At 39.2% G+C, this 72,089-nt stretch overlaps 1 protein-coding gene across 1 annotated transcript; it reads right to left on the bottom strand.

Annotated features, from left to right (window-relative positions):
* Nucleotides 1-32,732: 32,732 nt before the first annotated feature.
* BPNT2 (3'(2'), 5'-bisphosphate nucleotidase 2) lies at nucleotides 32,733-71,574 on the bottom strand. The gene is made up of 5 exons (XM_055318332.1): nucleotides 70,926-71,574; nucleotides 52,481-52,643; nucleotides 51,282-51,377; nucleotides 40,733-40,894; nucleotides 32,733-38,783 (listed from the first exon to the last, which is right to left on the bottom strand). Exons 1-5 carry the CDS (start codon nucleotides 71,313-71,315, stop codon nucleotides 38,512-38,514), a joined length of 1,083 nt encoding a protein of 360 aa, XP_055174307.1. The 5' UTR covers nucleotides 71,316-71,574; the 3' UTR covers nucleotides 32,733-38,511.
* Between the last annotated feature and the right edge of the window lie 515 nt (nucleotides 71,575-72,089).

Raw genomic sequence — 72,089 nt, 5'->3', positions numbered from 1 at the left:
TTGGGAACTAGGTTGGCCTTTGACCTTTAAACTGTAAATTTTCACATAAAACAAATGTCACTAAGAACCTGTGTTTGTAAGTGAACATCTGACAAGTTCAGGCTGAGATGTAATTACTAAAAAAGGAACTGAATCATATTGCACCCTTTCTGCAGAGATTATACAGGTGGAGGGGAACTAGTTGGATAGAAACTACCCCAAAGATTCCATTCAGGCAGGCCAAGGGGAGAAGATGCTTTCTCAGGTCAACAAGAGCGCCCTAACTTGATTATCTCCATGAGAGCACTAGGCTGTGGCACCAGATGCCATTCCACCTTGGAGCCAGGCAATCACCAAGAAGAGGACTTGCAGTTTGCCTTCTATACTTGTCAGATCAGAACAAACATGCATTTCCCTTGATAACACTATTTCTCGTTGCAAATCAATGCCTTACATTCTGGTGAGCTTTATTAGTTAGAATTAGCACCTCTGGGTCAGATCATTGCTGACATATTGACAGGGCCAGATTTTTCAGACTATAGTGCTAAGGGCCAAGCTTTGGGTGGAGCTGATCTCATTCACTTAGAAGCTGTCTCTTCGTGCTCTTTTGATGGGGAGGGGAAGGCACTCCAGGTGCCCCTTGCCCCCTGCAAGTGCCACTAGATTCCATGTCACATTCCAGTGGCAGCAAGCTCTTACACTTAGGTGGAGAATTTGGAGTAAAGAAATGAAGAGGAAGGGTTTGCCATGATTAGGGAACATTATGAAGAAATTCATAAATATGACACAGGGCTATTTGGAATATTTGGATTTTCAGAGATCTCAAGCTCTTTTGCCTAGCAGGTCATTTTCCATGCTGAGGCATACATACTTTTGCCTTGCCACTGCAGAATCACAGTGCTAAGCAAATGTCCTTTATCAAACGGTCATTTGCTATGTAAATATTAGCTGTCATCATTAGATTCTTTTTTTTTTAGGGAATTTTGCATGTTATATTGAGGTTCATATAGTCGTTAGAATATGATTTTGTACTAGAAAGTATCGCATTAATAATTTGTTGGTTTTGTCTTTGATGGCTTTCTAAATTTTGGATTTATAATTTTCATTATTATAACCCACAAATTACCACAGGTTAATTTTTTTGGCATAATACTCTTTTCCCTTTATCTAAAATGTCACTTTATTACTTTTTTACCTAGTGGGTGAAAAACATCTGGACTATAGATTTTAGTCTTAGGACAATAGACTACCTACCTATAAAAATGTCCTCATCTGTGTGATAAATTAATTCTTATTAAGTAGTATTTTGTTTCAGTGTCAGCTCCAACTTTGTCAATTCTACTTCCTTATAATTTAATGAGCTTCTTCTAGATGATTCTACATTTAAAAGACAGACGAGGGGTACTTATGCCTTCTAATATGTCCTCAGTAAGTAGATTATCAATGTCTCTTGCTAATGTGCTCAAAGTTTTATCAAACTGATAAAGATGAAAGGCCTACAGAATTAAGGAGCAAGACTCAAAGCTGTGTTCAACAGATTCCAGAGATTGTCAATGATGAGGTCAAGGCCAAAGTGGAGACAGATTTACGAAGAGTCAGAAAAGGATGGAAATATTTGAGTGCCTCTCCTCTGTTGAGTTCCTTTTCTGGACCAGTGCCTGTAATTTTTTCTCTTCGTAACTGTAGCCTGAACTGGTATCTGAAGGATGTGGGTGATGAATGTAATTTCCACACTAAAAACACACTGATTCCCAAATATTTCCTATATTTGCACTGCCTCTTCCTGTGGTCATGGCTCAGGGACAGAATTCACCACCCACTATTTCACTGGATCTATGGAAAGGGATAATGAGGACCTTGTGTAAAAAAGGCACAAGATAGCAAGAATGGGTTCATAAACAATTGGCTGCTTATTCAGTCAGTCGACTGTTCAGTCAGTTGGTCAGTGTTTTGATTAGTAAATTAAAAAAAATTCTTTGGGGGGATCCCTGGGTGGCGCAGCGGTTTGGTGCCTGCCTTTGGCCCAGGGCGCGATCCTGGAGACCGGGATTGAGTCCCACGTCGGGCTCCCGGTGCATGGAGCCTGCTTCTCCCTCTGCCTGTGTCTCTGCCTCTCTCTCTCTCTCTCTCTCTCTCTCTCTCTCTCTCTCTCTGTGACTATCATAAATAAATTAAAAAAATTAAAAAAAAATTCTTTGGAAGGTACCATATATCACAGCATACATATATCAATGGACAAGTATTGGGTTTGGAGTAAATTACCTCTAAAAAGTCTTTAGTTCACAACTGATATAAAAAGTAGGTCAAGGAGCCCCTGGGTGGCTCGGCTGGTTAAGCATCTGCCTTTGGCCTAGGTCATGATCCCAGGACCCTGGGATAAAGCCCTGCATCAGGCTCTCTGCTCAGCTGGGAGTCTGCCTCTCCTTCTCCCTCTACATGCCATTGCCCCCCCCTCATAAATAAATAAAATATTTTTTTAAAAAAATAAGTCAAATTTTATTTGTAAATCATGGAACATAATACCTGAAACCAATTAGTCCTTTAATCATTGCTAGCTCTTCTTATCACCCACAGGATAAATAAATTCACCCCTCTAATTAATTCCACCCATCATCACTGCCAGCTTAGTTTCAATAACAAAGAGTGTCCTCTGTGGCTTAGAATCTTGCCCCTGGACTGTTCAAGAGATTTACTCTCTCCATCTCTATACTCAGATCTTACTTCACATGGACTTCTGAAAGAGGCATCATTTTTCATCCAGTGATTTCATTGTTGTTTATTCATTACTCAGCATGCACCTACTATGTGCCAGGCTCTCTGTGGGGCTTGATGGCTGGTTCAAAGTTCACCAAGGGCACCCTGCCCTTCAGATTGCGTTACCCAAAGTCAATATCATCGTTGCCATCATCATCACAGCTTAAATACAATATGGAATTCCTGAATGGTATGACATACTGTAAATCTATTGACAGGAAGAATTTTCTTCTATAATTTTCTGTGATTACAACTGTGGGAAATGATGTTTTATCATTTGGTACATAATCATAAAAAACCGTAACGAAAAAAGCAAGTGCTATTTTATACTGAAGCTATAGCCAATATTGGCTAAAATTTGCTTCTTCAGACTCTCATCAAAATAGACTTCTACCATTAAGTTTAGACAAAGGATCAGGAAATATCAGTCCTAGAGGCAGAGAACAGCTAGTGGAAACTAATTCAGAATTTGAATTTCTAAATTTAACTAACTTAGAAGCTGGTTATTATTATTGTAGAAACCACAAAGCATTAGGATAGTATTCAGTAGACAAATTGGTGAATGAAAATGTCGAGAGGTAAGATGGGAATACTTAATGCTCTGTCATTGTCAGATTCATTCTTTCTCTTGTCATTCCTCAGAATTCTCCCTTCATTTCTCAGAGAAGATAAGAAGTTCCCCATTAGTCATGACAATCAACAGCTCAGCTCTGCAAGTAATAGAATAGAGCAATGTATAGAAGCATCACCATCCCTGGCCCCTTACCCCATTTCAGCCCTCTGTCCCTGGGTGACATTGTGGGAACAGCATGACCAAGAGTGGGGTGCAGATATTCAAATAAGTAAAACCATATATTCTGAGCATTCAGTTGCTGCAAAACAATGCACAATAATCCAAAGGTAGGGCAACACGCCACTGCTGCTTAGGGGCAGAGTGCCACAGTAGAAAACCCGAGAGGTCCTGATGGAATTCTAGATTGATTTATTTTGCGAACCCTTCTTGTTCTCCTTCTACACACATTTCTTCACTAATGACTCTTAAAACTGGTGGCCAGAACTGAACACAGTACTGCAGGTGTGGTGTCTCCGCCATGCGGGCAGCGCAGGCTTTGAAGTCAGACAGAATCAGGGTTCTAAGCCAGGCTCCACTGTTAATAGCTGGGGACTTGGTCAGGTGTGGTGTCTGAGACTCAGTCGTCTTATCTGTCAAAAAAGGCAATAAATACTATAAAACATTACTGTAAAAATAAGTAGTGTAATGACATTAAGTGGTTATTCCAGCTTTTTAAAATAAAACTATAGATCTTCTTATTATGTTGTCTATGTTTTTACTCAAACTACTTCACTTATCTACTGCGTGACACAGGACCAAATACAATGCCTGTTTCAGGTTAATATTGAAGAGTCAATTGGCATTTTAAGTCATTCATTTACTACTATTGCAACCTGAATTTATTTCCATCCACCTTACCCATAGAGATCATATGGTAAAATGAAGAAATAATGTTTAAGAACTTAAGATCTTTTTTTGAAAAACGAGCAGAGCAGGGAGCCTGACTCAGAGCTCAATCCCAGGACCCTGGGATCATGACCTGAACAGAAGGCAGACGCTTAATGGACTGAGCCACCCAGGCACCCAGAACTGAAGCTCTCAAGTGAGACATAGCAGGTTCAAATCCCAGCTCTCTCACTAGCCGCAAGATGCTGGCCACGGTGCTTAAATGGCCCAAGCCTCAGCTTCCTCTTGTCTGAGGCGAGCATTGGGACCTACTAAACATGTAATATGTATCAGCTCTTATTCATAAGTGCCTTTCAATATTAAAATATCCTTAGTCTATACCATATTGCATACCCATAGTTAATTGGTCATGAATGCTGGCCCCTAGACTTCATATTCTTTTAAAAATGGTCATAAGTCGGGATCCCTGGGTGGCGCAGTGGTTTGGCGCCTGCCTTTGGCCCAGGGCGCGATCCTGGAGACCTGGGATCGAATCCCACATCGGGCTCCCGGTGCATGGAACCTGCTTCTCCCTCTGCCTGTGTCTCTGCCCCTCTCTCTCTCTCTCTCTGTGTGTGACTATCATAAATAATTTTTTTAAAAATGGTCATAAGTCATTTACATGTCTGAGTACATTCGTTACTGGAGCCTAGCCTACCCTTCAGTAATACAACCACAGATTAATTTATCAATCCCCTCCCAAGCTCTGTTATCCTCTTGTAATAATTCTACCCATACTGAAGCCTAGCTCACAATCTTCCCTGATGACGTTCTTCTTGGTCTGTACTTCCAAAGCATTTCACAGCATCTATCACTTTCCCAACACCTATCACTACCATACATTATCCTTTTTTGGATGGGGGCTCTGCAACCTCTGAACTAGAACATAGGGTCATGGAAATAGAAACTGCTGTTTGTTTTAATACCTCAATCGTGCTCTGCTTATCATCAGGTTCTGAACAAACTTGCAAAGCAACTGAAAAAGTGAATGAATCCATGGTCTAGAATTCTGTTTTGGTTATCTGAATCAAAATATCAAATCAAATAACTGATCTAGAATTTTGGATTTCTCATCCTTCTTTGTATTTTCCTAAAGGTTCAATGCATTCTGGATTGCCTACTTGAGTCTACTTTATATGTTATGCCACATTTTGAGTCTCATTTTTTCTTTTCACTTCTGGTTATGTGATTTTTCTCACTACTTTCATATATGTATTTTAAATTAATGTCATCTGAGAGCTTCCTGTGCAACTAAATGTGAATTTCTTTGGCTGCCTATACTTTTTTTTTTTTTTTTTTTTTTTTTTTTTTTTACAACTGGGAACATTGATGATTGTGTAGCTTCTTTTCAGAACTTTACATTCCTCTTAGGTGATACTTTCTGTCGAGTCTATGCCTGAGAAAGATCTGGGACCCATTATTGTCTGTGCTTTTTAAGAGCCACCGGTTAGATATAGCTACATTATAATCCCAGGCACAGAAGTCTTCCTTCCTGGGGAAAGAGGCCTCTGGGCATTATGTGAGTCTGAGAGGCTAAGAACTGAGGGTCATTCATGAGAATGTGTGTTACTTGCTTTGGGCTTCCCAGGATTTCTACCCAAGAGAAGTTTTTGCTAGAAAGCAGCAACTACCCTCCCAGAACCTGTGCTCATAATTTACTCCTCTAGCCTATCCACCCTACATGTCATTTTCCTTGTCAGTCTCTTCTGTTGGATCTTTCTTATTTCTTCATTTCTGGATTGATCTCTATCTCTCCTCTATTTGCCTTGCTCTCTCCGTCTCTGCCTCCGTTTCTGTCTCTTTCTTTCCCAACTCTGTAATATCCATACTTTTATGTCTATGTTCCTTTAAATAATATTTTTCCTACCTCTTTTTGCTCTTGTATTTCCTTTCAGAGTCTCTAGCCATGGAATCATGCCAGATTTTTTATGAACTTCTGAAAAATCTGTTTTCCTAAAGTCTAGAATGCATGTCTGACTATGCCCACTGTTTCCTTTTTTTCACTGTTATTAATTCCAAAATGACTTGATTTATCCCAAGGTTCATATAACTTTTACCTCAACAGTAGGCTCTTTCTTGTTAGTTAGAATTAAATACAGAATAGCAATTTTCCTTACTACTTCCTCTACCCACTACAAGATGAAATTGTCAATAAAGAATGTCAGATGTTCTACTTTCCACAGAATGTTTCCAGAATTGAATCCCCTTCTCTCTGGTACTTCTTGCCTGTGAGCTGATCTATATTTTCAAACAAGATCCATCCCCTGTACCTTCCACCTGGCCAGGAAATCTGTCCTATACATCACAATATTATCACCTATTTCTTTCCCTTTTGTCCTCACCTGAATGGTCTCTATTATTCTTTTTTTTTTTTTAAGATTTTATTTATTTATTCATGATAGTCACAGAGAGAGAGAGAGAGAGAGGCAGAGACACAGGCAGAGGGAGAAGCAGGCTCCATGCAGGGAGCCCGACGTGGCATTCGATCCTGGGTCTCCAGGATCGTGCCCCGGGCCAAAGGCAGGCACTAAACCGCTGCGCCACCCAGAGATCCCTCTACTATTCTTTAAACTCACGGTAGTTTGTAAGTTACGTGTATTTTTGGAAAAACATCTATTGAAGCTACTTCTTTTGAAAAATTTCTGTATTATAAACTACTTGAGGTCAGAAACCATGTGATATTCATCTTTGTATTTTCAGAGGCTAGAATAGTCCTGAAACATACCCAACATGAATTCATTAAACTGACCCAATGCTTGTTTTAAAATCACAAGTTTAATTTACTTTTACCATGCCCTGTGCACAGATATATAACCCTTGAGACCTTTAGCAACTTCCATATCTTCTGATTTTTCCTGATGATAACCTAATATTTCTTTCATATGTTTTTTTAATCCAGTTTTTCATGGTCTACAACATGAGAATTTTGTTTGCATTTTTATCCCTAGCTTCATTCCTTAATTTCAAGAGCTTTTGAAATCTATCAGCCACTGATGGGAGATTATTATTGAGAAGCATCAATGTGCCCAGAACTATATTAAGTGTTTTAAGAATGTCATTCTTAATCTTTACCTCAACCTTACCAAACAGCTATTAGTAAACAGCTATTAGTATTGTTATTAGTATACATATATATAACAGTATATATATATATGTATATATGTTATATATAAAACAGACTCAGGTCAAATAGCATACCAATCAGTGTAGCTATCGAGTAAAAGAACATACCAGAATTAGATCTCAGTGCTACCAAAGTTGTATTTCTTCTTCTAATACCATCCTTTCCACCTGGCTGATTGGTTAGATGCTCAGCATTATTTTAGGGCCCTTTCAGATGTCATAATCTTCTTAGCTTGACTATGCAAGTGAACAAAACTAGAATGAACATCCACTGGTTCTGCAAGGGGATATTTCCATTGTGATTAAAGGTATGGTGACTCTTTAAATACTACACTATTTTGGGAAAACCATGGCTGCCAACAGTGACACCAATGGTGGCTTCAAGGACAGAATGCTAGTTATACCCTTTATCTTTATCATGGCAGACAGAGGGAAAAGATAAAAAAGCAGGAGGCAGCTCACCCATCCTCCTCCATAGCCCCAGCAAGAGGGTAGGAGTGAATGATTCACTCGTCTCTTTACTATTTTGATCTGGCCTGGACTATAGTTGCAGGGCTGTTGGCACCAAGAATAGTCTCGGACCACTGCTCAAGCATGCAAGAAAGACATGCTTTATTTTGATATAATTCAACCTAATTATTATTTTGACCTCCTAATCTGCTGGCATGACAAAAACTGAATTGTAGTTATTTTAAGAATTCTGATCTCACTTCTGATCTTCCCTTCTCTTGGGGTTGTGTCTAAGTTTCTGCAACATACATAGTACTGAGGTTGGGTTTGGACAGTACTGTGCTCTATCTCTTTCTCCTGATCTTTTGACCACATCACCCCTCTGAGGACACGTCTGTCACTCACCTGGTCCCTTGTCATCAGTCTGCACTAGTGATGACACAAATGCATTTTTTCTCACTTGTATTCAACTAGCATTCATTGAGTGCCTCTTATGTACAAGGCAAAACATGAATTCAGTCCTTCACATATGGATGTAAACGAGACAGGTGGGGCAGAGGAAAGCTGCCTTCTCCCCGGTGCATGCCAGGCTCATGGGTGGGGGGGTTAAAAGCCAGTGTTGCTATGAGAATGCAAAGTGAGGAAGAGAGGGGCCCAGGCTGAGTCCAACATCTGTAGAGTCAGAGCAGGTAAACCACGAGAAAGTTTACCATCTTTACCCTAAAGATAATGCAAGCCACTGAATGGTTTTAAGCCTAGGCTAGTTCAATTGCCAAAAACATCTCTCTGGCTGCATGTACAGCCATGGTTCAGGGGGAGATGAAGATGGGTCAGGAGGTCATTACAATTATCTCTGCAGGAAATAATGGTCTGTTAAAGAGAATGGAGAGAGTCACAGATACTTCAGGATAAAATATGCGGGATGGTATTGAGGGTTATGGAAGAGGTGGAGGAGGGAGGAGGAGGAATCTTTTTGGGAATCATTCTTTTGTGATGTGCTTTTGTTTTCTGTAACTCATGCCCAGGGCTGCGTATAACCAAACAAAAAAGTACAGCGAGTTAATGGCTTACAGTCTAGGAAGGAAATATGACATATATTAAAAACAATAGCCAACATTTATTGACATTTAATAAATTCTAAGAGCTTTGCATATATTAATTCATTTGACTCTTAAATGATCCTAAAATGATGATACAGGGATAATAATACACATTTTATAGATGATGAAGACACAAAAGGAAGCGAGGTAATCTAGGCAGGTCTCACTCCAGAACTTAGACACTTTAACCATCATGATGGAATTATGGTCAGATTAGGGTGGCATAAAAAAAGGAAAGCATTGATTCCAGTCTGAACAAGGGGCTGAGGAGCAGTGAGAAAAGCTTTCACAGGATGAGAAACCTCAGAGTCTGCTCTTGAAAGATGAGTTGAGTGCACATTCCACAGGCAAAAACAATGACATCTGAGCTAGTAAAGTACCCTGTTAGTTCACAAAACTGTTGGTCTAAGCAACATCTTTGACCAATACAACTGGAACAAATGAAGGGCAAAGTGGTAGGAGACAGAGTCTCACAATTCAATTTACCTTGGATTGCTATGTATGTTTGGGTGAGTCACAAAGTTCTCAGTAAGTGAAAAGTTCTTGAGGATTAATGAGGCTGACTACAGTAACAATGAACCAGGAGCTAGATGTCTAAACAATCTTCTTCATTATATTTAAATAATATCAGAGGAAAGATGAGAAGAGGGAAATATTTAGATAAACGTCACTTTTTGAGATAATAAGTGTCACATTAGGTTATTTTTTTAAAAAATTATATTAATTTCCCATTCTAAGGACTGGAAAAGTCCAGAAGAGTAGAGAATGGTTTTAAAATTCACTTCATTTCAAATTTGAATTCAAACTCAGATTCACATTAGACCGTATTTGTCTACTATTTCCTGAACATTAACAGGTATTAGCTTTTGCTCTTTGCATTAGAGCGCTTTTGTTCATTGCATTAGAGTGCAATGAACATTGTAGTACCATTTGGACAGGATTCAATTATTTATTAAGTTCCAAAATTTCTCCCCTGACAATGTAAACAGCATGTAGTGATGTGGAATCAAGGTGCATATAAGAAGTTAATTGGAAGGAATGAAAGACTGAGTAAATCTGCTTTCCTCTCCCACTAATGATCCCACCCTCCTCTCCCAACACTGTGGTTTTAAGGAAGACTTTTCTAGCCTTTCCTCCCATTCCCTCCAAATCCACTGCAGTTTAGTTCTGAACACATTCTTATTATCTGTTATTGAAGGATACCAGGGCCTTGCAAACTGCCAGGTAGGAGGACCTCTCTCAGACAGGGTTCAATAGGTTTGACTTGACCTCCACACATCATTCCCTGCTTCCAACCTCCTCAAACTCTACTCAGCTCCTCAGTGGATCATCCTTGACCTTCCCTCAAAATTAGCAGCCCCCGGGCTCTGTCTTCAAAGCTTCATATCATGGCTTTCACGGGCCCTGGGCACTTTGGCCTTTGGGGCCCCTTTGTCCATAAAACCATATTTAAAAGTTATATTTTACAACTGCATTGGTATAAAGTAAATATCACCTTTGACCTTAAAGTTTATGCTTTTCTTCTGACTTTAAATAAAGGGGATCCCTGGGTGGCTCAGCGGTTAGCACCTGCCTTCGGCCCAGGGTGTGATCCTGGAGTCCCGGGATCAAGTCCCATGTTGGGCTCCCTGCATGGAGCCTGCTTCTGTCTCTGCCTTCCTCTCTCTCCCTCTCTCTTTCTCTCTCTGTCTCTCATTAATAAATAAATAAAATCTTTAAACATAAATTAATTAATTAATTAATTAAAGCACTAGGTGGTCAGTGCCATGATGTCAGGGAATCTGTTACCACAGTCACTGTTCTATTATCCACCCTTAGAAGAATGTCTAACATATTTAGTCTTTTTTTTTTTTAAGTTTTTAGGCCTTTTTATAAATTGTAGTGGGTTTTTTTTCAAAGATTTTATTTATTCATGAGAGACACAGAGAGAGTGGGAGAGACACAGGCAGAGAGAAGCAGGCTCCCTGTGGGGAGCCTGATGTGGGACTCGATTCCAGAACCTGGGGAACATGATCTGAGTCAAAGGCAGATGCTCACCACCGAGCCACCCAGGTGTCATTAAATTGCAGTTTTAATAAGTGCTTATTGGATGAATCGATGAATGGATGACTTTCTCTATGTTTTTGAGTTTCTTCTGTTGGCTTCTGGGACTACTCTTACTCAGCCTTGTCTTTTTCTTCCTGTTTGTGTCCTCTTCCTCCAATGTTCCTTTGAATATAGTCTTGATTCTCTCCAGAGTTCCAGGCTCACACTTTTGCTGGCTATTTTACATGGTTCTCGCCACAGTATCATCCTATGGGAAACAAACTCACCAGCTTCTCTGGCTCTCATTAATGTTATCATTAATATCATCATCATCATTATCATTATTCCTATTAGTGGCATCTCCATAATGGTAAAGCCATCATTATATTTTGAGTTTCTCATGCCTGGTAGATAGAAGTCATCTTCCGATTCCCCTTCTACTTTATACCAGGTCCAATTTGTGCCCAGATTTTTGCTAATCCTATCCTTACCATGTCAAGTACATCCATTTCACCTTCACATTGACACTGTCTTTGCTCTAGACCTTTGGTAAACCTTACTAGTACAAGCACAGTAGCCTCCCAATCAGTCTCTGGGTCTCCTGCCTTTCCCTTCCCTGTTCTAGTGTAGTCCCACTTCTTTCTAGAAAATTCTCTTGGTTAAAATATTTGGTTGAGTGCTCGCTTCGGCAGCACATATACTAAAATATTTGGTTGATATCCATTGCACACAAAGTGAATTCTAAACCCCTTAATTCAATATTCAATTCAATTCTAAGCCCCTTAATTTGAAATCAATTCAATTCAATATTCTTGGCCCCAATTTATACACGTAGCTTTAATTCTACCACCCAAACAGATCCTATGGTCCTGCCACACCATGCTGCTTGATAGTTCCTAAAAAGGATACTATAATTTTCTGAATTCTTTTTTCAAACGATTCTTTCTGTTCCAAAGGCTACTCCTCTCCCTCAACATACATGCACTATCTGAATATTCCCTGAAAGCACAGAACACTAGCAAGTAGCAATTAGATCTTAATTCTGTGCCCCTCCCTGGTACTAACACAGGGCTTTATAGAGAGGAGGAAATTCGTAGATGTTTATTCAGTTAAAGTTAAAATGAACGAAAGGAAAGTAAACATAAATAGCATTAGTTTCTACCATGGTATCATACTTTATGTCAAAAGATGACAATTTTAACTTTTTAAGAGAGAATAAAGCAATAACCAAATAGCAATAGTCCATGCAGGTAAATCTACTTACATCAGTATCATTCTGTATCAGTATAATCTAAGCTGTATAACCATTTAGCATGACAAACTCAGGCAAAGCTAATTTCAACATGGATGAATATTTCCATTTCAGAGTTTAATCTAATCAACCTGAGTAAATTAATCAGAAACATCTGCCTTGTCTCAAGAAATGCCTCAATCACTAAAACAACTTCAACGAGACAAGCAACTAATTATATTATACTTCTAATACAAGACAAGGAAAGGTTAGGGTACAGGAGGAATAATGGGCTTTTATGTAAGAAACACAGATGATGTGAAATGATAATTCAACTATCTAAGGATTTGGAAATGAACTTTGTAATAAGATATAAGACAATTCCATCCTTGGTAAACTGGAAATTTTCTTATTTTATTTAAAAAAAAAAAACAAAAATAAGTGGGTTTTTGTGGAAGTTTTGGATAGCACAGACAGGTAAAACTAAGAAAATGAGAAGAATAATAATCCCACTACCAAGAGAAAAATCACTGTTTATATTTTGTCGTAGAAATTTCTAGTCATTGTTTTGCTTTGCCCTTTATATGTATGTGTGCACAGTGCGTGTATGTGTGAAGTATATGTGTGCTGTGTGTGTTGTGTATTTTTAACAGCTGAATAATAATCCATTTCATTACTGTGCTATTTTCAGAATGTTTTCAATCTTTTATATAAACAGTGCTTTGAAAAGAATCTTATACTTTATTATATATATATATATATATATATATACTATCTTTTTAAATCACTTTAAGATAAATTCCTATGCAGGACCAGAGATACAAAATATTAAGTCTTTTATAAGTAGAGTAAAACTCTTCACAGGTCTCATATCAAATCACATCAACATTAGCATTCTCGCAATCTTTTTTTTTTAAGATTTTATTTATTTATTTATTTATTTGAGAAAGAGAGAGAGCACAAGCAGTGGGGAGGGGCAGAGAGAGAGAGAGGGAGAAGCAGACTCCCCATTGAACAAGGAGCCTGATGCAGGGCTCAATCCCAGGACTCTGGGATCATGACCTGAGCCAAAGTCAGACAATCAACTGAGCCACCCAGGTGCCCCCATTCTCACAATCTTTTCAATAACGGTAGTAAACTGTTATACAGATAAGACTGAGTTATTTAGTATGCTTATTCATCATTTGTATTTCTTCTTCTGTGAGCTTCTTTGCATATCACTTGAACATTTGTCAACTGGAAACATTTTTCTTTTTCTTTTTCATTTTGAAGGGCTCTTCATATTCTTTTTATTATGAAATATTTCAAATAAAGTATAAGGACTAATATAAAATGCATCAAACCTACCTCTAGCTTTATTAGTCTCAAGAATTTTCCATACTTACTCCAGTCTTTTTTTTTTTTTAAGCTAAAATAAATTATGTATCAAGTACAAGCCCTTGGTAATCTCCACTCTGAGACAATCACCTTCTTCCCACCTGAAGGGAGTCCCATTACTTTCTTTGCTCCCTTTGATATTATCGCGGTTGTAGGTATTTATATACTTATAAATTACAAAGTTTAGGTTGAAATATATAAAATCACTGATGGATTTGACCCACTGGTGTGGAGTTTAAGATTTTGCATTCATATTTATAAATGAAATTGGTTTATACCAACTTTTTCTTATGCTTTCATTTTCTGGTTTTAGTATTAAGCTTATATTAACCTCATAGTCAAGTTGGCTATGTTTCTTACCCTTTTTGATATAAAATATTTTAAGACATTGATTTTTTGTTCTTTGAAGTTTAAACAAAAATTTACCTACAATATTAAGGCTCTGTTTCATCTATGGTTATATTTGTCAATCATTGGAAATATTATTTATTTATCCATTTTCTCTCTTTTCCTTGCTAATATTTGCTAGAAGTCCTTTAAGTTTATTTGGGATATTACTTTTTTATCTGTCCTGTATGCTGCAAATATTTTTTTCTAATTGGTATCTCAAGGATCAATTTTGGTTTTGGTGCATATTCATGTAAGAGAAATTATAAATTTGTACCTTTGTTTATATTTTTTCATGTAAAAATATTTACATATATCTTTGTACTATTTATTTTTAAAATTTAAACACTTAACATACTTAGAGATTTTAAAAATTTTAATTTATATTAGAAACTGGAGCTCTCAAAATAACTTTTTTTCTAAAAATACTGCCAGTCTTATAACATTATTGAATTTTTACTTCACTAAGCTGAAAAGTCAGTTTATAATTTCCTAAATTCTATTTATGTTTGGCTCTATATCTATTTGAATTCATAGATCTGCCCCATTGTTTTATTATTTAATATTTTATTAAATGTTCTAAAATGAAAGGAAAAAGGTTTCCTCCTCCATTTTCTTCTTTCTTTAAAATTACATGGTCTTTTCTTTCAGACTCACTTAAATCATTTTTATATTTTAACCAAATTTTGTTTTAGAATATAATCCAATTTGCATTAAATATATTGACTAAGATGAATCCCAGTCACATTTTTATGGTATTAAGTTTTCACATCCAGGAAAGCAGTACGTCTTTTATATTCATTCAAATTTCTGCCTTCATGTTTGTTGGTAAAGTTTTGTTGTTTTTTCATAAATATCATTTAAGTTTTTTCTAAAGTTCATCCATATATTTGATATTTTCCCAACTATTGGGAATGGAATTGTTTCATTCAGTTTTTTATTTGTTTGTTTTCACCAATTTTCATACATATTCTAGGTGTTTGTTTTCTTTCCAGAAAATTTTAAACCAATTGCAAATAATTATTGACATACATTCTCCAGCCTGAAAATATTATTTGAAATTTACCTTTTAGCACATGTTGCTGAAATTCAGCCATGGGAACTTTTTCATTTTCAGGTAGCTTGTGATGTTATTAAAGATCCCACCCAACTGGGTCTTGGGGCACCTGGTGAGCTTGTCCCTTGCTTTGGGGAGGTTCCTAGCCTTTCCCAGCCACTCATTTCAAACAGCTCTATATTCAATTTTACTCTGTTCCTAGGACTGTGCTAAATGACTCCACTTGCCTTACCTCATCTTCTCCCAACAATAGTCTTGTGAGGCTAGAAACATTTTTATCACTCTGAGAACAGTCTATGGTTCAGGAGACATGTCAGGGTCAGGCCACTCTTCTTGTCATGTAAGATGTTTTGGCAATTTCATCCATTGCTTCCAAGAGTTGAGAGAAAATAAAAATAATATTTTGAGTTCTTTCACGGAGTTTAGACTAGCTTTATGCAGCTAATTTACTACCACAAGAAACTTGGGAATTAGAGAATCTAACTCTAGTGTGCATGCTCATAGAAACTATGCAGCCTAAATATTGCCACTAAACATGGCATGTTGCTCCAGCCCATATGAGGAGGTCTCTTAGTCCATTCCGAACAATTGGTATTCTGTTCCCAATTATACTATTTGCTTATTGAATAAACAAGTATTAAAGTCTGTTGATCTTCAATAAGAACTATTCTTATATTCCTAAGTGGCAAATTATACTCGTATATTCTCTTTTTTTTCTCATAATTGCTGACTGAATGTGATCCATTTTTTTTTAAAGATCTCTGTTTTATGCGTATTGTATTTTAATGAGAATCACCAGGGCCTGACCTTTAAAGGCTTGAAGAACTAATCATTAGTTTAGAAATAGAAAAGCTTAAAATGACATAAATCCATGAGTATATAGCAGAAGAAATTGAGTTAGGGTGGGCTTGTTTTTTTATTTTTATTTTTAGCAGTATTCTCATCTAAAGATATTATTAATGAACATTTGAAACTCTTAAAAAACTGGACCACAGAGAAGAATGGGGTCAGCCTATATGATTTATTTTCAGCAAGACAGTGATAGCTTTTCAATTTTAAAAACAGAATGTTGCTACTCAACTGTTAATACCTATCGTTTCTGTCACTATGATGAAGTAAATTAACATAACTGAACACCTCTGTGTACCAGATGCTTCCACCATAAATTGTCCCACCAAAACTTTAGGATCTAAGCCTCACATATTCTGCTCTTGGGAGCGGAGAAGGAGAGAGGAAAGGATTCCTCTCTGGCCTTGACAACAAATCAATCTCAAATGGGGAGAAATTATACTTTCTGTCCCCGAGTCAGGCCCCTTTCCCGACCCTTTTGGAACAGTGTAAGATCTTTGTTCGAACCCCAGAAACACTGGAAGTGACACAGAGAATCCAAGTCCTGAAAGATAAATTCCGAAATTTAAGCAAGGGACAGGCTTAGATCACCCCTGGAGCTTAAAAGCCTGCCCCACACAAAGTTCAAAGTATGAGGACTCACATGCTTACCTGAGGTGAGAGATTCCCAAGGCCTCCCGGCCCTGCCCACCAGCAGGTCTTTCTCTAAGAGACCTTTTGAAGGGAACTAAGGTGAAAGGGGAAGAGTGGGGCAGGGAGTTTGAGCCTGAGAGAACTATCACACCTCCCTGGGTTTCCCTGGGCTCCCCTGGGATGAGGGGATGTTCTAAGTGGTACCCACAAGCCTAGGTCAGCAGAGAAGATGGTTAAGAAGTGACAGCTAGAGAACTAACCAAAAGGATATTTAAGTATAAGCCAAAGAGCCCCGAAGCAGAAGCTACAGAGTTGGGAGTCCCAGTCAGGGTCCAGAGAGATGACAAGGCTGAGCCTTACAAAATCAGCATGCACTACATTCTGAGATGGGGCCAAGTCCAGAGAGAGACCAGCAAGCTCCCTGGAGAGCTCCCCAATATTGCCTGTGTGGAGAGAATTGGCAAGGGTTTACTTTTGTTGCATGCACTAGATTAACCCAGAAGCCAGAGATTCCTCCCTCAACCCTGGGGCCACACTCAAAACAGAGAAGGACAATCATCATACGGTTTCACTCATATGGGAAATATAAGAAATAGCGAAAGGCGTGAGTCTTTTGCAAATAGACCTTGCTTTTTTCTGCAAACAGCCTTTTTTTAGGAACCCTTAGCTAATTACAAGTCATGCTGAGAAATTATGCAGGGCTTTGTGTGTGTGTTTTATTTGTTTTTGTATGTTTTTGTTTGTTTGTTCGTTTTCCTAGTGTTCGGCTTTAAGAGGTTTCAACCTACTTCTTAGCCTTTGCGTGGTTTTGAGACTCTAACATTTTGGCTTCTTATTTTCTATGGAGTAGGGAAGAGATCCCCCAAATTAGGAACACAGTAGATAGAAAGGTCTAGTTTCTAAAAGAGAGACCAATTGGAAAATTGTCAAAAATGCAAGTGGAAAGTTTGTCCCGTTCTCATATCTCAGAAACAAATATTTACTTACTATGGTTTGTGAGCTACAAGGTGCTTGAAGCCTCTTAGAATGTTTGGAGTTTTTTCTTCCCATCTCTTTTCCTTGAGAAATACGTAATTTTAGCTAAAAGGAAGGCAGACTAGAACAGATTAAGGTTAAATAGAAAAATAAATTTTCTCAATGTACCCAAAGGAGGGAGGAAGTGGTTGAGAGCGACAAAGGAGTTGTCTTCTCTGGTGTGGTACAAATCCAAACCAAGTGCAACTTGGTTTCTCTTAAGTCCGGCAGAAAACTTCATTTGTTTCTGAGAGTACTCTAAATTAGAGTTTGAAAATAACTGGCTAACAAGTTTAAAGTGTACCTTTGTACTTTCTCTGGGTTAACAGCTTACAAAGCAATCTAAAACTGTAAGCAAAGGAAATGCTAAAAGCTCAAAAGTATTTTAGGGCAATTTAGAAAACCACTTTATATGTAAATTTTGTTCCTAAACACTGAATATACTCATAAATTATCCATTTTTTGAAGTATCCACTTACTTAGGAGTTTTTTTGTTACTACCCATCAGCATTTGCAGTGTACTTAATGTATTTCAAAAAAATTAAATAAGATTTCTTAATGTTTTAAAGTCAAAATTTTTACCTTATCATATCAATGATTATCAAATTTTGCCCTGCAATGGATTTGCAGACAAGGCAGTAGAATGATAAGTGAAATCCCGTGAGTAAGTGAGAGAGGATACAGCTCATTGAAGGACTCTCCTGCATGTGTGGGTCACAGACAAACCAACCACAGTAAGACATGTGGCAGTCTTGAGGAAAAATTAATGCAACCCATACATAAGCTATTCTTGTTGAAAATAAATTCTCCTTTAGTCTGTCAATTATTTTGAGCTCATGCTAAATGATAGCAGGGTTTCCCATGTTATCAGTCTAGGGCCGAATCACATTTGATCTGAGTGTCTACAGTTGATTGGTCATGAATTGAATGGTGCCCCCCAAAGAGATGTGCCCTCGCCCTCAGAAATTGTGAATATGGGTTTTAAAAAGGTGAATATTACCTTATATGGTCAAAAGATGTGATTAAGTCAAGGATTTGGGGAGGGATCTAACCTGGATTTTCACCATGGTCCCTAAATCCAGTGACAAGGGTCCTCATTAGAGTGAGGCAGAGCGGTATTACACAGAAAAAGAGGAGCCAATGGGACCCCATGGCAGGGATTGGAGTGAGGGAGACACAAGCCAGGGAATGCTGGCAGCTGCCAGGGCCAGAAGAAGCAAGAAGAGATTCTCCTCTAGAACTTCCAGAAGGTGGAGGCCTCAGCAGCACCGTCATCTTGGACTTCTGACCTTCAGAACTGGGAGAAAGTAAATCTATGTTGCTTTCAGCCATGCAGTGTGTCGTAATTTGTTAGAGAAACCCAAGGAAATGAACGCAGGGTCTCACTTTACAGGCGAGGAAACCAAGACCCAGGGAGGTCTCTGCCTCCAGTCACACAACTACTTGTGACAGAGGCAGAGCTGCAAAGCAGACCACCTTTTCCCATAGAGCTCAGGTCAGCGCTGGAAGCTGTCCAGCCCTACCTGACCTGTCTACTACCACGTTGAACCCAATTGATCTTTTGCTCCCGTGAGTCCAAGCTTTACAGATTGCCTCCTTTTTCTGACCTTGTTTTGTCTCTCTTTGTTTCTTTTCACTTCTGTCTCTGGTTGTTTCCACATCCACCTTGTATGGCTCACCCCAAAGATTGCGCCCTCTACTTCCCAGGCTAACCACCGCCCTCCCCCAGGTGCCCCCTCTCCATGCCAAGGTGGCAGGGCCCTCCTATAATGCTGTCCTGTGGTGACAGCCTTGACTTCCCTGAGCTCTTAACCCATGTTTGCAACTGGTTACCCCATGGCTGGCTCTAGTTGGAGGGCCCCTGGCATCTCGATTGCAATATTGGAACCGGAACCCATTCTCACCCCATACACTGCTCCTTCCTCCCCCCTTCCTTGCTCAGTTACCTGTACCAACCTGGCAATCCTGCAACCATTCACGTGCCTCTGTCTCCCTGGGCATCTGCAGGCAGCATTTTCATCTCTTCCCGCCATTTGCATTTCTTCCCTAAGCTAAGCACTTCTCTAACAAATCTCACTAACTGATTCAACCAAAGATTAAAAAGTAGCTAGAAAATAACCAGCTTCCCCTTCAAGTCTGTCTTCGTATGTCTCCCACATCACCCCTTATATGAATTAGCAGATTGCTGCTGTAACAAATTACCACAAACTCAGTAGCTTAAATGACCCATATTTGTTATCTCACAGTTGCAGAGTGCAGAATTCTGACAAATCTCACTGGGTTAAAATCTGAATGACATTAGGCTGTGCTCCCTTCTGAAGTTTCCAGGGGAGCACCTACTTCCTTGGCTAGTCCAATTTCTACAAGGCGCCTATGCTCCTGGCTTTCTCCATTCCTCTATCTCCAAAGCCAGCAGGGACATTAGGCTGAGTCCTTCTCCTGCTGCCATCTCTCTCATTCTCTCTCTTCTGTCCCCCCACCTTACTGTTTTTAAGGATGCTTGGGATTGCATTGGGTCCTCCCTCCAATAACCCAAGAGAAACTCCCCATCTCAAAGTCAGTAGGCAAGAAACCTTAATTCCATCAGCAAACTTAATTCCCCTTTGGCATGTGGGGTAACTGGAAGGTTCTGGGATTCCAGACAGGGACATCTTTGGCCTGCCCACCCTTCCCCAGTTCCTCCCACAGGCCCTGCTCCTATGTCCCTCAGACCACACAGGCCTAATTGCAGTTGCTCAGGCCTGTGGTTGACAGAACTTTCTCTCATGTTGTGCCCCATCCTGGCTCACCCAGCCCTCCATCCCTCCCGGTTCACAAACCCTTTCATCCCCAAACTCACCTCTTTGCGGGATTTCCCAAAGCCTCCCCCAAACCCAGCACAACTAATTGCTTCTGTCTATAACACTTACTCCACTCCGTAGTACTGTGGCTGTTGGGTTGTGTGTTTTTCTCTCTAAGCTTGACAGCAAGCACAACGTTCACCCACTCATCCATCCAGTCTACACGTTTGTGGAGCACTCGCTGTTTGCTAAAAGTAGGAACCATATGAATGGATACAGTGGGATCCTGGCATTCAAGGAGAATATAGTCTCTTGGAGGAGGTAGACCAATGATGAGACAAAACTCATGGTTCCTGTCTTAAAATATGAAAACATGTTGTTGGTAGCACAGAATACAGAGCAAGTAATTCTGTGAGGGGACTTAAGGAAGGCTTCATGAATGGTGCTATTTAATCTGGTTCCTAGGTTGAGAAAAAAAGAAAAAGAAATACTAGACATAATTGAAGTAAAAGGATATGACTCTCCCCTTTATAGTCCCAATGACTAGGAGGTATTTGCTAAAGTGAATGTTGAATGGACAGAGTTTGGAGACTCGAATGGCATGCCCGGGGTGGCTATTAAGTGGAAAATAAGCCTGGAATGGAAAAGCAGGTGCAGAAGGGGGCTTTTCAAAAGGCAGGACTCAATACCACTCAAAATGCAGCCTGCAGCCTGCAGACCACCCCAGGGGTGTGCACGGTGGGCTCGGCCGGCTGCTCACCTACAGATCAGAATCTCTGCAGGTGGGGCACATGAACAGGGTTGTGCACCAAACTTCAGCACGTTTCGGCTCCATAGCCACCGAACCAAGCCAAGAAGACAAGGTCAAGAATACAGAGTGGAATGAAAAGGAGGCTTAATTAGGCTTAACGGAAAGATACGTGAGGTGCTGCTTGTAGAATTCCTTCAGCAAATATTTACCGAGCAGGGATTATGTCTTGGGCACTATTCCAGGGGAATAAAGAGCAAAAAGGCTCTAATTTCAAGAAGTGTACCTTCCAACAAGGCATTGCATACAACAGGCACACATAGTAAGATCACCTTGGTTGGCGGGGGTTTCCCTGAAGGACCGTGGCGATGACAAAGCCAGCATGTGAAGGCTGGGGGAGAAGTGCCAACAAGAAAGAGCAGGGACACTACCTGAGGTCAAGAGGAGCTCGGCCTACTGCAGGGGCCGTGTGGAGGGCAGTGTGGCCCGAACCTGGAGAGTACGTAGCCAGGTGAAGTGGGATGCGCCTGGAGAAGTAGGAAGAGAAGGAGTCATCAGAGGTTTAGATGACTGGCCAGCTGGCCTGATCTGTGGGGATCGGGAGTGTCCTGGGACAAAGGACTTCACTAAAACCCAGAAAGTCCCAGGAAACCAGGACAGGACTTAGGGACTTCCAAGAGAGGCCATTGCAAGACATCTGCATGACATAAGCAATGGGCTTAACCTAAGGGCTTTAAGTAGGTCCAGAATATGCTATGATTTATGTTTCCCAGGACCACTCAGAACTTCGGGTGGAAGATGGGCTGGGAAGGGGGCAGCCAGAGAGGACAGTCTTCCTGGGTTTGCACTCGATCATTCTGGGATGTAGTCGTGGTAATGGAGATGGAGTGAGGTAGACAGGCCTGAGGTGGGTTTTGAAAGTAGAAAGAAAAGTTGTCAGTCACACACAGGGGAGAACGAGGAACAGGGGAAGAATCCAGAATTAGGCAGCCCTCAGGAAGCCACGCGGTTAACTGGGAAGTGACAGCTTCAGGGGGTGTCTCAGGTAGGCAGCTGCATTTATGGGCTGATGGGTCACCTGCAGCTCAGAAGCTAAGTCCCAGCTGGTCTGATGAAATGACATGGAACTGATGAATTTACTGGATTTACCAGCTGGCAACCCCCACACTGGAGCACCCTCCGGCTGCAGGTCACCTCGGAACCCTGTGTCTGTGATAGGTCTGGGGAACTGTAGCCACATTTTCAGCCAGGTGACAGGGCTGTGGTTGACAGAGAGCCGGGCCCAGCCCCACATCCCGACTCTACCCTGAGTTACCCCAGGAACCGCCGAGGGAGGCTGCTATCACAGCCATTGGGCGGCCGGCACTGCTTAAAGACCCTCCTTGTCTTCAACCTTTCAGTCTTGAAAGACAAGAAGGGGATGCCCTGAGAATTTACACCTCCCTTTAAAAAAAAAAAAAAAAGATTTTATTTATTTTTTCATGAGAGACACAGAGAGAGGCAGAGACACAGGCAGAGGGAGAAGCAGGCTCCTTGTGGGAAGCCTGATGCGGGACTTGATCCCAGGACCCCGGGTCACACCCTGGGCCGAAGGCAGATGCTCAACTGCTGAGCCCCCTGGGCGCCCTGAATACCTGCCTTCCTGCAGAATGTAGCTTTCCCTGCATGAGGCCAGGCCGCAGCTGAGTGACAACGCAGAATGAACCTGCATGCATGTGTTTTCTGGAACCTCAACCATCCCTCTTCTGCCTGATTCTCTACCTGAGAACACAGCTGAGTAAGACGGTGTCAGTTTGCATAGAGACAAAATACAAGTACGTCCAGAGCTGAATGCCTCTGAAGGCCAGCCTCATAGCATCAAATAAAAAAATACAAATAGACGCTATCCCCTTCTGGAACAGCCGGCACTCTAGATAGCGCTTCAAATGATCCAAATGTTTCCAAACTGATTCTAACAGGCAAAGTTGTTTTTCTGTTTAAAATGATTCTTTAAGATTGCCTTTTGCTTTTGCTCCTTAGACCCAGTAGTCATCCAAATCCGTTTTCTTTCCTCAAAGGCTTCGTGTCTCTTTTTCTTCTCCTGAATTGAGATATCCTCTTGTATTTTGCTAGAAACCTGTGTGGGGGCCATCCTGATGTCCTGGGCTGGAACTAAATTCATCGGTTCCCCACTCTTTCTGCACCACCTCCACCATCCTACCGGCCCCGTCAAGACAGGTAGGCCCAGACATAGTCACAAAGAGACACCAGCTGCTCCCCCTAAAAACAGAGTTTACTTTAAACATGAGTCTTCAAGTAAACTTATAAGTTAGAAAGTTACCTGGAAATTTCAACCAGCCGAAGAAGGTTATGACCAGCAAGATCATTTCTGTTATTTTCAATACTGACTTCAAGATTTTGAAATTCAGATCCAAACTCAAAACACGGCTTTTTTGTTTTTTTTCCCTAGTCAGTGTAGAAAGAGTGATGCTCTGCTTCCCCTTTGTGGCAGAGCTTTGATACTTCACTCTCTAGAAGCCAGATTTCTAGCCAAGACAAAAGGAGGAAGCAGGCGCTGTCAGGAGGTTTATTTATTTTTATTTTAAATTACCCATATCATTATTTCCTTTTTTGAACAAAAGAAGCCAATAGCTATTTCATAATATCCTTAGAGGAATTTCCTTTTTATTTTTCTTCTAAATTTTGAAAGTCAGCGAGTAGCCCTCTACAACTATAAAGGTGGAGGGTGTTATTCAAGGTTTCTTTTTAGCTCATGGGACACTCAGGGGAAAGCCAAGGTGAGGTCATATATCTCTCCAGATTCTCTACTTTGTAAAGTAACAACAATAATATCTATATCAATGAAATAAAGTTCCTATTGAAAAAATGGCATATATGGCAAGCGGAAAATGGAAGTTTAGAAGTTCTGGGATCTGGGACAGTACCACTTGCTTCAGGAACTTTTCTCTGGAACCCCTGAAGCTGAGGGCAGGCAGCAGGCTCTCTTGGGTGGTGTAGCCTAAGATTCGGGCCCTGTGGCAAGAGTGACACCTATTGTGTGGGATCCAGGGAGAACCACACAGAGATACCCCATTTTCTTGAGCCTCCTGTCTCTGAGTGTGCTTCCTGTACAGGCAGCACAGCAGTCCCCTGGGAGCATTTGGGAACGAGGCCTCTCCATCCACCCCAGCAATCCAGAGTCTGAACTCTAGCGAGATTCCCAGGTGATTTCCAGCGACTTTAATGTATGGGAACCACTGGCTAGAACAATTGGAAGAACCAAGACCCACCAGCTGGGAATGTGGTGGGAGAAAACTTCTGTGGTTAGAATGTGAGCCCCAGACTAAAAGGAGCATTTGGGTAAGGCATCCAAACCAGCAGGGATGATTTGCAATCGAGGCTAGTGTGGAAACTTCCAGGGAGACTAGAGGCAGGAATTTGTTTATTTAGTGGTGATGATTAATTCTCCTGAGCTCTCCCACCCAGGTCAACGCAGTAGAAGTCCTGATAAGAACAGGTGTGGTTGGGACACCTGGGTGGTTCAGTGATTGAGCATCTGCCTTTGGCTCAGGGCGTGATCCCAGGGTCCTGGGATCCAGTCCTGCATCAGGCTCCCTGCAGGGAACCTGCTTCTCCCTCTACCTATGTCTCTGCCTCTCGCTCATGAATAAATAAATAAAATCTTTAACAACAACAACAACAAAACAACAATAGGCACAGTAGTGATAAGGATGATGGTGGAATTAACAGTGATAATAAATACATAGTGAGCACTCAGCAGCACTGAGCTCTGTGCTGAAGGCTTAATGTGCATTGTTTAGCAGGACACTTGGAACAATCTTTGAGGTAGTGGAACTGGGGTACACTGGTATTGTGCCCAGATCAGGAACTATGAAGTAGATGAAGCAGGGTTCAAACTCAGATTCTTAGTTTAACATGGATTAAGCCAAATATGTGCCAGAACATATATTAAGCTAAAGAAAGAAGCAAGTCTCAAACTTTAGTGCATATACGAAAAATCCTTGGAAGTGTGTTCAGATGCAGACTCCTGGGCCCCGAGAAAAAAACACAGAATCAGGGAGTCTACCTAGGCCCACGAATCAACCACTTCAGGGATCTCCAGGTAATGCTGAGGGTAAGGATACAAGGACAAGACTCAACAAAACACTGCTCTGGTGACCATGGAGAATGTTGGCTGCAGTCTCCTTTATAGACTAAGTTTACATATTATTTTTGCACAAAAATTCTGCAGTTAAAAGGTGTTGGAAAAACGATCTCAGCTAAGCATTCAAAGCCCTCACAACCCACCTCTCAGATCCAGCTCCTGCCCTGCCCAACCTAGGATATGGCATCCCAGAGCATGACTCTTGTCTTTACTGAGAGGATGGGAAATGGGTAGAGACATTTGTGAGTTTCAGGATACTCCATACCAGATTCTTCGCTGCAGCCTCCTACTAACAGATTCATGAATATCTTTGGGACTCTCTCTCCTGGAGAGGAGCACTCAATACTATTTTTCTAATATTCAATTTCACATTTTGAGTAAATTATATTCATCTAAATATGCTCATACAACTTATATGAAAAATACACCAAGTATTTGAATTTAATAAATTGAGTAGCTCAAAGCACTGAAACATTAATTGAAGCTTAAACTTTTCAAAAGCCAAAGATGTCAGATGCTTTGAAATAGTTTTAATTCCTTAAAAAGCAAACAAAAAACTCATAAAGTATTAAGATCATGGAAAACTGGCACTAAATGCTACTACCATGGATTTAGAGTACTTCTACATAATCTCCATTTCATTTTTATCCTTATCCTATTTCTTCCTAGGTGTATTATTAGGAGGTACCTTGTTTCCCCATCAAAATTCTTCATATCTTATAATGTTGCCCTTATTTGGAAACAAGGTCTTTGCAGATATAATTAGTTATGATGAGGTGATACTGAAGCAGGGTGAGCCTCTAATCCAATATGGCCGATGTCCTTCTAAAGAGGAGAAATTTGGGCACACACAGGAGAACACCATTGTGAAGATGAAGGTGGAGATCTACAAGCCAAGGAATGCCAAAGATTGATTAGAGATAATAGAGGAGTTGAGGAACAAAGTTTCCTTCACATCTCTCAGGAGGCAACCAAACTTGCTGACACATTGATTTTGGACTTCTGGCCTCCAAAACTATAAGACAATATACTTTCTGTGATTGAAGACACCCAGTCTGCGGAACTTTGTCATGACAACCCAAAGCAAACTAATGCAGGTGTAATTTTATTCCCCATAACCAGAAGAGTCGGGGCAAGGACTCCAGTTAATCAGGACTGTGGGTTCAGGTTGGCATAAAATAACTGAATTCGTGGAACTGAACAAAGTATTTATTTCTAAGGATAAGGAGTACCTCCCTGGAATGTTTACAATCTTAGAAATTGCTAACAGAAGTGAAGAATATTAAATAAACAAATTTATAACCAAGTTTTTAAAAATGCCTTTTTATTTGCCCATTATAATAAAGAATTCTTAGGATGTAGGCCATTAAAAAAATCACTTCAAAGTGTTAGTGTTTTGAAAGCACAGAACTTTTAAATGTCTTAAGCCTTAAAGGACTATTTTCTGGTGCCCTCTCAATTCTTGTGGTTGGCTCTTATCAGAAATATCATCTCTGTTCCCACAGTGCTTCACTATGCACTCAAGTCCTCCCAAAGGAGGGCTGATGTTGACTCTAGGGCATTCCTGCCCTAGTCTGTTATCCATTTCACAGGGCTCTCTCATGCTTACTCTTTGCCTGTTAGATTAAGAATTATTAGATCTGACAAATCTGGAGTATTTCATTTTTTTAAAACTTCTATCTTTCCTAATACTTCATCTGAGTTCATCTGCCACAATGAAAGCCCACAAGAGGACTTGGGACCTCGCATTCTCCTCTTGCCAGGATGAGACCAACCCTTTATGCCAACACGAGAGAAAAGCAAGAAAGACTGACTCTGGCCTCTGGCCACCCAGTACTCAGCACACTCAAACCTTCAGTGCTCACTGTTTTCCACTTGCCTTCTTCCCTGTCCACCGACTTCCATACAGGTCTCCACATGCCAGCAGGGAGCACAACCACCTGCTACTCAGACCAACATAGTACTAATAACTTTTGCTTTGATTCCTAGAAATCGTTAGAAGAAGGATGAGGGATCTTGAGAGGAATACAAATTCTGAGCATTAATACAAGGGTGTAGGCCAATCTCTGCATCTTCTGCCTCTCTCCAGCCCAATACCTCACAGAACAGCAAGGTACCAAAAAGTGGCCTGTCGGGCTTTAGGCAATGGAGGCCATAGCCTGCTGCTGCAGAGCTGTGGTGTTGTTGAGACCTGGGCCTCCAATCAGAAAAGCACAAGTGAGAAACCTGATGCGACAACAGTTGCCAGCTGCTCTTCACAGGCAGGCACTGGCTAAGGATGACTTGAGTTCCTTCACCTCATCCTCATAAATAAATCCTTGATTCGATTTTAGTAGCCACTGTTTCCTCTGTCAGACTTTCTTCCTTTTCTTAACAGATCCTGGCTTGTCCCTTGGACAGAGAGCTTAGGATGGGCAAGGGTATGCGTCCCAACCAAACCAATCACTGTCCTTTCCAGGACTTCCCTGTAAAGTTACTATAGAAGACTGTTGTGTGCATGTGGGGACTGCTGGAATAATGTAGATCTGGACTCAGTGACAGCCATGGTCCCTGTTTTGTGGAGCAAGACAGTCTATAGGAGCAGATGAGCCTGACACACTAGCACATAGAGCCAAGGGAGAGACAGAGATAGAGATAGAGATAGAGATAGAGATAGAGATAGAGAGAGAGAGAAATGACCACATCATCTAAACGGTCCATCTTCTCACCCCTGACTTCATCTTTCTCAGACACTTGAGCCAATAAATCATTTTCTGCTTAGGTTAATTTGAGCTAATTTTTGTTTCGAGAGAGCAAGAGAGCCTGCCAAATAAATACAGCATGGAACAGAAGCCTTCAGAGCAATTATTAAAAATAGCTCAGGGGGCCTGGGGGGGGGGGAGTGTGCATCCTTCAGGGCTTGCATAACTGTCCTAAGGCTGTTCCCTTATTTTACCTCTTTTCATCTCACAGCACCCCTGTGCGTGGTACTGCTGTTATGCCCCTTCACATCTGAGTGCCTTTGTCAAGATGGTTACAGCTAGTAAGAGACAGAAGGGTGTTCAGATGCAGGCACTGCTGCACCGGATTCCCCGTGGTGAACGTCCCTACAACACTGTCTCTGGACGTTCCCAACTCCTGTCTCTCCTACTGCTCAAGAAACATGGGCCACAAGTTTAGGAGATCTACCCTGTCACTTTCCAGGGGTCAGGGCTGAGGGTAACCTATCTCTACTGGAAATTCAGCTCTTACTGTTAGTACAGTATTATTTTGTTGTCTGACATACTTTACGATTTTAAATATTTCCTTTTGTTGAGATTTTTAATCCACTGAGGTTTCCAGGACGTATTTGGCTTGCAGTCCAAAACAACCGTTTGACACGCTGAAGAATGTTTTATCACTTCCCCAGAGAATAAAAAGTGTATTCGAGAAAGATCATTTTCCTCCTGCCCCATGACACAACACTGCTTACCTACCAACAGCTGCTTTAGGCAAAATTACATCCACTTTTAAAAATATTTTCCATGACAATGTTCTCTTTGAAAAATTAGGTCTGGTCTCCTGCCAATTGGAGATTTGATGTAACCAAAGATCTTAATCCAGCTAGAGAACTAAATTCACTGAAAACAGAAAGAAAACTTTCACAAATGTGCTGTTTGCATTCCTACCATGAAATAAGATCTGACCTAGTACTTATCTGGGAAGAACTCCCACCAGAGCTGTGGAAATCTTGTTTCATGATCGGAAATCTTGTTTGAGAAAGAAACCACTCTGCTCTCTGTCCAACAAGACGGACTCCTTCGTTTCCTGATGTTCTCATGTTAATCCCCAAAGCACGACTGGCTGGTAAACAGCACTGGCTGGGAGGAAGGGATAGAAGTTCTAGAGAGTAAATGGAGACCATGTGAGGTGCTGGACTCCACCAGTGATTTCACCGTGAATCATGTGTTTTTTGTTTTTGTTTTTGTTTTTTTCTTCATGGTCTGAGCTCCAAAATGAGCAAGACAAGTTAAAATTTCTCAGAAATTGTAAAGAATAAAACGGTTATAATCTCTGAAATATCAGGTGACATTTGGCATTCATAAGGTCACCCTTTTCTGGGAAAACTTGAATCCATGTTGAAGTGCTTTGGAAACTCTGAAATGATATTCCTAAGAGCCACCCAAAGGGATGTCTGGGTGGCTCAGTCGGTTAAGCATCTGCCTTCAGCTCAGATCATGATCTCAGGGTCCCAGGATCAAGCACCATGTTAGGATCACTGCTCAGTGGGAATTCTGCTTCTCCCTTTCCCCCTGCTTGTGCACTCTTTCTCTCTCAAATCAATAAATAAAATCTAAAAAAAAAAAAAAAAAAAAGAGCCACCCAAAAGAGTTAAAGGGGAGAAAGGAAATAATCCTTGAAGTTATTAAAGAGCTGCGACATTTAAAAATGTTTCTTTGCTAGTCTCATATTTCAAGATATACTACGAAGCTATAATAATCAAAACAATATGGTACTGGCACAAAAACAGACATGTAGATCAATGGAACAGAATAGAGAGTCCAGAATCAATGGAAGAGAATAGAGAGTCCAGAAAGAAATCCATACTACACATCAATTAATCTATGACAAAGAAGGCAAGAATATACAATGTATATTGTATACACAATATACAATTAGGTCTGGTTTTCTTCCAATTGAAGATTTGATGTAACCAAAGACCTTAATGCAGCTAGAGAACTAAATTCATGCTGTCCCTTCAACAAAAGGTGCTGCCTAAACTAGATAGCCACATGCAAAAGAATGAATCTGGACTGCTTTCTTATACCATACACAAAAATAAACTCAGAATGGACAAAAGACCTAAATGTGAGACCTGAAACCATAGAACTCCTAGAAGGAAACACAGGCAATCATCTTTCAGACATTGGCTTTAACAACATTTTTCTACATATGTCTTCTCTGGCAAGGGAAACAAAGCAAAAATAAACTTTTGGAACTACACCAAACTAAAAAGCTGTTGTGCAAAGAAAGAAACCAACAAAACAAAAAGACAACCCATGGAATGGAAGAAGATATTTGCAAATGGCATATCCAATAAGGGGTTAATATCCAAAATATATGAAGAAATTATACAACTCAACTCCAAGAAAAGAAATAATCCTATAAAAAAAATGGGCAGAAGACATGAACAGACATTTCTCCAAAGAATACATTCGGTCAGCCAACAAACACATGAAAAGATGCTCAACATCACTTATTAGGCAAATGCAAATCAAAACTACACTGAGTTATCACCTCACACCTGTCAGAATGGCAAAAATCAAAAACCCAAGAAACAAGTGTTGATGAGGATGTGGAGAAGGAACCCTCTTGCACTGTTGGTGGGAATGCAAACTGGAATAGCCACTGGAGAAAACAGGATGGAGCTTCCTCAAGAAGTTAAAAATAGAACTATCCTAACATCCAGTAATTGCACTGCTAGATATTTACCCCAAAATACAAACATTAATTTGAAGGGATACATGCATCCCTATGCTTATAGCAGCATTATTTACAATACCCAAATTATGGAAGCAGTCCAAGTGTCTATCAATAGATGAATGAATGAAGAAAAAAGTGGTATATATACACAATGGAATACTATTCAGTCATAAAAAAGAATGAAATCTTACCGTCTGCAATGACACAGAGCTGGAGAGTATTATGCAAAGCAAAATATGTCAATCAGAGAAAGACAAATACCATGTGACTTCACTCATATGTGGAATTTAAGACAAATGAACAAAGAAAAGACACAAACCAAAAAACAGACTCTTAACTCTAGAGAACAAACAGATGGTTACCAGAAGGAAGGTGGGTGGAGGGATTGGTGAAATAGGCGATGGGGATTAAGGAGGGCACCAGGTGTTATATGGAAGTGTTGAGTCACTATATTGTACACCTGAAACTAATATAACATTTTATGTTAACTATACTGGAATTTTAAATAAAAAAAAGGATCCTTCCAGCTCTAGTGTTCAGTGTTTCTTAGAAAAAAAAAATGGGCACAGGAACTTAAAAAAGCATTATTACGAAGAAGACATACAGATGGCCACCAGACACATGAAAAACTGCTCAACATCACTAGTGATCAGGGAAAATACAAATCAATACCTTGGGATATCACTTTATACCTGTCAGAATGGCTAATATCAAAAGGACGAGAAGTAACAGCTGTTTGTGAGGATATGGAGAAAAAGGAACCCTCGTGCACTGTTGGTAGGAATGTAAATTGGTGCAACAAGGTTGGAAAAATGTATGAAGATTCCTCAGATTTAAAAATAGAAATACCATGTAAGACAATAACTCCACTACTGGATATTCACCAAAAGAAAAGAAAAACATAATTTAAAGAGATATATGAACCCCTTTATTGCAGCAGAGCCAAGATATGGAAGCAATCCAAGTGTCCACTGACAGATGAAGGGATAAAGATGTGGTATGTGTATACCACGGAGTATTAGTCATAAAAAAGACAGATCTTGTCATTTGTGACAACATGAATGAACTTATACTGAAGTAAGTCAGACTGTGAAAGATAAATACCATAGGATTTTACTTATATGTGGAATCTAAAAAACAAATGAACAAACAAAAAGCAGAAACAGACTCATAAATATAGAAGAGAAATTGGTAATTGCCAGAGGGAAGTGAGTAGGAGAAAGGGCAAAAAATAGTTGAGAGTAGGAGGTACAGGCTTCCAGTTATATTTGCAAATGGCATATCCAATAAGGGGTTAATATCCAAAATATATGAAGAAATTATGCAACTCAACTCCAAGAAAAGAAATAATCCTATAAAAAAATGGGCAGAATCCCTAGGGCTGTAGAATCACTGTGTTGTACACCTAAAACTAATGTAATACTGTGTCAACTACACTTCAAACAAAAGTTTCTGGGCTTTCAAAATACTCATAGTTTTAGAAACAATTCTTAAAAGAATGGTCTATATCCTAATTGTTCCATTAGGATGTAGCATAGAATTCTCTATTTGTATAAACAAATAATATACATCTGCTGATGCATGATATAGAATAACCAAATTCATAATACGGGGCTATCTTTTTTATCATCATGGACTTGAAAACAATACCCTCTGATATCTTTCTCATCATACTGTTTCTATTACTACTTTTCTATATCCTGGTCTCTGCTTCTTTTTTCTATCCTCCCTCCATCTCAGAACAAATCAAAGAATACAAGATATAATTTTGTTATGGCTGTTTGCCTTGTAAGCCCCTTCTCAAACAGATGCCTTTTCTGTACATGGTGAGAGAAGACAGAGACTCTCAGAAAACTAAGACTTCAAAAGCAGATGCATTCATAGAGGAAGCAGAATAGTTCCAGGGAGGAGGTGAAAGGGTTATGAATAAGGAGGGACTCAATGGGTACGGTCTGTGTTTGGGACGAACAGGTTCTTTAAAAGCACAGTGGTGATGGTTGTACAACATTGTGAATATATTTAATTCCACGGAATTGTGCACTTACAAATGGTTAGGATGGTAAATTTATAGGTTACCCTAGTTAAAAAAAAAAAAAAAGAAAGAAAAAAAGAGGGGAAAAAAGCAGATGCAGCACACAATCTCTTGCAGACATGACCAATTTATTCCGAAAATTCAAATTTCAGTTTGGCAAAGTATATCCAGGGACAGAGCGTTTGGGATAGTCATTTCATTGGAAGCAATCACATTTTCTAGAGCTAAATGTCCATGGGGTAGTATCTAAAAGAAAGAAAGCCAAACTTTAAAAAATAATTTAGTGTGTGTGGGATGATCATCATAAATATTTGCAAAGTCAACAAAACAATCAGCTTATACAACCAAGGCATGAGAAATGCTTATGCTAGTAGTACTCTTTTATTCAATTTAGTTCAACATAAAGTAAGCACCTAATTTATTCAAGACACTGGGCTAGCTGCTGGGGTTGAGGTGGAGATACAAAAATCACCAAGACACAATCCCTGTCCTTAGGAAGTTTACAACAACACATATAAAAATGAGTACTATAGGTGAGGTATAAAATAACTGCTCTAAAAACATGGAGGAGAGTTTACTTCTCAATAGAGATTAAAGTCAGGACTCCCTTAAATTTGGTGCTGTGGGTGACACAGGATACAGCATGTCAAGTGAAGAAAGTCTGGTGTTTTACGCATGGCTTGGCGACAGGAAATGGACTAGCTCCTCTAAAGCAGCTTTAAATGTGTGAATAGGGCAGGTATTTATTTTTATTTTAATCCCTCTTGTCAACGTTAGTCCATTACGAGAGATGGACCAGAAGTGAGATCCATTAAAAAAACAGAGTTTGAGGAGGCAGGGACATGAACAGGAAACACCATATCATAGTTCAGAGTAAATTCAACCCCGTGTGTATGTACATCTAGTAGCTTAAGGAACGTCATCAAATGGGGGGTAAATCCATCTGGAGCACCACAGTTCATCATGGCAGAACATGGTGTCTCTTGTTAGACTGTAAAACTAGCTTTGGCTCTTGCCAGTGGAGGATGTAATGCTACATGGAAACTGGGAGTCCATATTTTTACGCATGAATTAAAGTCTTTAAACATTACTACGTCCTCAACCCCGCAAAAATGAAGAGAGCTTAGGAGAGAGAATTTGGGGAGAGAGAGAAAGTCGTTCTAGGCTAACAGATCTAATGATGACTTGGCATGCTGTATTTCCTATTTAAAAAATACAGGATGAACAAGTCTTTCCTGAATAACTTACTATGTGTTGAACATACCTCAAGAGGAATTTTAACGGAACATACTACTAATCAAACATCACAGTTTCTGCTTTTGTAATTTACACAAATTACCTTAATTATAATACTTTAGGGAACATTTACACAGTATGTAATGTTGTTTTAAGATTATTCATCAGCCTTAACTTCTAGAAGTTTGGCTTATATTATCCCACCCCCAAAAAAGAAAAACCCCTACTTATAAATCTCATTTTCCCACAGAATTAATTCACCATCCAACTTTAAAAATAACTTTAAAAATAAAAAAAGAGACCAATAGTAAATTGGAATGCTAATACCTGCCAGGCTTTGATAAAATAAAAATAAACAACTTACATAAACAGCACCTCATGAAACCAAAGCTTTCCTTTGAAATACAAAGTTCAATTCTTCTTGCCCTCTTAGAAACTGCTAATCAGAATCCCCCATTCGCCCCCCACTTCAATCCAGGAGCCATTCTGGTTAAGTCACTGAACACACAATATTTTTAAATTAGCATTAATAAATTATTGACATGGTACCATGAGTAGCTATTTTTAAAAACCAAAGCAAGTCAGAGGACTAGTAGAACAGATATAATAGCACACTGAAATGATTTAAAAGAAAAAAAAATTGTTAAATGTACCTTATCCTGGTCTTGTATTATTTCAAATTAAAAATCAAAGGATGAAGTATCATTTCAGACCTATATACATCAAGATGCCAGTTCTTATAAAAATGTACTTTAGTTGTAAATGCTAGGTTATGCAAAAATAAGTTTATATCAATTGTATTTAACTTCAATGAATTCCCCCCAACTCTAATATTAAAAATGTTAAAAGAACTTAAATTTTAATGGCAAAAAGTTCCTATTTTCCCCATCTATTAAAAAAAGATTTTGTTTTCCCTTATTAACATACAATGCCCTATTGTTAAGGCACAACTTTTTTAGGATAAAAATGAAACAATAGTTTAGGTTTATTTTATACAACAGTTACGAGACAGACTTTTTGTAGGCATACACTGAAAATAACACATCTCAAATTCAACCAAGATCAAAAATGAAAAATCAGTTTCTATCCAGGACCAGTCAACACATAGCCAAGATAAAGAGTTACAGCTAGAAAAACCCAAGTAGTTTCTATTTTCAACCTGCCAAGGATTGTCTCCATAAGGCCATTTTCAAGGTGTTATCAAGGAGAGGCAAGCTGGAGATATATATATATATATATATATTTTTTTTTTTTTGAGGACTAGAGGGTGGTGGCACCCCAGCTTTACTTATGCTTGTCACCTTCAAAACCTAAGTGAGATCCAATTTTTGAACATCTGAGACAGTGGCAGAGTTCCTGATCCCAAGGCTCAAGGCAGATGTTTGCTCTGCATCCTCCCTCTGCTACTCTTCCCTGGAGCTATCTTTCCTCTTTCCCACCCTCTTCTTAGCCACTGCCCCTCCCTTACTTCCTCTGACCTAATTTTCACAAGATTCAAAGGGAGCGCCCAGCAAACAGAATTTGCACAACTGTTACTTAAAACACATGAATCAAAACACTTGTTAGCTTCACCATACAACAGTTCATTTGAATGTTGATTTAAAATCAAGAAAACACACTAAAATCAGAGGAAAGAGGACAATTGAATACCAGACAAGTATGATCCACCTTGTAGGCCCTTTGTAATCTCAACTGAAATAAGGACAGAAATATGAAAACAGAAAAAGTTTTCTTAAGCAGGCTTATATACCTAATTCTCATACTTTCTGCATTTTTCATTCTGTGAAGAATGGATCTGAAGAAATGCTTTGTAAAGACAGAAGCACTAGATTAGATTTGACAGTGTAAATATTATGGTTTGGAAGGTCATTTTCCTTTACCTTTTGAGAATAGTCTTTGAGAAGTAATGATGAACCAGAACTCTGGCCCGGCTTCATCTCCCTGACCAGGAACTGAACTAGAATCTCAGTTCTACCATAAGACTTCAGCAGTCTACCTTGAGAGAGAAGTAGGTCCAGGAGAGAATTCAGGAGTTTAGTGTTGAGAAAGAATACTAGTGAAGAAAGAGGGGCAGATTTGGAAGAATATCAATGGGCTGGGGAGCCAGGGAACGAGGTAGAGATGAAGGGCAGAGCAAGGAGACAGCTAATAAACACTGAAATCACTGACACTACTGCTTTTACTAAATGTGATGTGTAAAACTCAAAGTTTAAGGGAACATTGTGCTCTAAATGAGGGCAAAGATAAAGGAAACGGAAGGGAAGACTAGGAATTGGGGAGGTGAGGCTCACTAAAAGTTCAACTCGTTATTTTTCTACATTTTAAAAGTAATTTTATGTAATTCTGGAAGATACTACATGTCTCACTTATTCATGGTGTTTTACTTTTACTGGTATGTTCTGGCACAATAATGTCTCACATAAATAAATATAAATACTGTTCTTTGTACTTATATTACTTCTGTGATGTATATCAACTTTTAGAAACAAAAAAAAAATTAAAGATTAATTTTCCAAAAAAGCACTTAAAAACCATTAGTAACTAGACTATCCCCAATAAATTATAAAAATAACACATTTAACTGTCAGCCAATATCTTAATTTTTGCACATGACACAAGCCCTTTGCAAAGTTATTATCTACATGCAGATTAATGGAATAAAAATAAAATCAAAGCAATCATGCTTGCTAATATGATCTAGTTTCATTTCCATTAAATTAGAAAGTATCCATATATTGAAAAAAAACTCCAATTAAATGCCATTTCCTAATATGCCAGCCTTCTTGCCCCATGTTTGACATATTACAATTAAAATAAATGTTTATATCATGACTCTGGAAACACTATATGCCTTTGCCATCTCTCCTGAGAAAAAATGCTCTCATTTCATTGCAAAGTAAAAAAGATGAGGTCTCTAGTATTCTGTTCTGAATCCCTAAGTCCTGTTTAAATATGAAGTGATCCAACTACCAAAACTTTGTATTTTTGCTGAACAAAATCATACCTATTGAGGCCCACTACACTATCAGGTTTGTGACCAGATGCTAGAGACTGAGTGGAAACTTGTGCATCATGCTTGATTCAGTTCCCAAAGAGCAATTCAAGGGCTTTGGAAACCGTGTAAAATGCAGACCTAAAGTTGTATGCACATTCCACCAGATGAGGATGTCCATTCTTTGGTCAATTTTACCTCCAAGATAGGAAAAGAAACCATTGTTTTAAAGAAAGAAAAGAAGACAATGAGCAAACCCCTCTCCCCCTGCTATCAGTAGGTTATAAAATATAAGGACATCTAAGTCACATGAAATAACAGTATTGTTTACACGAAATTTCAATACCACACAGAGAAATCCAACATCCCAATGAACAAACAAAGCAAGGTTCTGATTACAGTGACATAGTGAACATGCCACCACTTTTCTTTCAACCAGATTCTGCCTACTGAAATAAAACAAAAATTAATCAAAAAGTAACATTAACCTTCATTATTTTAACCTGAACAGAAACTTTAAAGTATCTTAAAATTTACTACTTTGACACTATGTTAGATCCATTTTTTAATGGTAAAAGCAACCATATATCATTCTTGATGAGAGAATCTCTACATATAAACCTGGCAAATTTTTTAAAAAGTACTAAAACAGAGCTTTTGAAAATAACGAAAGCTAGCTCAATTTATATAATATTAAATGACTCAATTAACAGAATAATTTATACTTTTATAGTGCATAATTTATCCCTACGGAGAAAGCGTACCAGAATCCTAGTGTTAACCCTGAAACCTTAATCCAAACCTTACAAGTTAAAGACTAAATGTTGGTCAGGAGGGAAAGGATGGAACCATGCATTGTCCACAGAGCAAACAAAAGCAACAGGAAGATGGCAGAAATGTTGACCCCATGGGTACAAATACACTTTTCTGTACCAAAACAAAACACACGCACACGGAAATTACAATTACAACGCAATCATCATACAGCTATACTCTCGACTAGCTGGTGAACCTGTTATTAAAATTTCAAAGAAAAAAAAAACAGGTTAAGCGTTTTCTGTTTTAATCCATAAGAAATATTCAGTAACAACAGATAAATAGAGCACTTGTTGCATATTAATGAACATGTGGCTTCTTGTGCTTTCCATCTGAATTAGAGGTAAAAACCCCCAATTACTTTAGTTTCAATGAGATACAATTGTAAAGTAGTATTAAATCTACACAAAATCAATCCTTTCTTCAGCCCAATTATGTAGGAAAGTACTAACAAATAGTGAAGATTCATGATGTTGTGTGAAAATGGTGACTCGTAACAATGTAGACTCAGCTATAGATTTTAATTCACATATATATGTGTGTGTGTGTGTATATATATATTTATATATATACACACACATATATATATTTACCTTGTGTATGACAACCGTACGAAAATAGTCTCAAAAATAAAGACAATACTTGAGACACGAAGCAACCCACTTTCCCTGATCTTGCATCCTATTACAGGGAAAAGAAGTCTCTGATGCTTCATAAATACTTTAAAAAGTTCAGGATGGCCTTAACCATGCATAGTCTCCACCGACGCTTTGAATTTGAAGCCCCCAGCGTTTCAGGCTGATTGTTCAACTCAGGAAGAGCTGTGACCTGTGATGGACTTTGCTTATTTATGTCCTGTCTTGTCTAGATCTGGGAGTTTTCTGACCAGAGCTTGGTGGTTCATTCTGATGCTAGCAAGGAGCCCTCCTTCAATGCCATCAGAACCAGTGTAACTGATTTCTTCACCACTCAGGGTAGTCATATGTCCCCCAAGGGCTTTTAAGATGGCATTCCCAGCACATATATCCCATTTTTTGATGTATGTCACATGGATATATAGATCAGCTTTTTCTTGACTCTTATCAGGTACATCCAAGAGTGCTAAAACTTTATAACCTAAAAGATAAACAAAGAATTTAGGTTACTATTCAAAAGAGTTCAAAAAGTAGCTTATTTAAGAGTACACTGTGAAAAATAACAGCACAGGACATGCCAGAGTTCTCGATACTATCTCTGCAACTGCGAAATCTAAAATTACATAAAAATAGTTTTGTTCTCCTGGTCAGTTGGTTAAGCATCTGCCTTCTGCTCAGGTCTGATCCCGGATCCTGGGATCCAGCCCTGCATCAGGGCTCCCTGCTCAGTAGGAAGCTTCCTTCTCCCTCTGCCTCTCCCCCTTCCCTGCTCATGAGCGTGCTCTCTCGCTCTCTGCCTGTGCTCTCTCACTCTCTCTCTCAAATAAATAAGATTCTAAAAAAAAAAAAACCCATTTTGTTCTTTTTTAAAAAAAAAAAGTTAACAGCATAGGGGATCCCTGGGTGGCGCAGTGGTTTGGCGCCTGCCTTTGGCCCAGGGCGCGATCCTGGAGACCCGGGATCGAATCCCACGTCGGGCTCCCGGTGCATGGAGCCTGCTTCTCCCTCTGCCTGTGTCTCTGCCTCTCTCTCTCTCTCTCTGTGACTATCGTAAATAAATAAATAAAAAAAATTAAAAAAAAGTTAACAGCATAGACATTATATTAAACTCAAATGAGTAAAAGATACATTGTAAAGTAACTTATGAAGCTATTCTCAAGTAAAACATAATAAACATCTATTAATCTTTTAAAATTAAATCTACCTTGTGGTTGTTTTCTACAGACCTATCGACGTATCACTATGTACCACTTCCTGTGGAATACTACACTGAAGCTCAATACCCACAGGTTTCATTTGGATAGCTAGAACACTGGATTTGAAAGAAGACAAAATAACACAATCTTAAGCCCTTTTTGTAATGAGGCAGAATTTTTTTTAAATTTAAAAATAAACACAGAAGAAAACAGGTCTAGAGTCTGGTTTATCCTTCCTACTGGGTATTCTGAACATTACCTTACCTAACTAACATTAACAGAGAGCTTATAAGAAAATAATGAAGTCCTACTAAGTAAGGTACATTTATATAATCACTAAATTCAAACTATTAGGCTTAAAAGTTTTAATAAGTATTGTTTTTCCCCTTATTACTGTGGTGAAAAGATTTTCAAACACACATTTCTGGCCATACTTTGTTATGTATTTGAATTAAAACACTTCTGTCATATTAAACAGCACTCAAAACAAGGGAGGGCAAATGGCCTGTGAGCCAAATCCAGGCCACACACTGTTTTTGTACAACCCTCAAGCTATGAATGTTTTCTTTGTATTTTTAAAGGGTGGTAAATAAAACAAAAATCCAAGAATAGTATGCAAGGGAGTCCACACGTGGCTCATAAAGCCTAAAATATTTACTATCTGGCCTTTCAGAAAAAATAAGCAGACCCCTGATCAATAACACAGTAATAAAATACTGCAGAATACTGTAAGCTGGGTGGCCACCAGACTCTGGCTCATCCCATACATGCAAGCTGGAGTTCAAAGGTGTTAAAAGTACCCAGGGATTAGCCATTCTAATAACACTTCTGGTGACTCCTGGCATCTTTCTATCACATGAAACATCGTAATGTGCTTGATCTCCCTTCTTTCCCTGACATTCCTACAGTTAAGCTAACAGCACAACTATTTTGAAATTAGATCATATATAAAACCACTATCAATGGCACATCACTGACATGAGGATGCTTTTGTAGTATTTGAGGAACAGAAGTCACTGTTGTGAGACTATTGTCCCTCCTGTGAGGTTGTTTCTAATAAGAAGGCATGTGGGACTTGAAATCCCACCCTAGAAAATGAAGTAGGAGACTATATCTGTCTGCAAAGCACGTCTAGCCTTACTTTTTGCCCAAGCACAGGACAACCAACTCCTTCTTCCAATGTAAGCCTTGACCATGCTGGGGACACTGGACACACAGGGGAGTAGGCACGTACCAGCACCACCAGCCGGGATAATTGTAGTCTGGTTTCCAAAAGTCTGAAGAGCAACTTGTTTGACCATTCCTGAATGCGAACGTGACACAATGATCTTTGGGGTCTTCTCATTGTACGAAGTGCGGGCTTTCACATTGGACCCACCATCTACCATCGCCCAAGCTGAAAAACAAACATAGTATGCATGAAAAGCACTGAAGCTTTCTGAAATGGGAACAAAGTATCAAGAGTTAACTGACAAGATCCCTTTCCACAGAACTACTTGTATCACCCCCCCAAAACAGAAATGCTTATTTTTTTCCTGAGAACGAGTAATATTTAATATTTTTTACATTAAAATAGGCAAATATTAAGACAAACTAAAAAAAAAAAAAAAAAAAAAAAAAGCCATGTGATCCTGCCCAGCCAGAGATAATGACTACTAAAAACTTGGCTTAAGAACTCCTAGGTCCCAGGGATCCCTGGGTGGCGCAGCGGTTTAGTGCCTGCCTTTGGCCCAGGGCGCGATCCTGGAGACCCGGGATCGAATCCCACGTCGGGCTCCCGGTGCATGGAGCCTGCTTCTCCCTCTGCCTATGTCTCTGCCTCTCTATGTATCTCATGAATAAATAAAATCTTTAAAATAAAAAAAAAAAAAAAAGAACTCCTAGGTCCCAGAGCTCCCTGTGAGGTGCTGAGCTCTCACTGGGATTCACTGCAACTCAACAGCGCTCGTACATAATCTAATCTGGCTTCCCTCCTCTCTTACACAAATTTGATCCCAAGGGCATTCTTTCCTGAACATCCTGTGTGCTAATCTCCATCTCAAAGTCTGGCTCCTGGGGAATTCAATTTGTGACAACCTAGGACAGAAGCACAACTCTGTTACCCTGGATAATTCAAAACTTAAAAATAGGTTTTTCTCCTAACTACCTCTATTTTTTATACATCCATGGTTTTTCACTTACTTGCATATTGGATCAATCTCCTAAAGAGCTTTATAAATATAAAACAGCTAAAGAGGTGAGTGAAGTTTACATATCTACTATATCAGAGAATATAAAAAGAAAATGCTCTAGACTTCAAAATACAACAGAAATTTGTAAGGTGAGGAGACCCTAGAAATGGTTTGCAATGTTTTTCTAGGCTTGGAAGTTATCTTCATTGACTACCAAGCTACACAAGAAAATATACTTACTCAGTATTATCCCAACTAGACTGTTGTTCTAGCAGTCACTCATTAGAGAGTAAAACAGTCCACCATGGCTAGCAACGAAAGCCGCTGCATTACCACTTACTCCTGGTTGCAGGAAAACAATAAAAAAAATGAAGAGTGTCTGGGTTTCTGGGTGACCCAAGGATGATGGCAGTCCCCTGGATCCCTCTCACACTTCTGTCTGAAGACCACACATAGCCATAAGGAGAGCAACACCCTTATCAAGAGCTAAAGAATGAGCAGGAGATGAAAAACAGTCATAAACACAAATAAGAAGGAAGGGAAGTAAATACTGAAGATCGATTGGTAGAGTAAGTGCCAAAGCTGACCCGAGTGTGGGGAATACGGCAGGAGCCGCACAGAAGTGCCAAGAGGCTGGAGGACTCTCAGCAGTGGTAGAACTCCGAGAACAACAGTCAAGATTTCCTCCCAGAAGGAAAGGGTCACAACTAAAATGAGAAATACTGAAAGTAGGTCTGAGACATGGCAAAAGAGCAGCGACAAGAGGAGACATGGAGAAGACACAGAGCCAAAGTGAAGTCCTGACAACAGACCACATGACATCCAACATCTTTCAGAAAGTCTCTCTATGAGAGACAATTGGAAGACAGCAAACAGAACTAAGAAAAAGAAGAGGTTAAAGATAAGGGCCTTCCTGAAACAAGACAGGATCGAACAAGACAGAAGAATGATGAAAACAAAACAAAAAAAAAGATGCCTAAAAATAAAGATAATGGTTTCCTTGCTCTAACAGAAAAGAAAGTTCTTGAACGAGAACAACCCAAATTCCTTTTCTCCAGCCACCTTCCCACCAACTGCACAGTGGCCAGCCCAAATGGGAATAAGAAATCTGAACAACTGCAATGTCCACTGAAAAGTAGAAGAAAACACAATGAATGACAGTTAAAATATTTCAGGCTACTTGAAAATTCTATAAAGCAGAATAAAACTATAATACAACATTCAAAGATGATTAAAAATAATAAGCAACAACAAAAGAACATTGTAGAACAAAAAAACAACTCAGGAAAGATAAATAAAAAGGAAGATATGAAATTGGAACTCACATAATACAGGAAAGAAACCACAAACAATAACGACAAAAATAATCACTTAAGACTTAGCACTAGATCACAGGATACACAGAAAAGCAACAGATCGGTCCAAAGCATAGCAAGCAATGAGAAAAGCAAAAGAAAGTAAGTGAAACAAACAGATAAAAGGGACCAGAGAGAAAGTAATAGAGACAGAAGTCTGTGAAAGAGTCAATACACATATATTAGGAGTCCCCAAAAAAGAAAGAATGAAACAGAACTAATCTTTAAAACTTTGATTCAAAAGAATGTTCCTGAAATAAAAGGACTTGAATGTCCACACTGAGAGACATACTTTGTAGATATCTGCCCAGAATGCCAACTCTGAATCTGAGATATATCATAGTTCTATTATTACACTTTCAAGATAAAGCTCTTTGGCATTCCAGGCAAAAATACCAAGCTACTTACAAAGGAAAGAAAATCAGATTATCAGCTTTTCTGCCAGCAAGATTCAACATGCACACAACACAGATATTACATAGGTTCAACAGTTTCTACCAGTTAACCAAGAAACAAGAGTGTACAGTGGGTAAAATAGAGCCCTACTAAAATTCCTGTCTATTGGGAACTTTCAGAATATGACTTCATTTGGATATAGGGTCTTTGCAGATGTAATTCAAGCTGAGGTCATACTGGATTCAAGTGGGCCCTAAATTCAATAATTGGTGTTCCTGTAAAAACAAGAAACAAATACCAAGAGAATGTAAAGTAAAGGCACAAACTGGAGTGATAGGTCTATAAACCTAGGCATGTCAACAAACGCCGGGAGCTGCCAGAAGCTAGAAGAAGCAAGAAAAGATTCTTCCCTTGAGCTTTCAAAGGGAGCATGACACTGCCAACAACATAATATCAGACTTCTGGCCCTTAGAACTGTGAAAAAACAAATTTCTATTGTTTTAAACCTTCTAGTTTGTGGTAATTTATTAGAGCAGCCCAAGGATAGAGGGCTACACCAAAGAGTTTGTAAGCAATTGAGAGTCTTTCAAGAATCAAGGCTACAGAAAAAGCTTTTAACGTGTAAGAACAGGTATGACCTCGATGAGCTAGCTCTCCTAAAGTAATCTATTAGAGGACAAGCTTTTATCCAACTGAAGGATGACTGAAGAACTCTTAGCAAAAGCAGTGTTGGTCAGCACTGAATAAATTTAATTGTGGATTTAAAAGGAAACCAAAGATAGGAATAAAGGTGGAAGAATAAAAGTGTGTACGTGTTATCTTACACTTGATTGGTGAGAGTCAAAGGGTATCATTTAAATCTGAAGAGTTGAGGAGGAGAAACACATTATCAAAAAAGGTATAACTGATTAAAATGGGATGGTAGTCAGGTAGGCTAAAATGAGCAGATTTCACTGTTGCTCACAGGGGAGAACCAACAGACGAGACCTAACCTAAAGGACCATATAATGGCATTTTAACAGAAAGATATATAAAAAGGTGTTAGTGACAGCAAGCAATGAGAAGAATAGACTGAACTTAAAAAATAATGCCTGTAGTTTGCATTGCACTGGATATACAAAACTCTGTGAGATCTTAAATTTATTTTTTTTTAAAAAGGGAAAAAAGTCTCCTCTTCCCTGAAAAAATAACATCTGTACCCCCTGGAGGTAGTTTTTACTCAAAGGCCTTACTTAGAAATTCGTGAAGAAGTTAAACATGTATTTTGTCTTTCTATTAGGAACTACCTTTCAGGATAAACACATAACCCCAGTTGATGAAGAAATTTCTCAAAAGAAGAATTCTAGCTAATATATGTAGGAAAAACAACAGGATTAGAAAATCCCATTTCAGACTATAAGGGAGAGGAGGGAAACTGAGTGGGGAAAAATTAGAGAGGAAGACAAACCATGAGAGACTCCTAATTCTGGAAAACAAAGGGCTGCGGAAGGGGAACAAGTTGGGGGAAGGGGTGACTGGGTGACAGGCACTAAGGAGGGCACTTGATGGGATGAGCACTGGGTGTTACACTATATGTTAACAAATTGAATTTAAATTTTAAAAAAGGAAAAAAAAATAAGAAAATCCCATTTCACATCTTTAATAGATCTTAAAACTATTACGCGAAACGTTTAATAGAACCCTGATTTCAAATGGTTCCAAAATATTTCTCCAGATACCTGCTAGCAGCAAGAGAAGCAAAATAATTTATAACAGAGATCTGGTAGTGACCACTTTAACTATCTTATAGCATCAATAATAATGAGAAAAGATAATTACATGTCATATAAAATGATGCAGGAGGAAGTGCACAAAGGATATCTACAACATATTCCTGACAAAGATCCTTAACCTTAATCCAATCAAGGTTTCAGATCTAATTTTCACTTTATAAGAAATAGACGATGAAAAGTAAACAAGTTAAATGACACTCTGAGGAAATAATCAGAAGAATCCAAAAAGCAGAACATTATGTAATAAGTAACTTGATCTCAACAAGTCAATGTCATGAGGAAGAACAGGACTAGAGGTTATTCTAAAATAAGAAAATATAACACAGCAACCAAAAAAATGCATGTCATTTGACTGGATCTTGGATTGAAGTAACCAGTTGTAAAACCCACTCCAGAAACAACTAAGGGTGGGCAGCCCGGGTGGCTCAGCAGTTTCGTGCCGCCTTTAGCCCCAGGTGTGATCCTGGAGACCCAGGATCGAGTCCCATGTCAGGCTCCCTGCATGGAGCCTGCTTCTCCCTCTACCTGTGTCTCTGCCTCTCTCTCTGTGTCTCTCATGAATAAATAAATAGTAAAATCTTAAAAAAAAGGGGGGGGGAAATAAATGTTACTTTTATTATATTCATAATAACATTATAAAATAATAGTATTACATTAACACTATATAAAAAGATGCAAAGTGAAGTACATAGGGGTAAAATGTCACAATCCTTGTAATTTTCTTTAAAGTACATGAAAATAAAGAAGGAAGCAAATATACAGAAATGTTCAACTATTAAATCTAAATGAAAGAGCACACGAAAATTATGTACAGTTTTGTTTGAAATTATTCAAAATAAAAGTTAAAAAATGAGAAAGAGAAGAAAAAAATAAAGTATCTGAATTCTTTTTAGAAATGATCAGAAAAAACACGGTTTTACTAAGCAGTGAATTTACAGTGCTCCATCTCTAGAGGTCAGTATTGTGTAAGAGAATAAAGACAGCATATCTCAGTAGATAGTATCAGAAAAATTTTAGGTAAGAATTGCTAATTTAGTATTTTTAAAACATATTTCATGTTATAGAATCTCGATAAATCCTGTCCTAACATGTATATGGAAAAATTATTTCAAGCACTTTAAAAAAAAATCAGTAGGTGCTTATGAAATAAATAATTGATGATGAGGTAATCATGAAAACATAAAATAGTTAGCAGAATGTGTTTATTCTATCTGTAAGATATGCTAAAAAAAAGTACATGGGAAATAAAAAGTGGTTGGTACTTTGCTACCAACTTCAGACATTATAACTTATTTCTAATAGCTACAAATTTCCACTGCCTGGATATCTCACACTCACATATTTATACATTACTTTGGTAAAATACCTGCTGCTTCTTAGAATTTCAAACTCAATTACTTCTAATTAAGTCTGATAAGGATTTTGATCAGTTTTGCTCTACCTATTACCACCAGCAATACCATCTAGCTCCCATTATAGTCAAGTGTAGCTCAATTCTGGTAAGCATATAATACTTGATAGTTGGTACTCTGCCAACATCAATATACAGTCTGGATCTGTAAATAACAGTCCAGAAAGAGGACACAAGCCAAACAAACCTTCGATCCAGGAATAGAAGGTCCACCCACACCTAATTAAGGACTTATTGATTATTCTAGAATGTTTGCTGACTAGCAAGCACCTTCCCAATTCTAGCATACTGCACAACTCAGCTCCATCACAGAATAGGGCATTTTATTATAGCTTACAGAAACCATCTGGAACACAACTTGTTCCTAAGTTAGAAACTTTTGGCTTTTTTATTTTAGAGGAGGTAAGACTCTAGAGGGAAAGGATACACAGTCTTATGGAATAATTTTTTTTAAAATGGGCATTTTATAATCCTTATTATTCCCATCCTTAAAATGAACAGATGTGGAAATCAGGGCCCAAAGAATGTGAATCTCTTTGCCTATCCAGTAACAACTTCCTTTGCATTTCCTTTATTACGATTCTAATTCTCTGGAGTAGCAGGCTGTTTGTAGCTAAGTGCACCATGTGACACTTGGCCAAAGAGATCAAGCAGAGGACTTCAAGCTACTCTTTCCTAATGCAAAGAATATCTGGGATAGATCTTTTGTCCCTCTTCTTTCCCCTTTCTTCCAGCCTGGAAGAGAGCCATGGAAACTGGAAGCACCCATCTTTCTAAGCATGCAAACAAAAAGCTACCTTCTAAGAAAAAAAGAAAAGGAGTCAGGTGTGTAACAGTATCATAAAAGCCACTGAATTCCCCTGCCCTTTGTCCATCTTACCAGGTGAGAAAAATAAAACCTATACTTGTTTAACTATTGTAATCAGACTTATTTTGTATGCAGCTAAATGCAACCCTAATTGATATAGACAGGGAATGAGGAACACTGCCAAAGAATGAGTCAACTATACTACAATTAAAAAAAGAAAAGAAAAAAAGTGAGAGACTTCAAAGACTTAAACTCAAGACCTGTACTTAACTTGTTATCTGCCCATTTTCTCTTTCTTTAATTGAAAGCCACCATAATTACTCTTTTATATATTCTTTCCAGAGTTATCTTGAGGCTGAAATGAATTTATGCCAATACATTTCATAAACTGTGGAAATACTAAACAAATGTGAGATATTAATAAGCAGTGGTTAGTGCTTGCTCTAACATTATAAACTGTGGCTTTCATATGAACTGCTAAGCCCCTTTTCTCATTTATAAAAAAGGACAATAACAATATTTTTCTTCATCACACAGTTATCACAAGGTTTAAATTAGATAACTTCATTTACTGCAAACGATTAACCACTATCTGACCGAATGTTAGGAATTATGGAGTTATTATGGAAGTAGTGTGATATACTGATTTGCATAAAATTCCTGAGGTTGCCTCCTCTAATTTAGCTGGATGACCCTGAGGAATGTATCAAAATTCTGAGTCTCATTTTCTCATCTGTAAGTGGTTGTATTAGTAGTAAGTGTACCCTTCCTCATGCGTTATACACTAAGTGTAGCAATACTTCTAAGTTAAGTGATACTCCAATATCCACCTGCTTTATTTTCTCTAAGTGACAGAACCCCTGAACTGGATGCTTGGATGGCTACTGAAAATAAAGATCACATTTCTTAGCCTCCCCTGCAGCTGGGTTCAATAAAGTTTTTGGTCAGTGGGATGTGAGCTGAAGTGATGTGTGTAACTTATAGGTCAAACCCCTAGAATGTCCTCCTTGTCTCCCTTTTGATCCTCTCCATTGGTGAAATGCGTAGAGCCATCCTCAGTCATGCAGAAGAGGGTAACAAGATTTAGTACAATGAAGCAGCAAGAGAGAATAGCCTGAGTGCCTAGACTGCTTCCACATAGGCTGTTAGAGAAATCAATTATTTTGTCCAACCTCTGGTATTTGGTACAATTTATTACAGCAGCCTAAATTAGCAGCCTAACCTATACCCCCACTTATTCAGTAAGGATTAAAGGAAACATGTGAAAGCAGTCCACAAACCACAAAGCAATTATAATTAACTTTAAGGCACACTGTCACAGTAAAGACATAAATCTTTCATGGCTTGTCAAATTGCCAACTGTAAGAACTATCTGAATTATGAAAAGATGATAAAAGGTCAGATAACACAAAGCAGAGTTGGTCCTGAAATGCAGAGCCAATAGTCAAGTACATGGTTCAGCCTATCTCAGAGGAGCTGGAATTTGGGATGCAATCAAAAATTAACCTTGTCTCCATTTCTGTCCACTTGACAGCCAGCCTTTTTTGTGCAGTGTCAGCCACACCACTGAGACACAGTAGAGAAGGGTGGAGTGAATGACAGAACTGGATGGAGGCTGGGTGGATTTGTTTCCTAGGGCTGTCATGAAAAATTACCATAAACACAGTGGCTTAGAAGGAGAAAAATTTATTTTCTCACAGTCTGGAGGCTAGATGTCCAAAATCCAGATATTGGTATTGGGAGGGTTTATCCCTTCTGGAAATTCTAAGGAAGAATTCACTGCATGCCTTTTAGCTTCCAGCAATCTTTGGTGCTCCTTGGCTTTTACGTATCACCCTAATCTGTACCTCCTCCACCATCCCATCCTCTTATCCCCTGCATGTCTCTGGAATCTGGGTTTCTCTCATCCAAGTATTAACCAGGCCCGACACTGCTTAGCTTCCGAGATCAGATGAGATCAAGCGCATTCAGGGTGGTATGGCTGTAGATGGAACCTGGATTTCTTATAAGGACACTCTCCATGATCTCATCCGGATACCTACCTTAATTACACTGGTAAAGACCTAACTTCCAAATAAAGTCACATTCTGAAATTCTGATTGTTATTAGATTATGGTCCACCAAAATAAATGTTGAAGTCCTAATCCCCAGAACAGAAGAATTTGTCCTAATTTGGAAATGCAGTTATTGTAGATGTAATTGGCTAAGATGAGGCCATGGGGGCTAGGGTGGAATCTTACTCCAGTATGACTGGTGTCTTTATAAGAAGAGAACTGACACAGAGACACAGATACATGGGCAGAATGTCATGAGGTGATGAAGGCAGAGACTGGAGTGATGTGTTCACCAGTCAAGGAACACAACAGACTCATGTTAAACTATTAGAAACTAAGAGAAAAATACGGAAGATTTCTCCCTTACATGAGGTTTCAGAGAGCATGTCTCTGCCAACACCTTGATTTTGGACTTCTAGCTGCAAAAACTGTGTTAGACTACATATCTGTTGTTTAAAGACACAGTTTGTGGGTTTTCTTTTTGTTTTTATGATAGCCCTAGGAAAATAATAAAGGGGTGAACATGAATTTGAGGGGGGGATTATTCAACCCATGAGACGCCTTGTCATTAAGGCTGTTTTCAATGCCAGCACTGGCAAAATGGATACATACTGTCACCATCAAGAACCTCATGATCTGGGCAGCCCAGGTGACTCAGTGGTTTAGCACCGCCTTCAGCCCAGGGCATGATCCTGGAGACCCAGGATAGAGTCCTGCGTCAGGCTCTCTGCATGAAGCCTGCTTTTCCCTCTGCCTGTGTCTCTGCCTCTCTCTCTCATGAATAAATAAATAAAATCTTAAAAAAAAAAAAAAAACTCATGATTTTAGAGAATAGTGGAGCCAAAAGGCCATAATCCTTGCCCCCATGTTCTTGATGGGAATTGCCAATTAAAAGTATGAGGAGTCCTTCTAGACTGTCAGTGGTATAGCTTACACCACTCACTCTTTCCCTCAACTTCACCATAATAAGTCAGCATCATTCTGGACTTGTACCACAGACCGCACTATCACTTCTATTAAGACTATGGCTAGCCTCTCTGGCAAACTACAGTATAATGGCTGTGGTGATACCAAAATGTCATGCCAGTATCCACTAGCACCGGAAGGCTCTGGGCAAGGTCATCCTGAGCTGCATGGGAAACTCTTTGGCATGGTGTTCCACACTGCCAACTCCCAACGTTGACGATCAAAGATCTGACCTGCCATCTGCACAAAGCTAACAAACATGACTACATCAAGAAATGGGATAGGCAAAGGTCAAATGGAACTCTAAAGAATGCCCAGAGATACACTATGATTAGCCTGATAAATAAGACTTTCACCATTAATACCATCGAATTTTGACACTGAGGCTGCCAACTTGCCATTTCCCTTAACCACCACAGTATCAAGCTCGTTTCCTAACATGACAACAGATTTGGCTAAGGCCACTTGATAGTGGATCTCAGAATCCACATGGAATCCAATGTGTAAGAGCCCTGGGCCTTATCCCCAGCAACAGCACAAGAGAAACAGAGAGAGAACTCAGCTGCTGGGAAGTCTGTGCCCGACTGTATTCCTCAATTCCTCAACACTAACTATTTCTTATTGTCAGTCACAGTTTCTATCCTCTAAAGAAAGTTTAGGAAGTTTTGCTTCATCATATATTATCATTACCAACAAGAAAATCCTCACTGTATCCAATGAGAGGATAAGGTAAGGTAGGGGATTGACTTTAATAATTACTGAGCTACAGCTAAGATTCTGACAGGATAGTAAGTACTATAGCAAATGACTTAATAGCATTAACTCTTAAAAGCTCTAGTGCATCTCTTACCTGTATATTCAGAAAATGGTTTATGTATTACTCCTAGCACAGGTTTACCATTCACAGCCACGCACACCATAGTAGTGACATACTTTCGAAGATCCTCTATGAGGAAAAAAGACGACAAAAAACAGTAACAAAATTATTAAAATAAATAATTTAAAATTTTAGTTTTGAATTTAAGAATCAAGTCAAATAATTAGAACAGTCCCTGTCCCTGCACAAGGGATGCACTCACTAAATATTACCACTATTATATGATGCGGCCAATTTTGGTCTAGGAAAATTTTTTATTGAAAAAAGCCCTCAATATTCCATATTTCTATTACTTACTTTAGCAAAATATTTTCTAATTTTTACTATTAGACACCTAGGTCTTCCTCCTGTTCTCCAAATAGTTACCTACTGAGTGTCTATTATGGGTCAAGTTCAGTGCTTAAGGACGAGAATACAAAGATGAAAAACCAGAAGGCCCCAAATTAAGAGGACTTACCATCTAGAAGGAGTTCACATAGATAAGCAAGTAACTTTACCATATACACCAAAGGAACAGAGAAAAGGGAGGAATTAGATATCTCTCGGTAAGAAACTAAGCATAAGAGAGGAGCTACAGAAATGAAATCTGAGCTAGGATTTCAGGTAAAAAAAAAAAAAAAAAACAAAGAAAATGGGGGTGAAGGCAGTAATTCTGTTTTGCTACTTAATTACTCCTGGTGCCTAGGACTTACTATTTTGAATCCCAAAGATAGATGTATATGTAATAAAACCTAAGTTCCCCAAATCACAAGTAAATATTGTATCCTGCCTATATAAATAAATACTGAAACTCACATCTCAATATATAACTCAATATACAAACAAATACCTCAATACATAGGTGTTCAATAGGAACCATTTTATTGTTGTGACTGCTAAAAATGTCCCTTCACTAAAGGGTCAGTGATAGAATGAATCACTATCAGGAAGAGAAGTATGCCACAATATGGTAGTTTTGAGGTCAGGGGAAAGGTTGAGAATAAATGACCCAGTCCAACAGTTTCATACCACACTGCATTAATCCAGCCAATTGGATTAAATTAAATTCTAATTGGAAAAGCTGTGTAAGACTGGTAAAGTATATACCACCAAGTATACACTACTTGCCTTTGTTCTCATTTGCCAATATATAATGGCATTCAAAAGCTTGATCAATTTTAATGTAAAGTCACCTGTATATTCCTGGGTAGCATCAAGTGGATCAATCCAGACAGTAACACTTTCTGCCGGCACTTCTTTAGGGGTGGCTATTTCCTTTAGGATGTCCTCAGGAATCTTATGATCCCATAAGATAACCTCCTGATCAGCTGCATCCACATGTTCCTCAGTATTTATCTGCACCAAAAATAGATGACAATTAAAAAAATTTACATGGAAAAAACACCACCTGAGAAAATACAAAAGAGGAAAAACATTTTAGACCAAATCACATAAACTAAAACTAGATAAATCAGTATTTTTATTTTGAAGTATTTTATTGCAAAAAGGAAACCTATTACATAAAGAGATTCCAGCAACATCTTGTCATCAAGTACTTAACAATCTAATATTCAAGTTTAGCTTGTTGCCTAAGACAGAGAATCCAAATATAGAGAAATAGAAACTAAGAAACTATTTGAAGCTTAGTGATATTTATAAAAAAAATAGATTTAAAGTGCTAAAATAGACAATATCACGAAACACGGAACATAATCAACTATTAAGAGGAGGAGAAAAGTGACAATGGACTTAAAATATATGCCTTAAAAAAGAAAATTCATGAACTCTGAGAGACACAATGTCCTAGAAAAGTAATCATCTAAAATAAACCTTTAGGGCAGCCCCGGTGGCACAGCGGTTTGGCGCCGCCTGCAGCCCGGGGTGTGATCCTGGAGACCCGGGATCAAGTCCCACATTGGACTTTCTGCATGGAGCCTGCTTCTCCCTCTGCCTGTGTCTCTGCCTCTCTCTCGCTCTCTCTGAATGAATAAATAAATCTTAAAAAATAAATAAATAAATAAAAATAAAATAAATAAATCTTTAATTAATAAAAAAACTGAAAATAATGAAATAGATAACAAGCTAGTAAATTACAAAATGTAAACAAAGCTGAAATGGGTAATCCAAAGGGACAAAAACAAAACAAAACAAAAAACTGTCTTCTCTTCATTATAAACCAAAGGTATGTCACAGAATAAAATGCTAAAATCAGATTTTCTCTTTTTATTTGCTAGGAAACAAAATTAAAATATAAAATAATTCTGATTCTCAACAAATATATAGAAGGGGTGAGTAGAGAATCACTTCTTTCAACAGTGAGCTTCTCAATGAATACTTAAAATATATTTTGTTTTATAAAACATTGATTTAAGTTAATGTGTTAGAATTGTATTTACTTCTAAAAATAAGGATGTACCAATAAGGTGACTGCGTCAGTTCTTAGAGGTTAATAACAGACTATCAACCATACTCAAATACTACCTTACCAAGAGACGTCCTCTATCAAATCATAACATACATATGCAAGAAAAATGTCCCCAAAATGTGAATTTCCAGTAGGGACTAAGACTTAAGCAGGATAGGCTTTAGGGTGCTGTGTGTTCTGACAAATACCCTTTCCACACCAGACCACTGTGTTTATAACTACACGTGATTCCATGCCCAGACCCCATACTACAGTGTCAGAGTGATTTTAACACTGATAACTATATAAGTAAAAAGTCACACGTGGTGAAAACCCTATAAATACAAGCAATCTCTGGAAAGCGCCTTGATATATCCTAAATCATCACAAAGTTAAAAATAGTAATATTCCAGAAACATCAAGCCACTTAAATAAAAAATATTTTAATACAATATACAGTATTTAATACAGTGTACAGTAACATCCAATCCATCCATTCACTTATTCCTTTATTGATTCCATAAACATTTACTGCCTGCAATGTACCAGACAGTTCCAGGACTTAATGTACAATAGTGATCAATTTCAGACAAAAATCTCTGCCCTTGTGGAGCTTATATTCTAGGGAAAAGAGATGAACAAGATAAGTAAAATATGAAATGCTAAATAGTGACAACAAGGAAATACAAAATGTAGAAGGGAAAAACTGTGGTATAGGAAAGAAGCGTTGCTCTTTAAGAAAGGGTGGCTAGGATTATTCATACTAGCCAAAAATTAGAAACTACCAAATGTTGATCAACTAACAAATGGATAAACAAAATGTGATACATCCATACCATGAAATGTTTTTCAGCCAAAAAAGGAAATGAAGTACTGTTCATACTATAGCACTCATGAACCCCCAAAACATGATACTAAGTGAAATAAGCATGAAACAAGAGATCACATAAAATGTCCATAAGAGGCAAATCTATGGAGTCAGTCAATCAGTAGATGCCTAGGGTTGGGGTAGGACTAGAGATTAGCAGTAAATGGGCACAGAGATATTATTAAGGTGATGAAAATGTTCTAAAACTGATTAATGACCAACGTTACACAACTTGGCAAATCTAAAAACTACTGAAGTGGACATCTGTAATGGGCAAAGTATATGATATGTAAAATATACTGCAATAAAGCTACTGTTTGTTTTCAAAGATATGGTAGCTAAGGAAAAGGCAAAATGAGAACGGTAATTTATTTATTTTATTTATTTTTAAAGATTTTGTTTATATTCATGAGAGATACACTGAGAGAGAGAATGGCAGAGACGACAGGCAGAGGGAGAAGGAGGCTCCATGCAGGGAGCCCGACGTAGGACTCGATCCCCGGTCTCCAGGATCAGACCCTGGACTGCAGGTGGCGCTAAACCGCTGCGCCACCGGGGCTGCCCGAGAACGGTAATCTAAAGGAGGGTATTACGCTGAGTGAAGTAAGTCAATGGGAGAAGGACAAACAGTGTATGTTCTCATTCATTTGGGGAATATAAATAATAGTGAAAGGGAATATAAGGGAAGGGAGAAGAAATGGGTAGGAAATATCAGAAAGGGAGACAGAACATAAAGACCCCTAACTCTGGGAAACGAACTAGGGGTGGTGGAAGGGGAGGAGGGCGGGGGTGGGGGTGACTGGGTGACGGGCAATGAGGGGGGCACTTGACGGGATGAGCACTGGGTGTTATTCGGTATGTTGGTAAATTGAACACCAATAAAAATTAATTTATTAAAAAAATAAATAAATGAAGTTAAGCCTCGAAAGCATGTAAAGGAAGCAACTTCTAGCCGATGGAGTAACAAATGTAAAAGCCCTGAGGTGGGAACGTGCCTTGATTATTCAGAGCAAACAAGAAGGCAAGTAGGGCTAGAGAGTAAGCAAAGAAGAAAGGAAGCTGGATGGAGATGAGGTCTGACAATAACAGAAACTCCATGGTGAAGGACTCTGCAGGCATGACACAGTCAAGCTGCCTTCCACTGTAACCTCTGTTAACAATGCACAGAACGTCTAACCATTGCAGAAAGCTAAAGGAGGGTGGCGTGTGGGGGGAGGTACAGAGATAGAAAGGAAGAGTGTAATCATAACATGCAACTGATGACTTATTTACTACTGAGAAAATCCAGAACGTGTAGATAAATTAGAGAATTAAAATATAGCAGTTTCTAGATATAAAATCAATATTTAACAATCAATTGCATTTTTTATATACCAGCAACAAATATTAAAAGTATTTAACATAAAAATGGTACCCATTTAAATTAACAAAAGAAGTAAATTATCTGGACATAACTCTACCCAAGATGAGCAAAAACACTATGGAGAAAATAAAACTATGAAAACAAATTAATGACTTAAAAATGTTAAAGATGTCAATTCTCACACCAGTAAACCATAGATTTAAGAAACTGGTCCAATCAAAATCCCTATAGGTTGTTTTTTTCAAAAACCCTTTTTGGAGAAAGAACAGCAAAGAACAAGCCATTTTGGTGAAAGAGGAAAAAAAAAGAATTATTATGGTGGGATGACGTTCCTTACCAGATATCAAGATTTACTGTTTAATGCTAGAATAAAGACTATGACACTGGTAACATATCTGGCTTTTTCCCCAAGATTCACTAAGAAAGCCATACATACATACATACATACATACATACATACACATAAGTGTACAGGGTAATAATTTGTTATGTGTATATACTGTAAAATGATTACCAAAATCAAGTTAATTAATGATGCATCTATCACCTATTTACTTTTTTCTTTTTGTGGTGAGATGTTTAAGATCTATTCTTGAAGCAAATTTCAAGTACATGGTACAGTATTATTAACTATAATCATCTTCCTATAAATTTGATGCTCAGAATTTGTTCATCTTAGTTCTAACTAAAAGTTTATACTGTTAGACTGACATCTCCCCTATTCACTCATTCCCTAGTGTGGCAATCCCCATTCTAGTGATTGGACCTAGTCACAGTTTCTAGGTCATGGTTTCTATGAGCTCGACTTTTTTTTTTTTTTTTAGATTCCACATATTAGTGATACCATGCAATACTTTCTCTGTGTGGCTTATCTCACTTATTAGTAATAATGTCCTCCAGGTTCATCCATGCTGTCCCACGTGGCAGGATTTCCTTCTTCTTAATGGCAGAGTAACGTTCCTGTGTGTGTGTATACATACACACACACACACACACACACACACACACACACACACACCCTTTTTCTTTATTCATTCATTTACTAACAGATACTTAACCATCATTTCCATATTTGGATATTGTGACTATTCCCATAATGAACATGATGTGAGTTGCAAGTATCTCTAGATACTAATTTCATTTAAATATATATCCAGAAGTGGGATCATATGGTAGTTCTATTTTGAATTTTTTGAGGAATCTCCATACTGCTTTTCATAATAGCTATACCAATTTACATTCCCACCAAAAGTTCTCTTCTCTCCATGTGCTAATAATATTTACCTCTTGTCTGTTTAATAATAACCGTAACAGGTGAGATAATACCTCAACTGTAGTTTTGATTTGTATTTCCCTGACCAGCGATGTTGAACACCCCTTCATATAATTGATAGTCATCTGTAGTTCTTCTTTGGAAAAATGTATATTCGGGTTCTTTACCCATTTTTAATTGGATTACTTATTATTTTGTTATTGAATTGAATGAATTCCCTATACAATTTAGATATTAGCCCCTCATCAGATACATAGTTTACAAATATTTTGTCATTCCATAGGTTGCCTTTTCCTTTAGCGGTTTCCTTTGCTATGCAGAAGCCTTTTAATTTGATTTTTTTTTTTTTTACTTATTTTTGCTTCTTTTTAGAGGGTGGGGCAACAGGCAGAGAAAATTTTAAGCAGGTTCCACATTAGGCGGGGCTCAATCTCACAACCCTGAGTTCATGACATGAGCCAAAATCAAGAGTCAGATGCTTTGACCGACTAAACCACCCAGGTGCCCTTATTTTTACTTTTCATTTCTGTACTTTTAGTGTCTTTTCCAAAAAATCATTGCTAAGACCAGTATTGAGCTTTATGGTTTCATGGGTTACATTTAAATCTTTTGTGCATTTTGAATTAGTTTCTGCTGAGTGGTAGAAGATAGGGATCGAGTTTTATTCTTTTGCATATAGATAACCAGTTTTCCCAGCACCTTTACTGAGGAACTCTTTTCCTTGTGGTGTATGTTCTTGATGTCTTGTTAAAGATTAAATATGTACGTTATGTACGTGTGGATTTACTTCTATATTCTGTTCCTTTGGTCTACGTGTATGTTTTATGCCACCATCATAGTTTTGATTACTATAGCTTTTTAATATTCTTAATCAGGAAATATGATGCCTCTAGTTTGTCCCCCTTGCTTAAAATTCCTTCAGCTACTTGGGTCATTTTATCTTTTAAGATTTTATTTATTTATTTATTTATCTATTTATTTGAGAGAGCATGAGGGGGAGGGGTAGAGGGAGAGGAAGAAGATGACTCCCCACTGAGCAGAGAGCCAGATACAGCACTCTATCCCAGGACCTGACCAAGATCATGACCTGAGCCAAAGACAGACACTTAACTGACTGGGTCACCCAGGCACCCAAGCTATTTGAGTCTTTTGTAGTTCCATGTTAATTTTGGATTATTTATTGTTTCTTTGAAAAATGCCATTGGAATTTTGACAGAGATTACACTAAATGTGTAGATTACTTTGGGCAACATAGGCAATTTAACAATACTAATTCTTCTAATCCAAGACATGTAACACCCTTCCATTTATTTGTGTCTTCTTCAATTATTTTCATCACTGACTTAAGTTTTCAGTACACAGATTTTACACCTCCTTGGTTAAATTTATTCCTAAATATTTTATTGTTTTTGGTCCTATTTTAAATGGAATTGTTTTCTTAATTCCCCTTTCAAATAGTTCATATTTATTGTTATTAATACATAGAAATAACAATGATTTTTGTTGACTTTGTATCCTACAACTTTAGTTATTATTATTCTAATAGTATTTTGTTAAAAATTTTAGAGTTTTCTATGTATAAAATCATGTCATCTGCACATAATTTTACTTCTTCCTTTCTGATTTGGATGCATTTTATTTCTTTTACTTACCTAACTGCTCTGTCTAGGACTTCCAGACTGGGTTGAGTGGAAATGCTAAGAGTGGGTATCCTTGTTTTCCTGATATTAGAAGGAAAGCTTTTAGATTTTCATGAATGGGTAGCTGTGGGCTTGTCATATACGGCCTTTATTATGTTGAGGTATGTTCCTTCTATACCTATTATGTTGAGAGTTTTTATCATGAAAAATTATTGAATTTTGTCAAATGCTTTTTGTGTTTACATTTTTATACTGAGGTAATCAAATGATTTTTATCTATCATTCTGTTGGTATATCACATTGATCAAATTGCATATATGGAAACCATCCTTCATCCCAGGGATAAATCCCACTTGATCATGGTGTTTGATCCTTTAAATGTCTAATGAATTCAGTTTGGTAGTATTTTGTGAGGATTTTTGCATGTATGTTCATGAGGAATGGCCCAGAATTTTCTTTTCTTATAGTGTCCCTGCATTGTTTTTGTTATCAGGGTAATGCTGGCTTCATAAAGTGAGTTTGGAAGTCTTCCATCTTCTTCCATTTGGGGGAAGAATTTGAAAACGATTGGTATTTTTTTCTTAAAGATTTTATTTATTTATTTATTCATGAGAGACAGAGAGAGAAAGAGAGAGGCAGAGACACAGGCAGAGAGAGAAGCAGACTCCATGCAGGGAGCCTGATGTGGTACTCAATCCAGGGACTCCAGGATCATGCCCTGGGGCTGAAGGCAGATGCTCAACCACTGAGCCACCCAGGCATCCAGAAAAGGATTGGTATTAATTTTCCTTAAATGTTTGATAGAATTGACAAGCGAAGATATCTAGCTCTGGGATTTTCTTTACTGGGAAGTCTGATTAATGATTCAATCTTTTTACAGGTCTGTTCAGGTATTTGATTTCTTCATGATTCAGTCTTGGTAGGTTGTATGTTTCTAAGAATTAATCCCTTCTAGGTTATCCAATTTATTGGCCTATAGTTGTTCATAAGTAGTCTCTAGTGATCATTTGTATTTTGCAGTATCAGGTGTAATATTTATGATTTCATTCCTGAATTTATATATTTGAATCCTTTCATCTTTGATTAGCTAAAGGTTTTTCAAACTTATCTTCTCAAAAAAGAACAGCTCTTAGTTGGTATTTTCAATTGCTTTTCTAGTGACTATTTCTGCTCTGACCTTTGTTATTACATTCCTTCTGCTAACTTTGAGCTTAGTTTGCTGTTTTTCTAGTTCCTTAAGGTATAAATTAGGTTATCTGAGATCTTTCTTTTTTCTCAATGTAAGCATTTATCATTATAAATTTCATAGAACCTTTGCTACATCCCATAAGTTTTGGCATGCTGTACTTTTATTTTTGTAAATTAGTTAATTATTTTTAAAGACAGAGAGAGGGGGAGGTGGCCAAGGGAGAGGGGAGAATCTTAAGCATGCTCCACACTGAACACAGGACTCAAATCCCTGGACCCTCAGATCATGACCTGAGCCAAAATAAAGAATTGGATGCTTAACCAACTAAGCCACCCAGGCACCCCCAGTTTTGTTAATTTCAACATTTTTTTTTTCATTTCCCTTTCAGTTTCTTCTAAGATGCATTGGTTGTTCAAGGGTATATTGTTTAATCTCCACATATTTGTGCATCTTCCAGCTTTTGTCCTATTGTTGCTTCTAGTCTTATACCACTCTGGTCAAAAAAATACCTGTGATATGATTTTTAATCTTCAATTTGTTAAGACTTGTTTTCTGGCCTTACATGGGATCTATCCTAAGAGTATTCCATAGGAGCTTGAGAAGAATGTGTATTCTCTTATTGTTGGATCAAATGATTAGTATATATCTGACACTTGTATCAGTTTGAAGTATTTCCTTATTGGTGATCTGTTAAATTGATCTATCCATTGGTGAAAGTGAGGTATTGAAGTCTTTACTATTATTGCATTGCTATCTGTTTCTGTCCTCAGATTATAATATTTGATTAATAAATTTAGTGCTCTGACTTTGGGTGCATATGTGTTTACAACTGTTATATCATTTAGATGAATTGACCCTTTTATCATTACATAGTACCTTCTTTGTCCCTTCTTTTTTACTTAAAGTCTACTTTGTCTGATAGTAGTATAGCCACCCTGTTCTCTTTCGGGTTTCCCTTTGCATGGAATATTTTTTCCATCCCTTCACTCTGATCCTATGTGTGTCTGCAAAAATTAAGTATTTTTCTTACAGGTAGCATAGAGTGTTTTTTTTTTTTTTAAATCCGTTCGCCTATTCCGTTTTTTGGTTTTTTTTTTAAGAATTTATGTATTTATTCATGAGAGAGACAAGATAAATCAGGCTCCTCAAAAGGGAGCCCAACGTGGAACTTGAACCCAGGACCCTGAGATCACACCTTGATCCATAGGCAGATACTCGACCACTGAGCCATCTAGGCATCCCACCTACTCTGTTTTTTGATTGGAAAATTTAGTTCACCTACATTTCAATTATTAGTTAAGTATGGACTTATTAATTCCACTTTGTTACTGTTTCCTGGCTTTTTGTAGCTTCTTTGTTCCTTTCTTACTCTCTTGCTTTCTTCCTCTGTGATTCGATGATTTTCCATGGTGGTATCCTTTGTCTATGTCTATCAGAGGGTTTTGCTTTGTAATTATCATGAGACTTACATAAAATATCTTATAGTTATAATGGTCTATTTTAAGTTGATAACAACTTAACTTTGATAGCATATAAACTCTTCCTTCTTTACTCCCTCCACATTTCATGATTTTGATGTTACATCTTTTTATATTCTGTATCCATAAACAAATTTTTGTAGCTATAGTGTTAAAAACACTTTTTTAAAAAGTGTTTTGTCCTTTAACTTTTATATTCATTAAATGCTTTATACACTATTGGAATATTCTGAATTTCCCTATACACTTACCAGTGAATTTTATACCCTGTTTTCATATTACTATTTAGCATCCTCTCATTTCAGCTTAAAGGATTTCCTTTAACATATCTTGTAAGGCGGGTTTAGTAGTGATGCATTTATTTGTCTGGCAAAGTCTTTATTTTATTCTACATTTCTGAAGGAGAATGCTGCAAGTTAACGTATTCTTGGTTGGAAGGGTTGGGTTTGTTGTTGTTTTTCCTCAGAACTCTGAACATGTCATCCTATTCTCTCCTGGCCTGTAGGGTTTCTGATGAAATATTTGTTGATAGCTTTACAGGGGTTCCCTTATATCAGAGGAGTTTCTTTTCTCTTGCTGCTTTCAAAATTGTCTTTGATTTTAGACAGTTTTTTAAAAATGTATCTCAAATCCTCTTGGAGTTGAATTTATGGGCCTTTGGGCTTCACCTTCCTGGATGTCCCTATATCTCCCCCTGATTTGGTAAGTTTTCAACCACTATTCCTTTAAATGAACTTTCTGCCCTTTTCTCTTTAGCTGGAACTCCCAAAATGTAAATAGTTACATTTGAGGGTGCCCCATAATGCACACACTAATTTTATTTATTTTTTTCTCCGTTGACTGGATGATTTCAAATCATCTGAGTTCACAGACTCTTTCTTCTGCTTGATCAAGTAGATTTGTTCTATTGCATTTTCATTTTGTATTCTTCAGCTCTAAAATTTCTAAATTTTTTTTTTAAACTTCTCTTTGTTGTATCTCTCCCTTTGTTCATGTGTTGTTTTCTTGATTTCTCTTGTATTCTTCAGCTCTAAAATTTCTAAAATTTTTTTTTAAACTTCTCTTTGTTGTATCTCTCCCTTTGTTCATGTGTTGTTTTCTTGATTTCTCTAAGTTGTTTGTGTTCTCTTAAGCTCACTGAGCTTCCTTAAAACAATTATTTTGAATTCTTCGATAGGCAATTTGAAGATCTCCATTTTGCAGGGGGGAAGAAGATCAGTTATTAGGAAATTATGTTCCTTTGGCAATGCTTATTTCCTTAATTTTGTTGTGGTTTATCTCAATCCCATTAATGCCATGCCAGATGCCTCCCATTTGTTTTCTCTAAGGTGGTACCCTGAAATGCATAAGTTTATAAGCCTTTTCCCAATTCCTCAGTTATGGTGGTTTTCTGCACTTATTTGCTAGCCATTTGCAAAGGCTCAGTCTCACCATCTACAGGAGCATGCACTAACATGGGTCAGTAGGGTGTGTTTGGGCAAGACACATAGAGTGTTGGGGGTGACTGAGCCAGTTGAGGCGATCTGAGGGTGAGGCATCCAGTGGCTCTTGGGCAGCCTTCCTGATGAGTGTCTATGAGGTAAGTAGCATCCTTTTGGAGTTTTGAGCCCTGGTTTATGTGCTCCCACAGCCTCTGTGCTCCCAACTCCTCAGTGTTAGGGATCACTTCAGTAATGTAGGTGACAAGAGACAGAAGTGGGTTTCTTGAGCAGTGTCCTGCTTGGCTGGGAAAGCCACATACTCACTTGCACACTCCTGTGGGTGAAACTGCAGGATCCAGGGGTCTCTTCAGGCACTGATCTTGATGGAGGGGTGATGCAAGCAAAGTGACAATGTTCCTCAACTCTCATCAATGCATCTCTTCCCAAAATTCTCTTTTTTTTTTTTTTCTCTCTCTAACTTCTCTGCGAGACTCCCAGACTCCTATAAAGGAGCTCTTGTCTGTGAATGACTCAAAATCAATGTCCTGTGAGGAAATGACAATAGAGAACTCCTATTCTATCATCTTGCAGACATCACTTTAAAGTATTTTGGCTTTAGAGCCCATGCACTTAATACAATGCTAGGCTATGTCAGATGAATGAATGAAAGAGTAAACACCATGTAAATACCAGAGAATAAATTTAAAAAACAACAGATGTGATTCCCAGAAGCTACAAAGTAGTTTACAAATTACAAACCCATATAGTTTACAAAAATGGCAGTGCCAAATCTGGGTAGCAACTACTACTGTGCTTTTATAATTAAGATTTTTCCCTAAAATTTAACTACTCAGCTTCTCCATATCCTTTCAATGTAGTACGACCTAACAAATTACAGTACTGTATCCGAAAACATCTTCACTGAGAGTCAGGTGAGGAAGAAACAAATGGAGCAAGAGAATAAGAACATCAGCACAATGTCCTCATCTACTTTTGCAATAAGTGCTATTTGTAATTTGCCACTACCATTACACATCTACAAACTGAATGAATCCACTATCCACACCAATGGAAACAGCCTTATAAACAGCTGGCAAGATCAAATCAGTAAGTCTATCTCAATTCTCCACATTTCACCAGTCCTAAGTCCTAGAAATTCTATCTCCCAATTCTAACTGCATAAAACTAGGTATACCAAGCAAATCTTGATTTAAATAAACATCTATCTCTCACTTGGATTTCTAAAATAGCCTTTAATTTTGCCTCCTATAATTCATTCACTGATCCATTCACTCATTCAACAACTATTAATGACCACATTCTAAACTGTTTGGGGCACTGGGATAAAATAATGAACAAAATGGACATAATTATTGCCTTTATGAAGCTTCCCTTTGCAACCCAGCAACCTGCCGTCTTTCTAAATCATACTATTGTCACTGCCTGCTTAAAACCTGCCAATGGCTTCTCATTACACAGAAATAAAATCCAGCCTCTTTGTCATCACCTACTAAGTAAGGCCTGGATGATCTGGTCCCAGGAACCTTTCTCTATTTGCACCCTTATTTACTACACTCCAGACTTGTCTTCTCTGGCCCGTTGACCTCAGGGCCTTTTTACTGTACTCTTCTGCTCAAATACACTTTTCCCAAATCTCTGCATGATGGCTGGCTTCTTATCATTCAGATCTCAGTTCAAATGACAGTGCTACACAAAGGTCTGCCCTGACTATCATAGCCAAAGCAGAAACCTCCACTCACTCTTCTGACATGGTCTCATTTTTCTTCTTCAAAAACCTTATCAGTACCTAAAATCAGTTTATTTGTTCACATGTTGTACCATCTATCCTGACACAACAGAATGTAAGTTTTAGAAATGTAAAGACACAATTTCCTTCAGACTATAGCCACATCCCACTGCCTATACCAGTGCCTGGCACAGTAGGTGTTGAATAAATACTTCTACATTGACAACATTATTCTTTGCCAATGTACTTTCATCTCTTTCCCCAACCATTTCAGTTCAATCCACTCTCCCACCCTCATTGCTACTGCCTATCTGCCTCAGTCCTCAACAGGAATTGAGGAATAGGAAATCAAGACTCCAAACACAATTAATACTATCCATATGAAGTTCGGTTACTTTGGGGTTGAAGAAGCTTTTGGTTAATGCCTTAAGAAGGTACCAAGTACTGCATTTCTCCATAGATCATACTATCATAAAAAGTTTTCAGATTTGGGATCCCTGGGTGGCGCAGCGGTTTGGCGCCTGCCTTTGGCCCAGGGCGCGATCCTGGAGACCCGGGATCGAGTCCCACGTCGGGCTCCCGGTGCATGGAGCCTGCTTCTCCATCTGCCTGTGTCTCTGCCTCTCTCTCCTTCTCTCTCTGTGACTGTCATAAATAAATAAAAAAAAAAATTAAAAAAAAAAAAGTTTTCAGATTTACTGCCTTGCACTGCGCCTATCACACAGTAGGCATTCAATAACAATTTTCTAAATGGATAAACATGACTCTACGTGTCTTCTTCCACCTTTACAGAAGCGTTTTACTATGTACCTATAAATATCTTTCACATATATACCTATAATTAAACATGCTGTAGTGTCTTCCATCTTAAAAACAAGACCAAAAAAATCAAAATTCCACAGAAACTTCTCTTAGTCCCATGTTAGACAACAGCCATGCTCCCTAGAAGTCCGATTTCTTGAGAGCCTTGTCTTTACTATATCCATTTCCCCCTCCTATCTTTTTCAATGTTGCTCCCTTTCCATTAAGCCATCAGGCAAGCTCTCAAAGTTCACCAATCACCATTTACGATACAGAACCATTATTAAGAGTACGTTCTGTCATTGCTAGCTTCTCAATTTATTGGGAATGTGACTTATCTAAGCTAATCTCTCTGAGCTGCTAAAAGTAGATGATAAATATATCTTCTTACTGAGTTTTCTGGATGAATTAATGAAATAAAATAGATAAAACAAACAAAAGCTTAGCATAGTGCTAATACAGAGTCAGCACTTAATAAAGGGTAGCTGCTATTATTATTAAATGATTATTTTCAATCTTTGTTATCCTTGGCCTTAGACACTTTATCTTCCCCTTTCACACTATACTCTTTATATAAGAAATACTGTCCACAATAGGTTTCAAATAATATTGCAACAATGAGTCATAAATTCCTATTTCCAATTCAGAGGTCTCTTCAGAGCTTCAGACCCATATATTCAAATACCCCTATAACATGTCCCCTTGGCCATATCAAAGGCAACTCTAACTTCATTAAGTCTAAGATAGCATTCATAATCTGCCCCCCCCACCCCCGGACATGTATCCCTCACTCTTCTTCACCTCCAGCAAAACACCAATTGTGAATGTCAGATATAGAGGGGTAATCTCTGTAACAGCCTTAGAAATTCTCTCATCTCTTTCCAATTCTACTTTCTCTAAAAAACACACCCCCAGTTTAAAATGTATCATCTCTCTTGAAAAAACCTCCTAGAAGGACAAACATTATATGTTCTCATTCGTTTGGGGAATATAAATAATAGTGAAAGGGAATATAAGGGAAGGGAGAAGAAGTGTGTGGGAAGTATCAGAAAGGGAGACAGAACATAAAGACCCCTAACTCTGGGAAACAAACTAGGGGTGGTGGAAGGGGAGGAGGGCGGGGGTGGGGGTGACTGGGTGACGGGCAATGAGGGGGGCACTTGACGGGATGAGCACTGGGTGTTATTCTGTAAGTTGGCAAATTGAACACCAATAAAAAATAAATTTATTATTAAAAAAAAAAAAAAACCTCCTAACTGGTTAACTTCCTCCTCCAAACTATTCTCCAAGCATCAATCCTAAGGCCTTCCAATCATTCAAAATACTGTACGCTAGTTAAAAGTACACTGTGGTTACACCTCCTATACTGCTTTATACGTAGAATTAAACAGACCTATGAGGATTCTCAGACCATTAAGTAATTATCTCTCTGCAAGCTTAAAATTATTTTTTTTTAAGATTTTATTTATTTATTCATGAGAGACACGGAGAGAGTGAGAGGCAGATACATAGGCAGAGACAGAAGCAGGCTCCATGCAGGGAGCCCGATACGGGACTCGATCCTAGGACTCCAGGATCATGCCCTGGGCGGAAGGCAGATGCTTAACCACTGAGCCACCCAGGCATCCCCCTAAAATTATTTTCTGGCTGTCTAAAGTTTGGTAAATTATTTAGCCTCTCCAGGCTTCAATTTCTTTATCTACAGAATGGAGGCAATAGCACTTAGGCTGTTGTCAAGTGTACAATAACATTAATAAAAAGCTTAAAAGCTTAATTCAGGGCTTGCTACTTACTGAGAGCTAAATAAATGTTAGCTAATAAACCAAACTGAGTATGACTTTCCCACTGCCTGAGTTCTGGTCCTCATCTCTTGCACAGCCTATTTTAGCATACTCCTAACTGGTCTCATCCACCTCCAAATGCCCAGAGCCCAAAGTATGGCATATTGCAGGCTTCAAGAAAAGTCAGATAAATCCGGTCTTCTTTAGTACTTTAGGATTAAGCTAAAGATCAGGTCCAAAACTCTTTGAGCTTGTCATATGATCCAGCCCCTGCTTATGTTCCTAATTTCTTCCACAGTAATTTCCCCCATTGTGCATCGGATTCAGATTCACCAGGACACTTGAATTTACTATACTACCACTTCTAATGGGCCAACTCCTTTCAACCTCGTTTTCTGTCTCCGATGCTTATGTCTGCACTAATAATCAAATTACTAGTTATCTAGATTTTACAGAAAAGGAAACTATAGCTCAAAGAAGTAAAATGACCAGTCAGGGTCACATAGGTGGATTGCTGGACAAGATATCCAGGTAAGTGTTCCTAGCACTATATTAGGACTTCTCAAACTTTTCCAATGAACACTCAGTTGAGAGAAGAGCTTTAACTCCCATCGTAGGGGTCAAGGGAGGCATAGACCCAAGACTCCTACCAGCCTGGAGTACCATGATTTAACTTCAAATATAATGAATCATTTTCAAAGTAAAAAATTTTGAACAAGTGAAGTCGAGGACAAGAAGCCTCTCACGATTTAGAGTTCCCTGTATGTTACACTAAAAGTATAAATTCGAGTTTGTCTGTTCTGCGGCTCGAAATCCACTCCAAAAAAACCTTCATCACTATTCAGAGGATATAATTAAAGACAGTATTACACAAATGATTACAGTTACTATCACTCTCCTATAACAAAATCAAGCATAGGCAGAGTGTTTAGGAAAAGGAGGAAGACAGCCCTGAGCACTCTCCACAGATCCCTAACCTAAAAAAGGCTGAAGACAAAAGGAAATCCAGGGATTTTAGCCAAATCTGAGTTTTCTTAGGATAACACTCACTTTTGCAGAGCAGGGCTTCTCAACCAGGGCACCAAATGACAACAGGATCATTCTCTGTTATGGGAAGCTGTCCTGTGCATTGTGGGCCATTTACAATCTACCTACTAGATGCCAATAGCATTCCACCCCCAGTTGTGACAAGCAAAAATCTCCAGACTTTGCCTAATGTCCCTTGAGGGCAAAACCACTCCCACTTGAGTACTCCAGAATGTATAGAGATATACACCTGGTATATCCCTGTACTGAGAAGTAAACATCAGGAGAGCTCAAGACTCTGATTCTAGACACGAAAATTGTGGGACAAAATAGAAGACCTTTTCCTTTACTTGCACTGGGCACCAGAATAAAAGAAGTATCTGTGGCTTCTCAATGCTAACTTTCCATAAAGAAGTAAACGGAGTGGGATTTGACTTAAACTCCTTACCAAAAAAAATCCAGGTGACACTTCAAAAACAACCAGACAGTTAAAACTGTATTCTGGGTGCTGGGGGACAAGACAGGAAGAATCCAGGGCTGAGTTTCTACTTAAATGACAATATCTGGCCTCTAGTATAACAACAAATTGATAAAAGGAGGCGGCTCAACATGACACCACCCTACTCTGACACTGTATAAATGAACATAACCTCCTCTATTCCAGCCAAAGTCCAACAATAAAGATCTACATGTGAACATTTAAACAGTCACAAGAAAAAAAGTTATTTTATTTATTTCACATAAAGGCAGAGCCTTCAACATCTGCAATTCTGAAAGCCTAGCTTTTACGTTTAATAAAATACAGCTCACCACCCTCGGCAGCTATTCAGCTATTAGCGCTCGCTAGTAAGTGAGAAAACAAATGCAGAATCCTGTGGAAGTTACCCAGAACAAAAGGTTTGGTAGGTGTGGGGTGGAGTTCACATGTGAACACACATTCACACACTTCCGTGTTTTTGGTACTTAAGAGTATTTTTATCTTTATCTTTAAAACAAGAAATTCAACTCTGTTTGATATATTTTACTATAACTGCTTTTAACCTTCCACAATTTTATGCTTTCCCCAGGAAATTATACTGGAAACTTTAAGTAGCCTCCTAAAGAGCTGGCTAAAATGAAGAATTAGATCATTCATATAAACTCTGGAGTGTCACAAGCCTCAAGTTTCCCATCTGTAAACTGGCATAACTAAAATTTACTTCTTAAAGTTGCCATGGCGATCAAATGAAGTCCTGTGTGTCCAATATCTGGGTGCCTAAAATACACTCAAGAAATGGTTACCGTTTCTACTGTTGTAACTATACTACCTCAACTTCTCTGAAACTGTTTCTTCCACAACTCTTAAGAACGGGTGTTTTGGCGAAAGAAAATGCTTTAGAAGCACATCTTACATTTACGTAAACACGAAAGAAGTATTATTTGTGATGATAAAGCAGAGTAGGGCAAAAGAAAAGCGCTCAGTGTTTTGAGAATTCTCGTGTCAATTACATCTGGTTGCCAGCAGCTCATGATATGAATCCGATGTTCCTTCCTCCTGCAAAAAAAAAATTTTTTAAAGGAAAGAAAAAAAGAAGGTAAGCAAAAATGGCAGAGAGAGGAAAAAAGAGAATCCAAGCAGTAATATGATAGACCGGAGGGAGGGTTACACAAGATCAGTAAATTCTACAATAGTATTCTCCTAAGTCTTCCAAGAACAACAGTAAAAGGTCAGATACCTTTCAAAGCAGCTGGGGTTCAGATTTCACTGTTTATCTAAGTAATAGAATTCCACTGGAAACAATTTTTTTTTCCCCCAGTAGCTAAGATCTACTGTGAGGTGAGTGAACACGGACACTTACAAAGCACCGCCATGCCATGTTAAGCTCTTCCTCTGGAATCACAACACGTTTTTAAAGTTCTATTCATTTGACAGTAACTCTCCACTAACATAAATTCAAAGAGTATCAATAACAAATTCAAAAATTCCGGACTTATCTAAGAAAATGTCCATTCCTTCTCCCAGAAACCTACCCAAATAAAAGGCAAAAGTTCAATTCTTTCTCTCTGCAGAAAATACGGGATAGATGGCTCAAATGAAGCGGCTGGGAAATACACTTCCACACACTTCTCTGAAGGGCCCCCCAAATGCATGCCATCAAGAGGTCACTGCACAGCTGGAGTGAAGCATGAGCATGCCCCCTGCCCCCCGGAGGCCCGGCCAAGGAAGAGCTGCACCGCAAGACTCCCACGGTTCTGGGCCTCTATGGGCTCCTGGGGAGGATGGCGGAAAACGTGTGTGGTGCAGCCCCAGCCCTGCGGCAGTTACAGCCAGGAGGGCGAGCGTGCCCCTTCGTTTTAGACAAGGGCCTGCCGAAGGGAACGGAGCTGACTTCCACAGCCCTGACTCCGAGGCCCACCCAGAACGCAGAGCTCCAGCTCCCAGGCACGAAGCGCGGACACACAGCCGCGAGGCGCCAGAAGGGCCAGGGCCAGGGCCAGGGCCAGGGCCAGGGCCAGGCCAGGGCCGGGCCGCCTGCCGCGTCCGCCCCGCCAACCTCGCGCGCCCACGCGGCCGCGTCTCAATCTCCGCCTCTGCCAAGCCGGGGCCGGCGCGGAGCCCGGCGGCCCGGCCCGGCCCGGCCCGGCCCGCGGCGCCCGCGGCACCCACCTGCACGCTCGGGAAGGCGGTCTTGAGCAGGTAGAACATCTTGCGGTTGGACAGCACGTCCCCGCTCGTCATCTTGTCCTCGGCTCCCTCGCGCGTCTTCCCCTTGGACTTCTCGTGGAGGACGTTGCTCTCGCGGACGCGCCGCACTTCGTCGCCGCCGCGAACGGCCGCCAGCACCGACACGGCCAGCATCTCGCGGAGGTCCACGGCGCCCCCGTCGGCCGCGGCCGCCGGCCCCGCCGCCCCGCCGCCGCCCGGCTCGCCGCCCAGGCCGAAGAGGCTGAAGCGGCCGGCCAGGAAGCCCGAGTACAGGTGGTAGAGCACGCCGAGCCCCAGCAGGCAGAACACGGCCACCCCTAGTGGGGACAGGCGGATGCCCATCGGCGCCATGGCGCGGGAGGCCGGCGCTCCGGGCGGCGGCCCTCACAGGCCTGCCTCGCCGCGCTCCCGGGCCGGGCGCCGCGCGTCCTACACTGGCGTCCGCTCGCCGGCGCCCGCGCGCCCCATCGCTCGCTGCCTCCCGGGCAAGGCCGAGCCGCGCCGACGAGCCCACCGCCGCCCTGCCGCGCGCCCAACTGCCCCGGGCAGCGCGCTCGGCGCTCCTCGGCCGGTCCGCGGCTCCCGCCTCCACGTTAGCCCACGGCGGCGAGGTGAAAGGGGAGCGTGGGTGTGTATCCGGGTTACGCGAGGGGGCGGGGCCACCCTGGAGGCGGGGCCACCCTGGAGGCGGGGCCACCCTGGAGGCGGGGCCACCCTGGAGGCGGGGCCACCCTGGAGGCGGGGCCACCCTGGAGGCGGGGCCACCCTGGAGGCGGGGGCTCCGGGCTGCGGAGCCGCGGGACGGCCCCGCCTCCTCTCGGTCCGGGCTTCGGGGTGGCCTCCGAGTGCGAGGGAGCTGCCGATTTAAACTAAATCTCCCTTTGAACAAAGATGTGCGGCTGACATAAAGTTTAGCCTTTATTTTGCAGTCTAGGCTTTCCATCACTCCCAGATTATTGAGGAACGGAGGACATTGCAAGCCATTTTCAAAGAAAGGTGCATGTGTTTTTCTCCGGCGTTCGTGTAGACAGAGCCTGTAGCTATAAATCGCTTCTCCGCCCTGGGAGAGGTGGGCCGTGGCCGGTACCGGAGAATCTTACTTGGCTCTCTGTTATGTTGATCTCT

Source organism: Nyctereutes procyonoides, unplaced genomic scaffold (assembly GCF_905146905.1).
Source record: "Nyctereutes procyonoides isolate TBG_1078 unplaced genomic scaffold, NYPRO_anot_genome, whole genome shotgun sequence".
NCBI classification, from domain to species: domain Eukaryota; kingdom Metazoa; phylum Chordata; class Mammalia; order Carnivora; family Canidae; genus Nyctereutes; species Nyctereutes procyonoides.
The sequence above is the reverse complement of the archived record's forward strand: the minus strand, read 5'-3'. Positions and strand labels throughout refer to the sequence as shown.

Excerpts from the sequence above, each read along its gene's own strand:
- BPNT2 (XM_055318332.1), bottom strand. The coding sequence starts at position 71,315 with ATGGCGCCGATGGGCATCCGCCTGTCCCCACTAGGGGTGGCCGTGTTC. Across the intron at positions 51,378-52,480 it reads TGCTACCCAGGAATATACAG|AGGATCTTCGAAAGTATGTC; the intron begins GTGACTTTACAT and ends TTTTCCTCATAG. Across the intron at positions 38,784-40,732 it reads TATCCCGGCTGGTGGTGCTG|GTTATAAAGTTTTAGCACTC; the intron begins GTACGTGCCTAC and ends TTTATCTTTTAG.